A 72,089-nucleotide genomic window follows, 5' to 3' on the forward strand; every position below is an offset into this window, starting at 1 on the left:
AGATAGAAAAGTGTGTGTTCTACACTATTCAAGTCAACTTCTTAGGATACATCATTTCAAATGATGGACTTGTGATGGATCCTAATAAAGTTCAAATTATTATGGATTGGAAGATTTCAAAAATGATAAGAGATGTCCAATGCTTTTTGGACTTTGCAAACTATTATCGGATCTTCATCAAAGAGTTTTCTCGAGTTGTAACTCCACTTACATGTTTGACTTGCAAAGACAAACTTAAATGGAGCAAAGAAGCTAAAGCATCTTTTAAAGCTTTGAAGTCAGCTTTTATTTCTATACCAATCGTGTATCACATTGACTTTTCTAAAGTATTTTCTATAGGAATAGAGGCATCAAACTTTGCTTTGGGTGTCATAATATCACAAATAAAAACAAATGATAAACTTCACCTAGTAGTTTTTCATTCCAAAAACTTTTAAGCAACTGAGATTAACTATGAAATCCATGACAAAGAACTTTTTGCAATCATGGATTCATTTGAAGAATGGTGTCATCATCTAATACGTGCTTTTAATCTAGTCATTATATATACGGACCACATGAATCTCGAGTACTTTATGTCAACATGTGTTTTGAATCATCGCTAAGCCTGTTGAAGCATGTTTTTATCAAGATTTGATTTTAAAATCACATATCGACTTGAAAAACAACAATGTTTGTTAGACGCCTTTTCTAGACATTCTTATCTTGTACTAAAAGAAAGAAATACATCTTTTGATTAACAAACAATTATTATCTTGAAACTAGAGCATTTTCATCTTTGAGTAATGAAATCAACATTGACTGTCAATTCCACCCTTGTAAAACAAATCCAATCAAGTATGTCTTCTGATCCTCTTGTTCACAATATCAAGAATTCTTCTTCTAAGTTCCAAGATACTTCTAAGTTTGAGTTTAAAAATAATTTATGCTATTCCGAAGGTCGATTATATGTTCCAAAAGGAGAAGTACGATTATGTGTTCTTCAAGCACATCACAACTTTCTAGCAACATGACATTTTGGATACAACAAGACTTTAGAGCTTATATCTAAAGATTTTTGGTGGCCACAAATGTAGAAGGGTGTAAAAGACTTTGTTCAGTCATGCAACATTTTTTTAAGATCAAAAACTCTTTATCATCAACTTTATAGACTTCTTCAACCATTACCCATTCTAGAACAACCATGGTCTTCTATTTCTATGGATTTCATCATAGATCTTCCAATCTCAGGTTCTTATGACTCTATATTCATGATAATAGATCATTTTACCAAGATGGCACATTTTGTACCATGTACAAAATCTATTACAAGTGAAGAAACATCTAAACTCTTTCTTGACAATATCTATCGCTATCATGGATTATCCAAGGATATTATATCAGATAGGGGAACTCAGTTTCTATCAAGATTTTGGCAGACTCTTTTGAAGATTCTAAAAGTGGATATAAAATTATTTTTGGCATTCTATCTTGAAATTGATCAACAAACGGAGCGTATTAATCAAGTTTTGAAGTAATATTTAAGATGTACTATCAACTAACAAGAAGATGATTGGACAACTCTTTTGCCATTGGCAAAGTTTGCTTATAATAACATAATACATTCTTCTATAAAATAAACATCTTTCTTTGCCAATTATGATTATCATCCATTACTTGATACTTTTGACTTTTTAGATGTTGATAATCCTAACGCAAAAGATTTTACAAATTGTTTGTTAAAGCTACATGTAATAATGAAGGTGTTGTTAAAAGAAGCTCAAGATCAACATAAGATTATTGCAGATGTCTATCAAAAAGAACAACCACCATTCCACATGGGTGATAAGATATGATTACTTTATCGTAATATCAAGACTACTCGTCCTTGTTATAAGTTGGACTATTATAAGCTTGGACCATTTTTTATTTCTATACATATCAATCTAATTGCATATTGTTGATACCTACTGGAATCAATAAAAATCCACAATTACAAATCCACAACTACAAATCCAACTCTTTCTTGTATATAGCAATCATAAGTTACCACAACATGCTAATTGAATCTAATACAATAAGAGTCAAAGTTTAATTTAATTTTCTAATAATATTGCCAATACTTATTAAATTTAATTTGAGATCTTAATAACAACATAATATTAATTGAATAACCACTTATCTCTAACTTGGCAATCTAATTTACTCCAATTGTTGTTCTTCTTAATCTCCTTAGAAATATCCACTTCCATTCTAATACAATCTTAATGACTCACTCAAAATACTAAAAAGCTTTTAATTTAGAAGCACATGTTTTATTCTTTAAAAATCCAATTCTTCCTAGTTGGTGATATCTTCCCAATTGGAGTGGATTTTTCTATTGGAATTTCTTCTCATCTTACAGGATGTTTGGTTATAAGCATAACAATTTCGTATTGCTAACTAACAACTATTGTCTAACAACCTGCTAGTAAACTATTTGATATCTTCCCAATTTGTCGGTGTTAATTTTAATCTTCATTTTTGCCATCTTGGGATTTTAAACAAATAGTATTTTTTTCTCCAAGTCGATTCCAAGAGCCTCTGCCTCCAGATTTCAAAAACCCCATAATATCATATTCAGAGATATGAGTCAGTTCTGTGAACATCATAACATAAATCTCAATGAGATTCCCACCTTAATAATTACAGCATGTCGAATATTTAAATATCAGGAACTCTTGATACTGATTGGCTGCCAATCAGTCCACACTCTTCAGACCACCTTGCACCTCTCATGTCGCTAATACTTCTGATGTTCGGGGAATCGCCACTAAGAACACTTTATTGTTAATACTATTCCTAGAGTTTTTGACACTAGAGACACCGGATTTCTCCAATAGTATCAAGAATTTCATCCTTGCAGATTCACCCGCCACTTCACAGTCATAAAGTACCGTTAAAATATCTGAAAAACTTAATTACAGTGTATTTTCTTTGTCTTAAGAATGCGTGAAATATCCTCTCCTCTTTCGGCAGCTTTCAAAAAATAATCATCAACCTCAATCAGAACGTCGAGCAGGTCCCGATCACTACTCTTCATCTTGTCAACAGCCAAATCCATTTCGGTTTTCAAAACCGTATTCTCCCGTTGTTCGAGCTTCAAAGGTTTCCTCGATACAGGCGCCTTCACTGTCTTCACTGATTTTGGATTTGTCGATATTTGGTCCTGAACCTTCGACAAGGATTTTGGAAGCTTCTCAGGTTCAAGTTTGGAGTTCCTGATGTCCAAACATCCTTCACTCCGTTCGAGTCCAGTGAGCCATTATACGTAGAACGCAAACTCGAACAGAAGGAGAATACGGTTTTGAGAATCGAAACAAAAGAATGTCAACCCTGGTAAAAAAAAACTCCCAGTTCAAGTCAGATTGTACTGATCAACCTGTCCCATAACTATATCAAAAGGTATAGTTCTGAGAAGCCAATAGACGCAAAAGCATCATGCAGGGATAGATCATCTGAGCGTTCCAAGTGTGGCGAACTTACTCCTGTGTGAAGTCTTGATCCCGCCATAGTCCACTTTCAGGATCTGTCTCCGCTGAAATTCTGTCTACTTTGTTCCCCTATCTCAAGACATTCCCTTGCTTCCGTTTCATGATTCTTTTTGAGTTCTGTGTAACTGAATGTTGAGGATAAAAATCGAAATGAATCTACAAACAAATCCTGCCAACTAACCGAGCGGCGACGGGTGGAGGAGAGTTAATCTCTCTGGCAGCATGTGATAGAGTCAGACAGGAGTATTTACAATCATCATCGAGTTGAATGGGTTGAATCAAAGGTAGAGGGAGAATGTCCTCCAATTTGTAAGATCCTCGTACGCAAGAACTTGGATTGCCTTCAAACTTGTATGTGTTTTGGTTGATACGGACAGGGGAATATTTTCCATTCGGTTCTCATTCGCAATAAGTGGAGGTGGAGGCGGCAAGAAATCCATGCTGTAACTCTCTGGAGAACTAGCAGCTGTTGAATTAAGTGATCGTGTCGCTGATGGATTTCTTTGAAGCGATGAGTGAGGAGGAAAAGCTGTTGTAAAATCACGAGAAAAACCATATGTAAGGGACAAGGCTGGTAACAAGGGAGGAGGGCCTGGTGACAAGACAACTGTCCTCGAAGTCATTGGTGCTTCCGGAGGACACATCATGTCAGCCCCTGCATCCTTCATCTCCTCTCCCTCTGCAAATTGTCGGAAAGCTAAGCCAACTCCTTTAAGAGAAGAAATTAATTTAGCGTGTGAAGCTGCGAAGTTACGCCGATACGCTACAGTTTGCTTCACCAATCGCTTCCTCTTCTTGCATCTTGGTTGTCGACTCTCGAGGTAGAGCATCCCATTCTGAAAATTATCCTGCAATATTTGACTTCCACAGCACAGGAGAATTCAAATAGTAAGACAGAAAGCTCTGCTGACACGTAAAGGAACTTTCGCGTGCTGAAGCTACACTGTAACACTACTGAGCACATCTCTTCTGCTAATCGGTCAATACTTGAGTAAATTTATGAAATGAGTAACAGCGGAGTACAGGGACTCACAGTCTGAACTTGCACACAGAAGGGAGGTTCGCCAACAAACGCAAAGAGACAGCACTTAATAGAAAGAGCTGTAAACTGAACAAGCTCATCGTCACACATAACTGCACAATGAATACGAAAGCTTAATATTGTCTCAGTTTCCACTCCTTACAACTTGCTAAAGCAGGCTATTAAAAACAAATCTATTACTGAGCAAGGTTCATTGATCGCCATTTTTGGGATGGACTTAAGACGTTTGGATCTGAACACATTGACGTGGTTGAAACTCTAAGGATGTCGGCTCTACATCACTTCGCGTCAATGGACAGGAACTAAATCGGCAGTCACATTCAAGGAAACCTCTGTCGCTTTCACCGACTTGAACTTTCTTAAGTAAGAACCACTACGAAAACGTTAGCACTACTGAGAGCTTAAATCAGAGAATACTTTAGATAATAATTCTCAATTCCAATTTGCCATTGAAAGCTTGGGATTTCGTCTGGCTCACCGTCATCGACAGAAACTAAGGACGATATTGCGTTCAAAGTCATAAACATTGCAACGTACACCAAGACCTGCACCGATATTAAAAGCAGCGGCATTAAAGAGTTGTACCAAATCAGCAAATGGATTTGATAAGAAACTCTCACTCCTATTGATAGATGCCCTCAAAAATAAAAAAACGCACTTATGCCACTGCTTCGGGCATCAAAGATATTACCGAGGCAACTCTGCGTCGTGAATTACTTGAAACTACGTCAAATCAAGGAATCGATTTCACTAGTATTTTCATAACCTATGTTTTTTTTTTAAAATAATAATAATAAGAATAATAATATTGTAATTGGTTTTAAAATTTTATCAAAATTAAATTGATCAATAAATCCATTGAGTATTTTAGATGAGACTCGCAACAACAGTTGATATAAGATTTGATGCATGTGTAAAATATTTTTTTAGAAAAAAAAAATAAGATAACTGATAAGTACATGAGAAACTTAAAAAAAAAAAAAAAAAAAAAAAAAATCTTCAGGAACTAGACTAATTGAACATATTTTAGAAGAATATTTATGTATTCATATATTTATATATGTGTATATATATGTTCAATTACATTTTATTTTTGTGTAGCTGTTATTTTACGTTTAACGCACGTCTAAGTGAAAGAAAAGAAAAATATAATGATATACTACAATTATTAGGAAAAAAAAATCAATTTGTTGACATTTAAGTATTCTTTAGCAAATTAATTACCTAACTTTTAATTAAACTTGCATTGAAACCTGCAAGGGATTTTTTAAAGTCTAAATATAAAATAAGTCACCATTTGGATAAACTGGATTTTGCATTTGGCCAAAAAAGAAGAGAGAAAGAAGCGAGAGAAGACAATGAAGTATGGATGAGTATGAGGCAATTATAGTATTATACAAATAAAAATTAAAAAGCATAAAAATTACTAAAAATATATAAATACCTTTAAAAAAATAAATTATTTAAAAATTTAAAAAATATTTTGAAAGATAATATTACAAACTTAAATTTTAAATATATATATATATATATATATATATATAATTAAAAAAATTACAAAGTTATTAATAATAAATAATTATTATCAATATGCATTTATTTAACATGAAAAACTAATAAGTAACTTTTGAATAAGTTTCTATTCATTCTTTAATACTTGCAATATAAGTAATTATATTATCAAAATCTATTATATATATATATATATATATATATATAATCTATGATATATTTGATTATTTTTAGAAAAACGACATAATTTTGGATTAGTAATTTTAGAGTTTTAAAAAAAATCTACTTGAAGACTCTTCGAGTTTTTGAGAGCATGGCTATAGAAGGCAAGAACTGCTTTAGTGATCTTTTTACTTATCTTCCAATTTGTCTATTACTCTCTTATCTTGGTCTCTTCTTGAATTGATCAATACATGCATCTAAATGCATACTCTTAATTTCCTCTTTTCCAATCTCTCATCTAATTTCTAAATCATCTACTTCAATTTCTTCTCTCTTGTTTTAATTTTTAATTTTTTTTTCTTCTTCTAACCAAGTTACTTCTAATATCCTAATTACTAGATCATAGCTTGCACTCTAAATGTTAAAGTTTTTCTCTTTGATTGTTCTTGAGTTCCCTCTTTCTTGACCAAAATCTTATGCTTTCTTATAATTCCTTCTCTTAAGATTCTTGGCTCTTTCTCCATCTTGGTTTCTATGTCTTCTCTTCTATTCTTCTCCCTAATACCTGATTTTTTTTCTTGACTCCCTCCAAAATCTCTAATTTTAAAATATCTATCAATTATTTTTCAAATAATTCTAAATTTCTTATCTCTTCTCAATTCTTTTGATCTAGCCAATTGTCTCTTCTTCCCACTACAACTTTGAATTCTCTTTTTTATCTCAATACAACTTTGATTCTACTTAGGGCCACTTTACTCTTTTATCAAAATCTTGCCATTGTGGTCGAGTGCTCTCTGCTATCCCTCTAATTGGACCTAAAATGCTTTGTCTCAATTTCCATTGTATCTCCACACCTCATGTTGGTTATTTGTCCTATTTTTATTTTATATTATTTTTTTATCATTTTTTTTGCCTTTTCCTTTGCCTTTGCCTTTCTTTCTACTCACTATTTTTATTTATTTTCTTTTCCTTCATACACCTCTCTTTCTTTTATAATTTGATCTTTCTTTTCTTTTTCTCTTTTTAATTTTTTCATCTTTTTTTATCTCTGGTCTACACTTATTGGTTGTTATTCTCTTAGTTCAATTGTTTATTTTTTAAAATTTAATTTTTTTTCTCCTCCATCTTTGGTCCACTTTGGTTGTTCTTTCTTCTCTTGGTGTCTTGAATTGATATTTAACTAGTTTTTTAAATTAGAATTCTCCTATTTTTCTTGACAAATTATATCATGGTTATGCAAATTAATGTTCTCCTAGTCATTTGGCTAGTTTTAGTTCTCACCCTCTTAGTCTCCAAGTTCTTCTTGGTCTTTTTGGCTAATATCTTCATTTTTCTTGTCAACCAATCTCTAAGTCAGTTGCTTAGATGTGACTGTCACAAGTTAGTTCTTGTCATAAAACCTATACATTTTTACCTTGTTAATATTAAGAATCACCAACTTAGGCTCAAAATGCTCTATTGTCACTAAGAGAGTAGTATTATTATGTAAGCAATACTATATCTAGTATGGTCCAAATCACTTGCTCTTAAACTTATCCCCATGCTACTTGTTACCCTTTAGATATTACAAAATGTAATTATTGTGGATGTAATGTAGAGACAACATACAACCAAAGTGGATTTATATTAAGTCCATTGATATAGCCCCATTGAAGAGTTGAAGACCAAAACAAAAGTGTAGTACTAAACAAAAACTCTTCTTACTAGCAACTAAAACCTCACCTCTATTATCCAAGAGACTAGAGAGGAGTTCTCCAATTCTATAACACAACTAAAACACAACTATTATTGAAGTTTTTCTAGAAAAGACTCTCATAAAAACTCAAATTTAGATGTAAATGCTCTTTGATAGATAGGCCAGTAGAAACCATCAGGCAAAATCTATCAAAACACACCACTACGTCTCAACCGAAGTACAATGAGGTGACCCAATATTCTGCTCAAGATGGCTATTTGCATCAAGAAAATCCTGTAAAATGCAACTAATTCATAGCTATGCAACTAGTCAGATCAGAATTTAGTCTTGCCACTCTCCAATCTTGAAACTTCAGGTTGTTACATCCTAAGAGTGCTTGCTCCTTACAGCAGGCTACTAGTCTAATAATGACACAACACAACTTCATTAAAACAACCCAAAGAAGCAACAAGCTGGAATCCAAGAATGCTGCCTCCCTAGAAAGCTTCTAACACAAAAGAAACTTCTCTATCAGAGCTTTTCCAATCCACATTCAATCTACTTGCCTAGACTGGGAGCATGCATGTACTGATTAGCTTCTCCTCCACATCGAGTGAGTAGAGTTCCCACTAGCAGCAACATACAAGTCCATCCACAAGAAAAACTCTCATACTTCAATAACTGAAATGCACTCTCTATCACCCAGGGTCGTTTTCCAAGCTGAATTACTACACTACAGCTCACTTATCCTATCAGAAATTCAAAACCCTAAACCTGGTCGCAGTCCATGATGCAATCTCCAACCATCTGATCAAAGTGTTTCAGCACCACTTGTTCCACATTCTCGAAAGCAACGTCGGATATGGACACCACGCCATCGTACGCGGCTATAGTGAACACCATGAACACGCTCCGCCACCCGGATTTGATGCTCCCAACCTTCGACTTGATCATTTGTACAATAAAGTCCACGATCAGAGCCCTGATGCTCGAATTCTTGCTGCTCCGTATTATCACCACGAGAGGATTCAGAATGTTGTTCTGGAATGTGAAGTTCGCCAATTCCGCCCTCTCCAAATACTTGATCGCTAGTTGTCTCAGAGAGTCAATCGCATACATCGCAATTTACTCCTCCGATAAATCTTCACAGCATCTCAATTGCTCTGAGTAGGCTCCCAAGTCCTGATAACAGCTCCAGTAAGTCTTTCTCGTATGTCTGTGGAAATGGACTTCGAGGGGATTCATTTCAGGACAAAACTCAAAGCTTTTTGGTGGTTTGCTCGCCTTGAACAATCGCACCGCTTCTTTGTATCGTTCTGTCACCCTGACAAAGCCTAGCCTTGCAATGCTTTTCTAAAACGGGCTTCCACCTTCCTCCCAAAATCAATCGGCCGCTCCTCTATTCCTACAAGACTTCTTTTTTTTGTTACCACAGACGCATTTGAGGTATTTGACCACGCACCGCAGTAGAACCTCCATGCCTCCTTACGTGAAGTACACGCATAAATGAACAGAAGACCACCCAAATCATATGCAGAAGTCAACAAATAGGGCGCCTATACAATAGCATCACGTCCATACCCTTGCTCCGTCTATGACCATTCGCCTCTCCATATGAGGCGTTGCTCTCATTGCCACCAGTCGTTCCATCGGTGCATAACACTTGTACGGTTCGTTCAACATTTGTGCGTTTTTTAATTTCGTCCAATACGTCTTTTGGTGGGGCTGAGTCGAACCCTTCTGCTTCCGCAAACTATAACCATGCGGCTTTAACCTCCCTTGCATTCGATCCATACCGCCTTTGAACAAGCACGTGGTCTAGGCTGGCCAGTTGTCTATCCCATTGTCCATCTCTTCGTTCAGATCCTGGCACTTCTCCTGGGGCTCCGCTTCGCATACCATAATTTCCTACTTCTGGATTTGATTCTTTTTGCCAAGACTTCGCAGCGCGTTTGTTTGCGGCTGCCCGGCCGTGTCATCGATTCTACCCTTCCGCCATTCCTCTCTCCACGCCGCATATGAAACAAATGTTCAATTTCAACAGCCGACTTCTTCAATGCTGACTCTGCCTCAACTTCTTCGGATTGTCCTCAAAAGTTTCCCAGTAGCCACGTCCGTTCGCTTACGAAAACGACTACACCAGCTTCCAGAATGAGTTGGGGTTCATCTCCAACAACCTCTTCTGCATCTCATAGTCATTGATGAAGGTGTTGAGGCTGCACCATGCCATTATGTTGAGGCTACACATCATTCGTCTTGAGTTTTGGGTTTCAATTAGGATTTGATCTCGGATTTGGTTAAGATTCAATTAGGGTATTTACTTCGGATTACATTCAAGTTTCTATTTTTAGTATTTCTTTAGGATTCTTTGTTGCTTCTTTAAAGTTTCTATTTTCAGTATTTCTTTAAGATTATTGTTATTTCTTTAAAGGTTAATTTTTATACTTCTATAAGATTATCATTATTTCTTTAAAGTTTTATTTTTATATTTCTTTAAGATTTCTTGTTATTCTTTTTTAAAAATTAAATCATGACTTTTTTGTGTTTCTTTTGTGACTTCTTTTAAATTTATATTGATAGGTTAAAATTTCATTGAGTTTATTAGAAATTACTTTATTTAAGGCTCTATTAGACTTGGTAGAATTGTTATTGCATTTTTAGTTACCTTCTATAGCTAAGTGCCTAGTGCATTTTTAAGGAAGAACATATGAAATATAACATTGCTCAACCTCCAACACCTAGTAGCTTTGCCAAATGCTCTAGAGTACTACAAAGCTTCTTCATCTGATAATCACTGATGCTTATAACTAGATGCTTGATCTCTCACTCCTCTTAATCAAATAACAACTTTGCATTTGCAACTGCTACAATAGCACTGGTATATTCATTCACATTTCAATTACGTAAGCATATGTAGAAAATACTAATCAATCATCCATACATATAGCTAGTTGCTCAACTTTGATACCAATTACTTTCAATCATGTCATTGAACAGATCTGTCTCTTATATTCACACTACATTGTCACAAAACTCTCTATAGTATTGCATTGATCAATCAATTACTTATTAATGTCATGATAGAAATTGATTAGATACTCTCTTTTCTTCATGTCATTTATTTTTGGCAGTAGTATCTACTACTATTGTTGTTGCTTCCAATCTCAAAATGCACCACTTGTGTCAGTTTCTTATTCTTGCTCTATGTTTGTCAAAAATGTGAAAAAAATTTAGTAGAGCAAACTTACAATGCTAGAGCTCAAGAGCACAGCACTCCACTAGTCTCAAAGTTGCCTCTTATAATGCCACTGAAGCGCTATCTGGTCTAAAGAAAGACTAATGTCTTGCTCCTTGAAATCATCCTCTAATTGTCGAAGGAGAGCATTGTCAAAGTCATCTCTATCCAATAAGGTGTCACGGAGATACTCATGTCAGCCAGTAATTACATATATAAATAGGTAAAAGTAAGTTAAAGTAGGTAAAAGTAAGTTAATTCTATAGTATTTGATATGGAAGCTTCTTAGAAGCTTAATAGACGCTGCTTTGACTTCATAGGTGTCTTTAATTGACTTTTTGGATTAGATACATGGTCAACAAGTTGGCCATGTGCCACACATGTTGTTAGTTTGAAGACCAAGCTAACTATGTGGCCGACCTATAGAAAAACTTGCCTTGTAAGTCAAGGCATATATCTTACAAAGTCAACACATATTAGAGGTCCTATAGAACGTTGCCACGTAGCCCCTAGTTAGATAGTATATATAGAGACAAGAGTGAAGCCTTCTTCACTCTTGTCAACTCCTTTCTTGCTTCAAGTCTAGTTTCAAGGGTCTCTAGTTTTCTTATCTTTTGGCAATAGCTATTCCAGTTTCTCTTTCAATATACATACTTGTTTATTTATATTTTGTTACCTTTCTTTGAGTGAAGGCTCACTTGTTTGAATTGCTTTTTCATTGAGTTCTTATCCTTGACAGATTGACAAGGATACACCTACAATATCAAAGCTTTATCTAATCTTGATTAAGAGTGGATTACGCTTTTTTTCTTGATAAGATATAAGCGTATTAGAAGTTGCGGATTACCCTCTTCTAAACTCATATTGTCCTTAGTATTTTCTTTGTTCTCAAGTCCTCTCATCTATTTGTCTTAAGCGATATTAGACATCTTCTCTTTTCTAAGTATTATCATGGTAGAACTTGTTGAAATGAAGAGTGCAATGGCACAAATATAAGAGCAATTGAGGGAGTTAATGCTTGCGATGCATCAATTCAATTCACCACCACAAGGAGCAACAAGATTGGTAGGAAGTGAAGGTATAGAAATAATTGGAGCTGCTTCAACATCTACACCAAACCATGTCCTTTCTCCTATGGAACGCCCTTCTAATGTTAGAGAACCAAGAATTGCCCTATCCGAGAAGTTTGATGGCACCAAATCCAAGTTTCGAGGATTTATCAATCAAGTGCAACTTGTGATTGAACTTCAACCTCAAAGCTATTCAACTCCAGAATCGCAAGTTGGATTCATTGGTATGCTTCTTTCAGGTTCAGTACTATCATAGTTTTCATCTTTTCTTGAACGATATAGTTAGATAGTATATATAGAGCCCCTAGTTAGATAGTATATATAGATCCAATATTGGATAATCTAGAGGCTTTTTTGGTGGAGTTTTGATCCATGTATGGAAAACATGATGCAATTCGTGTTGCAACCAATAAGATCCATATTTTACGACAAGGCAATCGATCAGTAACGTTATACACTTCATAATTTCGACAACTTGCAACTGATATCAAGTGGGATGATGCTGCACTTATTAGCTAATTTCTCTATGGATTACAATATGAGGTAAAAAAATTAATGCTCAACTTACCTGATCCTCAAACATTGAGTCAAGCAATTGACTTTGCTGTGAAGTGTGACAATCACCTTTTTGAATTTCAATCTAAGAACCGTAGAAGTGGACCTCAACGTTACTATAATTCAATGGCAACACCAACACCTCTTCAATACATACATTCAGAAGTAGAGGATATGAAAATTAATGCAGTACGTTTCAAATCTCTTACTGAGCAAGAAAAGAATCGTCGTCATCAAGAAGGATTATATTTATATTGTAGAGAACCAAAACACACTGCTCAATATTATCCAAAGAAACGACGCAACCATATAATGAAGAGTATGGTTGTGAAAGAAGATAATATGTCGGAAAACGAGTTTGTCCAACTACAATAGAGACCATGTGGCTGGAACCTTGCACAACATCTAGTAAAGGTCTTATTCTCTCCTCAGAGCCCTCTCCTTGTTTTAAATTAAATGATATTTTAGGACCTACACATTACAAAGCCTCTGCCTTGTTAGATTCAGGAGCCTCGGCATGTTTCTTAGATGAAGAATTTACTAAAAGACATAGCATATCTTTAGTAAAGAAAACTAAACCTGTTCATGTAGAAGTCCTAGATGGTCGTCCATTGTCTTCTGGAGATATTACTCATGAAACCCTTCTTATAGAAGTAATAATCAATGTTCATAATAGTTTTGTAGTATTTAATATCATTAAATCTCCCTTTAATCCAGTCATTTTAGGTTTATCGTGGTTAGAAAAATACAACCCTCAAATAGATTGGATTTCTCAAACTCTTACTTTTTCTAAAAGAATAACTAATAGTGTAATTAATCAAGTCATGTCATGTGTTGCAGAAAATCTAGCCAAGAATTTCATACGCCATTCTAAATTTCCAGCAGGACCTCCAATTCTATTTGTGAAGAAAAAAGATGGATTATTGTGGATGTAAGTTGATTATTGTGGACTCAACAAGATTACCATCAAGAACAAGTATCCACTACCTTTAATATCTGGACTTCTTGATCAGCTGAATCAAGCTAAGATCTATACAAAAATAGATCTCCGGGGAGCATACAATCTAGTACGTATCAAAAAAGGAGATGAATGGAAGATTGGCTTGAGACATGTATTACAAAAATTAAGAGATGCAGGACTCTATGCCAAGATAAAAAAAAAAGTGTGTATTCCATACTATTCAAGTTGATTTCTTAGGTTATATCATTTCAAATGATGGACTTATGATGGATCCTAAGAAAGTTCAAATTATTATAGATTGGAAGATCCCAAAAACAGTAAGAGATGTTCAATGCTTTTTGAGATATGTCAACTACTATCAGATCTTTATCAAAGACTTCTCTCGAGTTGCAGCTCTACTTACACATTTGACTTGTAAAGACAAACTCCAATGGAATCAAGAAGCCAAAGTTGCTTTTGAATCTTTGAAGATAGCGTTTGTTTCTGCACCAATCTTGTATCATGTTGATTTTTTCTAAGCGTTCTTTATGGAAATAGATGCATCAGACTTTGCTCTGGGTGCAATTTTGTCACAAATAGGAACAGATGACAAACTTCATCCAATAGCCTTTCATTCAAGAAAATTCTCAGTAGCAGAAATCAATTATGAGATCCATGACAAAGAACTTCTTGCAATTGTGGATTCTTTTCAAGAATGGTGTCATTATCTAGAAGGCTCTTTCAATCCAATCACCATGTATACGGATCACAAGAACCTCAAGTATTTCATGTCAACACGCATATTAAATCATCATCAAGCTCGTTAGAGCATGTCTTTATCAAGATTCGATTTCATCATCACTTATCGGCCAGAACAAAAAGAAGGTTTGTCCAATGCTTTGTCTAGACGTTCTTATCTTGTACCAAAAGAAAGAGATGCAGCTTTTGAGCAACAAAGAACGGTTCTCTTGAAGCCGGAGTAATTTCATCTTCGAGCAATAAAATCAACATTGATTGTTGATTTAACTTTTTTTAAGCAAGTCCAGTTAAGTATGTCTTGAGACCCTCTTATTCATGATATCAAAAATAATTCTTCTAAATCTCATAATTCCTCTAAATTCGAGTTCAAGAATAACCTACTCTATTTCGAAGGACGCCTATATATTCCACAAGGAGAAGCACGTTTACTTATTCTTCAAGCTCATCACGACTTTCTAGCAGCAGAATATTTTGGATACAATAAGACTTTGGAGCTGATATCTAGGGATTTTTGGTTGCCTCAAATGTAGAAGGCAGTCAAAGATTTTGTACAATCATGTGATGTTTGCTCAAGATCAAAAACTCCTCGTTATCGATCTTTTGGATTTCTTTAGCCATTATCCATTCCAAAACAACCATGGTCTTCTGTTTCTATGGACTTCATCATGGATCTTCCAATCTCAGGTTCTTATGACTTTATATTTGTGATAGTAGATCGTTTTACCAAGAAGGCACATTTTGTACCATGTACAAAATCTATCACAGGTGAAGAAATAGCTAAGTTCTTTCTTGACAATATCTATCACTATCATGGGTTACTAAAGGATATTATATCAGATAGGAGAACTCAATTTGTATCAAGATTTTGACGGATTCTTTTTAAGATTCTAAAAGTGGATATAAAACTATCTTTGGTATTCCATCCTCAAACTAATGGATAAACGGAGCGTGTTAATCAAGTTTTGGAGGAATATTTAAGATATACCATTAACTACCAACAAGATGATTGGACAACTCTTTTGCCATTGGCAGAGTTTGCTTACAATAACACGATACATTCTTCTACAAAACAAACACCTTTCTTTGCTAATTATGGTTATCATCCACAACTTGATACTTTTGACTTTTTAAAAGTTGATAATCCTGCTGCGAAATATTTGCCGAGTCATTTATCAGAGCTATATGCAACGATGAAGGCGTAGTTAAAAAAGGCTCAAGAATAACAAAACGTCAATGTGGATGTCTATTGAAAGGAACAACCACCATTCTACTTAGGTGATAAGGTATGGCTACTTCGTCGCAATATCAAGACCACTCATCCTTGAGACAAGTTGGACTATCGAAGGCTTGGACCATTTTCTATTTCTGCACAAATCAATCCAGCTGCATATCATTTACATCTATCGGAGTCAACAAAAATCCATCCAATATTCCACGTGTCTCTTCTTGAACCATACAAGACAGTGGACATACCAAAAAGTAGACAAACTCCACCTCGTTCTATAGAAGTAGACAATAATGAAGAGTTTGAAGTAGAAGAAGTCTTAGATTCAAGGCGGCGTCGAAATAAATTAGAATAACTTGTCCATTGGTATGGATATGATATTAGTGAATGCACATGGGAGCCAATAAAGAATCTTACAAATGCAGCAAAGGCGGTGGAGGCTTTTCATCGATGACATCCATCAAAATCAAGATGAAAACCTTCTTTATAAAAGAAACAACCTCTAGACAAGATAACATTCTACTTTCAATTTTTGTTTTTAGCTTCTATATAGTTGTGACGCTCAGGAGATAGAGAATTAACAATCAGCGGATTTGACTCAAGAACCTTCATTTGCTAACTTGCCAAACGAGACATTATGATTATCACAACCTTCAAGACGACGCAATCGAGATGAAGATCTTCAAGAACGACATGTTCTTCCTCAAATAGATGGCGAGATACAACGCGTTTGGTATCACGATTTGGGAAGGGACTCCTGATGTTTGGTGATTTTGCTAGAGGTAGGAACAACTGTTGATGATGTTTCAATTGTTCTATTCGAAAGAAGTTATGAAGGCCTCAACAATGATCAAATAACTGGATGGTCTTCCTGCCCTAGTATGGGACACTACCGATGGTTGAGAGGCCCTATCAATTATCTTCGAAGAGAACAAAGATCAGAGTATGTCATGAATACAATTCGACACAGCATAGATTTCTTCAACATATGATGATCGCTCCTTGTGGAACTCGTCCCTAGAAGAGGGGATAATGTCACAGACATACTCATATAAGCCAGTAATTACATATACAAATAGATAGAACTAAGTTAAAGTAGATAAAAGTAAATTAATTCTATAGTATTTGATATGGAAGCTTCTTAGAAGCTTCATAGATGCTACTTTGACTTTATAAGTGTCTTTAATTGATTTTTTGGATTAGAAACATAGTCAACAAGTTGGCCATGTGCCACACATGTTGTTAGCTTGAAGACCAAGCTAACTATGTGGCCGACATATAGAAAATCTTACCTTGTAAGTCAAGGCATGTGTCCTACAAAGTCAACACATATTGGAGGTCATATAGAACGTTGCCACGTAGCCCCTAGTTAGATAGTATATATAGAGACAAGAGTGAAGCCTTCTTCACTCTTGTCAACTCCTTTCTTACTTCCAATCTAATTTCAAGGGTCTCTAATTTTCTTGTCTTTTGGCAATAGCCATTCCAATTTCTCTTTCAATATACATGTTTGTTTATTTATATTTTGTTACCTTTCTTTGAATAAAGGCTCTCTTGTTTGAATTGCTTGTTCATCGAGTTCTTGTCCTTGACATAAGGAGTCTCTATTTGTAACCTTCACATCTTCTTTCCTCCATCCACAATGTATTGCTAGGTTTAAAAATCAGATCATACAATAATTTCATCATTTTTTTATGTACCTCCTCAATTTCAGAGTGCAATAAGGTGATCAATGGAATCATCCTATCCTCTCCCAATAGTTTGTTTGCCTCAGACATAGACAGACTCTACTATGTACTTGCAGCCAAAGCTACTAGCCTACGCTTTTTCTTAGAATTTTTGACACCTTCCAAAATTCTAAAAATTAGTTATTGAACTGAGAGGTACTCTAACTTAGAGGATTTATTTAGAGATACTCTAAGTAGCATCCAAGTTTGGCTAAACTATTACATTAATATAGCTTTTTGACATAGCCCTAAAATCTCTTCTAAAATGAATATTTAAACTATTAAAAAAATTCTTTTGTTTCAACTTAAGGATTTAGCATTTCACATTAATACTTCTCTCTCTATTTCAAGAATTTCTATCATAATTAACCATGTATTCAATAGCAAAAAATAGTAGCCTTAGTCTCTAATGAGTGTCAAAAGACATATGTATCTTTTTATATAGAAACTTAGCAATGTCAAGAAGTTTGTTATTAGTCTAAGAAAGTACAAAGCTTTTTGTTGTGGAGATCTTTATATCTTATGTTTATCTTAGTTGATTTCTATCATCTCTTTTGCATTTTTTTATACTAAAGTATCATCCAAATCCTTCACTTATATCTAATCTAACCTATCTTACTTTGAATTTATATAATTCAATATAAAATCATTAAAATAATTTAAAATATTTTTTGATAGATCACATAACTTATTTTATCTTTATATTCGAATTTTTAAATTTTTTGATAACTTTAATCATCTATAGCAAGTAAATTTCTTAAGTTAACTTTTTGGTTACTATTCTTTCTTCATAGTACTACAAATAGTTACAATTTTATATACATCCCCTAAACCAAATATCACAATATCTTAAAACTTTGTGATTGCATTTTTAATATTTTAATACAACTATACTTTAATTCTTATAACTATAACTCTCATAGAAATCAAGTTATGACCCTTCAAACTTATAGCCCTTGACTTATAAACTTCTTAGATCTGCTTTGCTTTAGCACGTCATTTCTCCTTGACGTGATTATTTTTTGTCCTACAAATTTGTAAAAAATAGATATAGTTCTTCTAAATAATTTTTTAAAAGCATATTCTAATTATATATTCTAATTAATTATAATAGATTCTAAACTAAGACTCCAAATCTATCTTCTTTATTTCTCAAAAAAAAAGTTACAATAATAATGCTTTGTGCTTCTCTTCACTTCCTTTAATCACATCAATACCTCAAAAAAATCATCAAGATATCTTTAAGGTTTTTCCTAGATTTCTTCCAAATGTCTCTTAGTTGTCTCCAAAATGACTTCTAGTTGTCTTCAAGATGAAGACCTACTACATGTGGTCTAACTTATCTTTATCCTAATTCTCACTACTAAAATTTTTTGGCTATCAATCTAATAGTTGGTCCTCTACAAATGCAAAAAAACATATGAATTATAATAATACCACATTAATATTAATTTAATTAAATATTTAAAATAAAACAATGCCACAATAATATCAATCTAATTTTATGCTTAAGATAGGCATAATATACATAAATTTCTACCATTTAACCATTAAATGGCCTACATCACAACTTCAGTTATTATAATTGAATTGATTTTAAGGCCCAAGTCTCCATCCACTTAGTTTTATAATTTGTTGCCATTAGTATGTAGTAATTATTGGTGCTTGAAGCCATTGGTTTAATCAAATTAATAAAATCTAAGTATCACTTTATAAATAGTTTTATTGGCATATTAATTATTAGTTTGACTAAGCTAATAATAGCCATGCTTTTAACTCTCTAGCATTGATTATAAGCCTAATAATACTTTGATACATCCTTGTGTAGTGCAAGCTACAAAAAATTTACGTCTAATATCTTTTTGGTGGTAATATCTTGTGAAAAATAACCACCAATCATATTGTCATGCATCTATTTTATCATTTTTTTTGCTTGAATTAAGTCTAGTCTATCCATTAGGACTAGATCTTCACCACTCTTTTCAAGCACTTCATTAATCAACATATACAACAACTTTTAAATCAGCTTATTTTACTTCTTTTTAGACAAATTGAGCAAAGCAATACATGTCTTGACGTAATCGATAACATTAGTTAGCTATTCTAGTTGCACGTAAAATAGACTAATATTCTTAGTCTAATCCTTAATATCAATTTTTGGCTTACCATTTGATAATTTGGACAATGCATCTTCTATCTCATGATTCTTCTTGGATTTCTAAACAACAATTATGAGTCATCAAAAAAACTCATGTGTTTGTATTAGAATAAAATAATATAATTAGAATATCAAGTACAAATATTTAGGTAAAGGATTAGATTAAAGAAGCTAAATATAAGTAAAATAATAATAATACAAAAAAAATGATGTTGAAGTAAAAAGAATTTGTACTAAGAAAGCATTGGACTTTTGACTGACACTAATTGCTCAACCAAGTCTCAAGATAAAAAAACACCAAGTTTATATATAGAATTATCCCTATAGGAGCAATTACATCAATACATAAGCCTTAAGTACCAAAGATCACCAAAAATGTGATAAAAATATTATAAAACCTTCTATATTCTTAAGTTTAATTTTTTTCAAACTTCAATAGCTCATATCTCATGATTGGACTATCCAAGAATCCAAGAATCCAAGAATTGATATATTTTTAATAACTACTGGAAAAAAATTAATTACAAATTTATTACAAATCTTGAAATATCACCAAAATCCTAACAGTAGCTTCAAATCCTTGCTTATATATACTTATGTGCAATTTTCTTCATATCTCAAAAACTAAGTATTAAAATATCATAATATTTTGATATATAGCTTTTTAACCTAATAATATATATGTATGAAAAGTTTTAGCCAAAAATTCATCCAAAAACTCAAGATATGGCTTCAACCATTACTATTAGTAAAACAACTAACTTACTGCCTTTGAATTACATGTGTTGTCTTAAACATTCTATAACTCCTTCATACAAAGTTTAAATGCAAAAATCATTTCACAAAAGATGTAGATCTTAAAATCATCCTTACAGTTGTACCTCTCGATTTCCAAAATCTATCATAAAACTCTTTGTATCTTCAAAAGAGCAATAATATGTCTTACAAAGATACCTTAATTTTAAATAGCTATAACTTCATCACCATAACTCCAAATCCTCTAAAATTTGTACAAAAATTGTAGTCCAAATCCTAAACCTTATAATACTTACTTTTAATTTACAAATGCTTCTTTTGAAGTCATTGAGATCCTTATTATAGTTGCAGACAACCTACTGAATACCTATTTGGCATGGCCTTTGACCAATAAGGATGAAGATTGTTACCTTTTGCCTTCATCCATCCATAACTTACTTTCATCATTCCAAATAAGTTTTTTAGAAGTTTGGATCTTCATCTTTGAGTCCCAATTTTTCCTTAAATTTTATACTAAATATCTAAATATTATGTAATTTAAATACTATAATCAACATAGATAAATCTCAAAATAAATTTTCTTACATCAATTTTCTTTAAATTAATCTACTAAATATTCTACTACATATCAATACTTATAAATATATTATATATTTTAATTAATTTTTATATATTATAAACAATCATAATATGACAACAAATTTTCCATACTTTAATACTATGGCACAATCTGGACTAGCTAAGGAGGTGTTGCAAAAGTGGAGGTTGTAGTTAGAGCTACATCAATGATGTGAATTCTATTTTTGTTCTTCCTCCATGCTTTAAATTTTATTTGTAGAAGTGTGGATCTGATAGTGGTGACATTGAAGCTATTGTAATTGTGTTTGGATATTACTTTATTATAGGACAAAGGTTAAAGAACTAAGATTGTAGGACTAGCCAAAGGCAATTAATTCTAAAAAGATTTTAGTAGAAGAAGCTCGTACAATGGTTGATGTCATCAAGAATAAAGACCATGCAAAAATAAAGTTCCAAAATTTGTAACTGAATGTAACAAAAAAATCTCAAAATCAAATAATATAGAAGAATATCAAGTCTAAGAAGGTGTTTGGATGCATAAGGCATAAATGAACTAAAATTAGCAAGAAAAAAGTAAATTAAGCTTGATTGAAAGTGAGCTTATAAGCCTTGAAAACTAAAGAAATTAAGTAGCAACATAAGAGCTCTTAGAGTTTTTTTTCCTAATATAGCAGAAATAGAAAAAAAAAAAAAATTCAAAAATTAGTGGATGGAAGGAGAAAGGGAGGAGGGATGAAGGAGGAAGGATAAGAAAGGAAGAGAGATAATATGATTCTGCTAAAAAATTGCTATGGTGTGGAGGTTGTAAAGATCAAAGAGAAATCTAGTCAAAAATTTTATAGCATTGTAGAGGAGAATTTGGCCGCAATTGAGGAACAAATTTCATATGAGCAAGAGGAGGAGTATTTGTGCTCAACTCCCATTCTACTTCCTTTGACCACTAGGACATCAAGAAGATTGGCTAGAAGGCTCTAATTGAGTGTAGCCATCAACATTTGGAATTGTGAGGAATTTCAAAATCATGTATTATAGAACTACTTATTTTTATAAATTGAAGCAATTCTAGATTGGATAAATAATTTTAAATTAAATGATTATAGAATTAGGTGAACAAATATTGATATGAAATTAGGTTAATATGGATGATGTTAGATCTTGAATAGATGATCTTTAATAAAATGGATGAATTCTTATTTTTAGATAAAAACTCTTTTATAGATGAGAATTTATTTTGGATGAAGTTTTAAATTTGGATGATAATTTATACCATACAACAATAAGAAAATAAAAAATTATTTAAAAAATTAGAATAAAAATCATATCTGAATGTTTCTTTCAAATGTATGAACTTTGAATTGTTTAAGTGGCTTATATTGTGGATTGAGGTTGTTTTTCTATAAATTTGATTAGTTAGAGAGGTTAATCTTTCTTAACAAAAATTAAGAAGAATCTTTTATTAATCATTTCATAAATTAAATAATAGTATAAATTAAATAAATCACTTATTAGAGTGATTTATTTTTAGTCACACTTAGAATGTTGAAGGACTTTGTAGACAATTAATCAAATCCTAATAAGAACTTATTATAATTTTTAGATATTCGAAATTGTTGTAAATAAAGATAGACTTTTAGTTTGTGGGGATTTATTTTAGTTCATAACAATATAGTCATACTCTTAAAACAAAAGTAACTATTTGGCAATCTGACCACATACATGGGATTTATTGACCAAATAGATCAATGCCATATGATCAACATAAAAAAACAAACTTATTACCAAGCAAATAATACCTATACTTGTTTAAAGCATTCACCATTGCAAGAGCCTCTTATTCAGTAGTAGTATAGTTTATCTTAGCAGAATTTAAAAGATGTGACATTCAGAACTCAGCCTGCATCTTTCCTCGCCATTTCCAAAGTGTATTCAAGAGCTGATATCTTGTCTCAGCGATCCTTGCGAGTCACATGAATACAAGCGTGACAATTTATCTGACACATTTAAGACAATATGCTTCTTGAAGCAATCCATTGATATATACTCCGACTTGCTTCATGACTGGACCCAGCTGAGTTCAAATGGCGAAATATTTTGGAGTCTCAGAAAATTGCTTATAAGATGATGCAAACGTTCCTTACATTCATTGGAGAATTATGTAGCACATGCAAGGAAACGGCTGGTTCATCAGTTGGAGTTGAAGATGAGCAGTTATCAACGGAAACTGCCGCACCCGGAAGCGACCACTCAAACCGTGTTTTCTATTATGCAACACTAGCCATCAAGAAAAGCCTATTTGTGGAGGTCGAGAGAAGCCGTGCACGATCACTTTTGAATCAGCTTGGACCTTGGTATAATGTGAAACATGGAATCAATGGACCAAATCAAAATCCCTTGAAAGAGGAGCTGCTCAAGTTTGACAAAAGTACTCCGGAGGTAGATCACTCTCGCTACACCTAGCCTTTAACCACAAGATTGACCCAAGGCATTAACCCTCAAGCATTGATGATCAGCTGGAACATCTGATGATATAATTTGTGTTCTGTATTCGTAGGTAGTAAATATTGCCTGCAGTACAGCGAAATTAAGTTTTGATTTTAATTACTAATCCAAGTTAGTGTCCAACGTAATTTTAAGCCTTGGAATTTGAGACAAATTGAAGTAGCACTTGCAATCGGATCATATACGACCTAATCTGACGAACTGTGTCTTCCATAATTGTCCTCACAGGAAGCTAAGTCCTATATACTATCGTGTCGATTTGCTTGCGAAGGGGAGCCTTTGTTTGTTGAGTACATGACCCAGGTCACTAAAGAGCGTAAATTTGGAGCATTTGCGTTTTTGATACACATAAGTTGATTTTCACCCCGTATAGGCACATTTTGACAGACATTTTGAATTGACTGATATATTGGACTGAGTGCATAAATTCCATTCTGTACTTTCCTGTATGTATGTATATATATATATATATATATATATATTGCCTGGGTGATGATGAACCTGATAGTTGCTTAAGAGGTCGGTTGGAACCTGGGTGGGTTGGACAGAAACTAAATGACATCCTCGCTTCGCGATTTCCTTGCAACGTTGATGAATTGGAGTTGATAAAAAGCTTCAACGAAACAATACCTAAGCCGCGTAGTGATGCACGCATTGTGTCGGAGCTAAACAGTATTCTTGAAAGATTGTATGATATACTCATTGAACCTTTCTCGGAATTTTTTTGGTTCAAGCATCTGGACCCAAAATCAGCGATAGTCTTTGTGCCTGACAAGGTATGCGACGTACTTTAAGCTCATCACAGGTGGCACCTCATGAGATCTGGATTAGTGCGTCAAGCGTGGGTCCCCCTTCATGAATAACTGTATCACTTTGATTTCATTGAATAGGGGCCTAACTAATTTTAACTTTTTTCTTTCGAACATCTTATTCTACACCCCCGACATGCGGTTCGAACTTGCAGATGTATTCCAAACTCAAATGTAGTTGCAGCTTCTTTGACACTCAATCTTAATCAGATGTGAATGTAGCCGAAAACATTCTCACTCATACGTGTCCAGAAACTGGCGTAGCTTTGGTTGAACATGAGTCCTGAGGAAATTCTTGTAATTTTTTATTTTTTCAGAATCGTGATCAAGTTGTGGAAGAGTATGGGCAAAGATATATAAAAAATTTGTCCTGTATATATGCCTTCAGATGCTCTACAGAGTGCTGTTTGCATTACTTCGAAATAAAAAGACCCAAAAGTATCTTTTTCAGCTACACCCAATAGCAGTTTCTCCCTCGTTGCGAGTACTGCAGCACTGCAAACAGCGCGTACGTGACCTTGATACATTTCCATTGAAACCAGATAGGTGTAGCTTGGCCGTGGGAAATGCTACGTACGATCCTGGAACAGGGCAAGGGCTGGAGCACCTTCGAATGTGTTTCCCCGGACGAGTGAAGGCACTCGAGAGAGAAGAGGCTACCCGTGCCAAGTTTCTGGAGCTGGTGAAGGAGGCCAATCACTCCAAAGAGCAGCATGTTTTTGCATGTATTCACCTGGGAGTCCATGGTCACTGGAGAGAAATCCCAAGTTCATGTCGATATGGATGAGAGAAAGGCCGAACAATACACTACGGGTTCTCTGGAGTTTTCCAGGTCCATCGTCCAACGAACTGGAGCGTCAATGGTGTCAAGCACAGGTGAGGTTTGGGTTTTGCATTAGCTGCCTCTGTACGTTTAATTCGCATTACTTGTTTTGGCTGTAATGCACCCCCTGGGTTGAATTCGTAATTGATCACCCTTTCATGGCTTCTTTCAGTATCAGCTACAAGCAGTGGCGAGTTAATTAAAAGAGGTCAATCTTGTGCGTTGTCGTTGGAGGAGTTCGAATCTGAAGTAGAACTATCGAGCCATGCTGAAAGGCATGGAGCTCATGCATGCGGGGAAGTAGGTGCCATTCCTAGGGGGGAAGTGCTACGGTTCCACAGCTGCCGAGAACATGCTTCCATCAGAGGATATCGTCAAGGGTGGCTTCCAGTGGCGGACGCGTCTAGTGGTTCTTAGTGCATACAATGCATCAAGAGGACGGGTGATCGTACTTTTCTCCATGAGTTTGTGTATTCTAACTCTGCCGGGTTTTCCGGAAGGATTTTCAATCTTGTTGCCATAGTCTTGGTGCCATAGTCAGGGTTTGCTAGAGCTTTCATGAATGTTGCATAAATAGTCGATCTACCTGCAAGACTATTAGTAATCTGCGTGAACTACCAAATTTGCAATCAAATTTGTTTAGACTCCAGCCCGTGGCCGTGCACGTGATGCATGTAAATATAATCTTTCTATCTAAAGAAATTAATATTGAGCTGCATCATGCAGGACTTCAGTGACGGTGAGGTGAACTTGCCACGTGCGTTGTTGATAGCAGGGGTTCCAGCCGCACTAGCGTCACAATGGAAGTTCTCTGATGGATCTCCGACGTTGATGAAATTATTTTATGCGAACTTACAACATGTGCAGGATGTTGCTGCAGCTCTCCAATCTGCTCTGATACAGCTCTCCAACAATCCCAACTCGGAGATTGCAAATAATATTTTCGAGTGGGGTCCGTCTCTGGTCTAGGATTTGCCCACAGTTGAGCTTCCCAAGGAGTAATGACAGAGAATGCCAGAAATGCTCTTCCCGCAAAACATCGAGCTGAGTTGCTAAGACTCAAGTTGGCTGATGTCGAAGACAATGACACGGCAAAGGTGTTCTCGAAAGAGCTGAAGGCCATGGACACTTTCTTGGAATATCGAGCTACAATCCACTTTTGCTTGAAGAGGAAGCTATCACTGCCACTGTCAGCGCTACATAGGCGTTATTGCTGGAACACTCACATGATCCTCACATCTTCAAGGAGGTCCACGCATTATTGGAAGAGCTCTTCACATTATTGACCTTCAAACAGTTTCACAGGGTTGAGGTCGAGTTCGAGAAGCGCTGCACTACTGATCTTATTTTCATGTTTAATTTCAGGTATGCAGCTTGTCACGTATGGCTGTTTCTCGTTCCTGATGTCTCACCTCACTGGTATCATTCTCATTTATAGCTGAAAGGAAGATAGACACATCAAAATCCGACACTTCAACTTGAGAAATGCTACCAATGGATTACTCAGGAACATATTAGTGTAAGTGCTGGTGTTGAATATGCAAGTTTTCTAGCTTAATGTAAAACCATTTAGAGCAATTTTTATAAATACAAAAACTTTCAAAGCAATTCATTGTTGAGGACACATTTCGCACGTGCAATTGGCTATTTGAACCAATTTAAACCAGTCCACTAATGGTTTTCTCTTTTTGATATTTCTTTGGTGGTTGTTTGATTAAGGAAACGTATGGTGTTCACGCAAGCCATGAATGGCAGTTATCAAACAGCTCTTGACCAGGCCAATGTGCTAATTGACGCTATTCAAAATGAATATGTATTGATATGTGACGACAAGTCAATGCAATCATTGCCAGCCTTTGAGCTTTTAGTTAAGCAAGAAAGGGCAGTAGTTGTGAGACTCATGGACAAGAAAGTAGAAGTGCTGAGAGAGTTCTTTTACATATTGGCTTATGCAGAGAGTTATCACTGCCTGATCCAGATCAGTTAATTCAAGACTCTGATGCAGAATGAAAGTGGAGCACTGGAATTTGCTAGACGAGCAAAACGTCTTGAGAGTCCCGACTCATCTGAGCCTGGTCATGTTGCTTTCAAATTGATTTTTAGAACACTCCCTGGTAAGTACCTCCAGTGGCTTTTGGGTGTGGATAAGAGCGCAGAGACGTTATTTTCTTCTGTTTGGATGTGGACGGAAAATGCAAGGAAGGCTCTGGCTGCGAGACAACGATGTGAATCGCTGACACGCAAGATTGCTTGTATTCAAAAGGATGGTATCAAGGTGAACTTGTTGAGGGAGTTGAATACGATTGACACTTTCTTGGCATCCGCATACATCGCATTTGTGCTTGTAGAAGGAGCTATCTTTAAGGCGATCTTCAGTGTACATATACTGTCATCATCCTTGCTTTATGATCCTTCTCCAAGGAGATCTATGCATTACCTAAAGATTTTTTCACAGTATTTCCCTTAGATCGATCTGAAAAAGCTGAACTTGAGTTGAAGAAGCGCGGTAATCAGCACGAGTTGTTTGAATTCAGGTAAGTGACCGCAAATTTTCGTCTCTTAATTCTCACCATTAACATTTGAGCTGCAAATAATGTAAGAGTCTTTGTGCACAGCTCATCCTAAACACTATCTTCCATGGTCATTTTTAGAAGACACATTTCAATCGGGTCCCCTCACATATCAACCGTTTGGTGGACATTGTTTGGATGAAGGATGCGCATGATGTACATGCAAGCTGTGAAGGGCAGTTGTGAAATGGCTTTGGACTATGCCAACAAGTTGATTGAAGATATACGCGGAAATTATCATGAAGCTTGCAAGGAATATGATGATCTATTCGTTAGGCAAGAAAGAGCGGTGATTTTGAGGCTCATGGGCAAGTATGAAGAAGCTCTGGCAGAGTTCGAAGATTTATAGGCAGTTGACTCGGAGGATTATTAATGCCTCATTCAGTGCAGTTATCTCAAGCATCTAGTGGGGGATGAAAGTGGAGCATTGAAATGTGCTGACCAGGCCAAAAAAACCCATGGTAATGCTGACTTGGATTCACCTGGCAAGGGTGCACTCTGTTTGTCCTTGACTATACTCCCTGATGATGAATACCTGTACCGGCTTTTGAAGGCCTCACGGGCATCATCGTCCTCTGTTAGCTAGGACATTTTATAACTAAACAACTTCATGCTTATGTGAGTTGAGTAAAAAGGGAATGATTTATGATTTTTCTATGTCTCATTTCATGTTGCATTAAGTCACCAAAAAAAATTCAACATTTTGGTTCAATAGTGACTGTGGAATAAAAAATCTAAGAAGGTATTATTCGGACTTGGTCCAAATACAACTCACCTGTTACACATACTTGGTCTTCCAAATTTCATGCACAGCATTGAATTTATTCTCAACTTATGTAGTTAATACATTCCATGGCTTCTCTTAATTATTTTTCTATTGATTCTTAAAACTTGTAATGTGAACTATAATGATGGAAAAAAAGGTGGTCTATAAACACATATTTCACTGGCTTTTTATTTCAATCTTGCACCTCAAATTCCCTTTAATATGGGTTTTGCTATTAAATAAGCACAATTATATATATTTATATTTATATTGCCTTGTTTAATTTTTCTAAATTAATATCTCCTACAATATTATTTTGGGTGTTGTATTAATTTTCGTATTGTACCATTAGACATTAGCCATTAAAACTTGTTATAGAAAGGATCTCCCTATAAAGTCATAGGAGGCCTCTCTATAATCTCCCTGCAATTGAGTCCTTATTTAAATGAAAAAATCTAGATTTATTACAAATGTTGTTTACTATGTAAATCAACATAATATTCTATATTCTATTATAAAAACTATATTATATTCAATCTTCTCAATCCTCACAATATTCTTAAACTAAAAATTATTATATATTTGTAGTTGCTATTGAAAATATTTAAAAAATTGAAAGCATTTCATTTCCTTCTTTTTTTTTTCATTCAAATAATTCAATGCCAACATGAGATTCATGTCTTCTTATTCTTAGGATATATAGTACATAAATTGCTTACTTGAGCTAGAGCCTAAGTTAAAAATAAAATTTGATGTTTTTATTCTTTTTTGTCTAAAGTTTTAAAATATAATTTATCTATAATTCGACTTCAACTACTCTAAAATGACTAACATTGATGAAGATATCATAAATATCATCATAAAATTGAAGTTTTAGGACTTAATAAAACCAACCATTTATAAAGGAAATTTTTAATTAGACACTGCCTTTTTATTACATGGATGCTCCCCAGGGCCACACACGTCCACATATACATAATAAAATTCTTATCTATGATAAAAAAAATATTCAATAAATTTACAATGAAGGATTTTCTAAATAAACTTAATAAGCTTTTTAAAGTGAATAAAAGAATTACATGAAATATAATATGAAATTTTTTAATTTTAATTTTATTTTTATTTTTTTTTAAATGCAATAAGCCATTACACACACAAATTTTATTTTAAATTCATCTTATAAATTTTTAGTGTAAATAAGAATTTTATTTTATGTATATTAGAATGTAATGTGCAAGAAGATGTTCATATAGTAAAAGAAAGGTATCCACATAGTAAAAGAGAGGTGTTTAGCTAATAATTTCCTTTATAAACCATTGATAAGAAGAAAAAACTTGAAAGTCAAAAAATCCCTATGAAAGATAAGATAGCTAGCCTTGCAATTTAAGCTATGGCTAATGAACAAGATCTGTAAACTTTGACTATATTTTGTATTAAAATATGTTCTAATTGAAAAAAATTACATCCATAATGACCAATATAGTTTCCATCGAAGAACCTTTTGATAATTTATGATTTAAGCATCCTTTAAAATATCAATACAATCCATTGGAGGATCTTGTTGGAATTCAAAGAGATATGTTGAAAAGTGAGCTCCACTTTTGATGAGCTACAATAATGTATTATATGCATCATGGTTAAGAAGAAAAATCCTAAAAGTTTTAAAATTCCTAAGCAAGATAAAATAACTAGCTTTACAAATCCAATAATAGCTAATAAAGAAGATCCGTAAGCTTTAACTAATTAAGCAATTAAGTATTGGTAGATCCTGTAATATTAGAGGCACAAATATCAATTATTGTATAAGTGATTGTTCTTGTATTATATTGAAGGATTTGCTAAAGTAATTATTATGTTATAAAGTTTTTATGAAAAGATTCAACTTTGAGACAGTATTCTAAGATTATATGGGCTATATTTCCTAAGTGTAGTAAAGATATAACTTGTAATATTTAGAAAAAATATATGTAAAATCTGTTTATTTACATTTTTATTATTTTAAGTGTTTTATTACAAGATCAAATGTAGATATACACTTAGAAATCTATTAATGTGTCTCTTTATTTGCAATTAGTACATTAAAAGTTACAAGATTTTCAATTATAATATATCAATCTTTATACATTGTTAAGAACAAAAACTTGAAGAATGTAATTAAACAAGATATATCTTAAAGAAAGATGACATAAAGGGAATGAAAAAGTATGTATATTTAAGAAGAAATTGGAATGGCTATTGCTAAAGACAAAAAAATTATAGACTCTTGAAATTAGACTAGAAGCAAAAAAAAAATTGGCAAGAGTGAGGAAGGCCTCACTATTGCCAGTTTATATACTATTTAACTAAGAAACTATGTAGCAATGTTCTATAAGTTATCTAACATGTGTCTAACTTATTAGCCAAGTTTTTAACCTATCAATCACCTGTAAACACTTAAGTCAAATCTGCATTTATAAAGCTTCTAATGAGCTTCTCCATAAGATATTATTAAATTTACCTACTTCTACTTAACTCCTCTTATCTAAGTTAATACTAGTGTTAATATATATGTCTATGATGCACATATATTCTTAACAAGCATATTATAGACTATATTAATTTCATGTACATTAGAGGATATTCTATTTAAAAATACATTAAAGGCTTTCCACTATCCACCAAAAGAACAAAAACTCTATTTTAGCTAATTTTTGAAATTCATAATTTTTAGAATTGGTTCAATCCAAAAGTAATTAATGAAATTAGTTCTTCAATTAAAATTTTAATTAATATGTGTCAATTTAAATTGCATTACTTTTCTTCAAACTATTAGATTTTTAACTTGTAAAATAATTTTAAAAGAAAAATAATTCTATTTTTATTTTAAGTCTTGTAAGTATCTTATTATAATACTTTAAATTTGTATTACACAACTACTCTTCTATTACTCTTCATTAATGAATTGATATAAGTTGCTTCAAAAATTGAGGGTTACAAATATATAAATATATATATTCTCCACATTATCATTTTTATGTAAATTATAATACCAAACGTACTTTTTTTTAAATTAAATTTTCCTGATGATGAGCTAAGAATGATATATAAATTGTCTGTAAAAAAGCATTCGTAGATCACTTCAAATACTATTTTTACCACACATTTGAATATCAAAATTTTAAAATACTACATGTAGTAAAACGTATAAAAAGAATTTAAAAAAAAAATGGTAGATAAGGACTTTATTCATACCATAACATGACAAAATACAACATATATATCGATATCGAAACACAACAACTGGTAGAAAAAGATACATATAAATATATATATATATATTCAAGAACATCGATTCATTCTGAATAGGCTGAACTAGAGTAGAAGTCCAATTTGAGTAAAATGAATAAAAAAAAAACAAACATGTTCAAAAATCAAAACAACTTACTCAGTAATCAAATCTTCATGTATTGAATGTATGTGTTGTCACGTAAATTTTGATGCTCATCACATCTATCACAGCAAGTAACTCATCACCTGAACCCTAAACCATATTTCTTCTAATTACACAAGCAATCAATAGCATTATAGACGTCGCCACCACGTCTTGTAGCTTCTTTGAGTGTTCCTCTTTCAGATCGGAGGGTTTGATCGGTGAGAATTGCAATTTCATTGAGAAGGTGAATCTCAGTAACAGGCAAGCTTTAACCCTTCGCATGGATCTGGTGGTTGCTGGATTAGTTTACTGATTCTAGAAGTCAGTGTCTAGCATTCTAAACCGGATTCAGCGCAGGCATTTCGGCTCAGTCATGAAGGACGGCCGAAGTAGCAATGATATACATCGATCAACAGTAAATTCATGATACAATCGTGCGCATCAGAAAAATTCAGTGATTGCGAATAGTAATCTCATACTGGAAATCCCGCTCCAAGGTGATGAAATCTCTTTGAAGAGGTGGGGATTAAAAACTTTCTTGCGCAGTTGGGGTGACGGCATGAGTGGGTGAGCGAGGCGCCAGTGTGTTGCGAAGACCTTTGTGTGCCTCGCAACGCTTGCGCTCCGGTCGTGGCGGATCAGCGCACACAGTGCCGTCCGGAAGTCTCAATCCACAGATGTCGCGTCGTGAAGGTGAACGACTGACTGAAGACTCCAGCTGTGATTCCTCGCACGTCGGCAAGATGCCGCTGTATGTGGAACTTCGTTTGGGTCCATCAGGACGTGAGTTCCCCGCCCCTGCCTGGTTCATCTCAGCCCATTCTCGGCTCTTGGCCATGCGGAGCTCAGACGTGCGCAACCAGGAGTTGAACGACAAGCTGCCGCGCCTTTTTGGCTCGGGGGATGACCGTGATGGCACCGAAGCAGGCGCAATGGAGAACGGGAAGCAAGAGGATGACGTTGGCTCTGGACCTGGCAAGATAGGGGACTCGGGAGCGTGATGGATATGATGTTGCGTCTCCGGCGATGATGATCCGGCCCTGCTACTTGGTATGTGATGTGCGATGCTGGATTGGGGTGTAAGCACTACTTTAACCTGTTTTCCTTGATTTTGCTTTTTTGAATCCTTGTGCAGGAGACATCGTTTGCCACCTTTCACCGGGAGGGCGTTGCAGGGGTTTCCATTCTCTAATGGCGCCCCGCAACGGTCAAGCGGGATGTCGAATTTGGTGAATTCACTACTCTTGGAGATTTTCCCTCCCAACTGTGAGCTGCTCTTGAAGAGGGTGAAGAAATCTGCGACTCGGCTTCGATCTGCCCTGCTGCCAGCGCGTCCACAACCTTCCTGGATTCCAGGTTTTCGAGCGGCAATGACAACACCGACCTTGGACTTGGGAGAGAAGAACCACGTCCTGGATGATCTGACGCCGAAACAATCATAAGAGGGGTCGTTAGACCCGAGCGCACCGCCCATGACAATCTTCGAGACCACATCCGATGATCGTTGGCGGAAGTTCCCGCCTCGTTTCCATGCGTAGTCGAATACCTCAATGAGATCTGCCTCCGCCTTTTCCGCCATTATTTTGTTCTCAGTCTGCACTTGTGCATCAAAACACGAAGGCACGAAAATTGAGAGCTGTCATCTCGCAGCTCGCATATTCAAAAATTTACAGTGAAACAAAATTTAGGGAAGACTCACCACACTCCAACGGAAAGCTATGGAGCAACCCAAGGCGAAAACTTCGGAGAAAAGACGGGGACCTCGACGACTCGGTGATCGAATTCCGGCAGCTTGGTCGTAAGAACTCGTCCTCTTGTGATGCTCCGAAATTGAATGCGCATCCGAGTTAGTCCCATCCATACTCGCATTGCTCATCGGCCTGCTCCCGCCGCTCATGTACCCGCCATCGCCGCCCGGACCCCTGTCAAGACTCATGTTGAGGCTACCAAGTTCCAAGTTGAAACTCCTCGATTGGGATAAGCTTTGTACATCTGCAGCGCTTTTACTAGCTGTCTCGTTCCCAACAGCAAATAGTCTCGTCGATCTGCAAGCGACCATGCCTGGAATCAGTATTATGATGTGTAAAATGCGTAACATGGAGGAATAACCTGCAGAATTAGGAGAACGGACCTGGCACCTTCGAGGTGAGCCCCCGTCTGACCGATGCGAAATAAGTGCTGGTAGACGTTTTCAGCGCATCCTAGATACACCACCACCACGTCTTGAGGTTTCAGGAAGCCTGAGTAGTTGCTACGTTGGGGTGGCAGCCATGCGGGTGGCGTGACTCCCAGCTCAAATATGCCGGCGCCACTGTAGTTGCTGGATAGGTTGCTAGTCCGGAACCGACCAGGAATCTTTCCAGATGCGTGGTCCTTCCAATCTGTAGGACCGACGAGAACCTGAAGCGGACAATACACAATCCCACGACAATATTCTGATTGGGTGCTACTATAGAATCGAAGGCCCTCGGATGCACAATTCCAGATCCTTGATACTAACATTTAGAAACTAAAGTATATGGCCTGTGCTGATAGCGTAAAACCCACTCATCTCGCATTCGATGGTTACTACTGAGTTGGAAAAAGCTAAAAGCATTCGAGACTGCATTTCAGTGTACGAGACAGTACAGTTAAGATAATACTGCATCTAGTCTTTCACGAATTTGGAGAACGCCCTACATTTGAGCTAATGAGTATGGCTTCAAACGCACTTCCATTATCCTAAGGCATAGTTTTCTCGCTATTTTCTTTTCCTTTACGACTGATGAGAGAATTAAAGTATCAGGAAACGAATCCAGCAGCGGAAAATCTCAAAGAACCCATTATGAATTATCATGGCATTTGAATTTAATGCTTGTATGTGTCGCCGAGCAGTACCACTTAAGGAAGGAGAGTCCTTTGGGACACTGAACAGCTGGGAAGCCATAGTCGCAGAACGAGGGAGGAAGACAAGTACATGTGTCGAACTTCAATTAGTGGTCACTACAAAGAATGTGTACAAACACATACCTTCCAGTCGGAGAAACACTCGTCATGCTTCACATGCGTATGATTCTCTCGCTTCAACCGCGGCTTCTTCTTCGGGACATCTCCAGCACCTGCTTCTGGACGGGGCTGCGGCTGCGACTGGGGCTGGGGCTTATCAGATACCAAGCCCATACCGCTGCCAGCCCCTAAAAGAGGCATTCGTCGTCTATATACTCCTCTCCCCCCCTTAATTTATTCAGAAAAACCCTGTATGAGGACACCCTCTCACCTCCACTTCTGCGTGCGAAGCAAAGAAATTGAACACATTCTTTGAAAATCGAGCCGACATGCGATATCGCTGACGATAACATTAACTCGCATACTGATATCAAGACTTATCGTAAACTAATACCGTAAGTAGATTCTCTGAATTCACCCTTCGGAAAAGAGCCAGATGAATATCAAATTCTAACAATGTACATCCTATACTCATTCTGCTTTTCAATATGCTCTGAATGGAGGGCTGCCGTTATGAGAAGTGAGGAGGAAGCTTAAGATTGCTAATTACTGCTGTAATATCAGATGAAGCAATCTGCAAATTACGTCTACTAATGTGTCTACAGCACTAAAGGCTTAAGTTGTTCCTACAAAGAGGCCCTGAAATACCCCTGCAAGTCGCCTAATATCTCTAACCCCAAAAAAGTAGAAACTCGAAAAAATACATACCTACGTCCAGACCAGACGCACTCATAAACCCGAATCAAAAAGAAAAAAAGAAAAAAACCAATGGAACGAACTCTACAGTTTCACAAAACTCTCAGAGCTAGGTTTCTTGCAAGAGGCTCCAGCAGCTAGTTGCATCAGTAAGCGCCCCAGAAATCGCAGCCACTCAAGATACCTCAATCCACATCACCTTTCTGCAAATCTTCTTGTTTGAGTTTCCTGTCAACTTCCCGATCTTTATCAGGAGAAATCAATCCACCATTTGCAATGCAATCGACAGCAAGCACGTCATCACATACTCCTTGTTCCCGGCACACACAAACCCCCATTCTATCATCACTTAAATTCTTCGGCAAACCCTCGTGATGAACTCGACCCCAGTGAACAGAACCCCTCTCCCATGACACACGAGTCGCCACCCTCGCCTGCTTGCCACACTACAAACTCCTAATTGGGCACCCCAGCAAGTGAACATTCCCAGTGCGGCGACCGCGCATTCACCTCCACGCTGGTATCTGCATGAGACGCGGTGCTTGAGGAGTAAAGCGAATCCTGGTGACCACAATTTGGCGCGACTCTCCTGGCAGATCCTGTCCACAATCCTCTCATACCGAGACAGCCGCGAAACCTGCTGAATTTTCCCACCATCCCAAGCAAACGTACGCTCCTGTACCTGCCATTACTGAACAGCGCCCTCCCATCGGCGTCCCTCTTCACATCGCTCGCATTCCAGAGCCCCTCACTTTGTCACGGCTCCTCCTACTTCGCCTCCACGCCCCATGCTCCTTTATCCCAGTCATCCCTCGTCTCCTCCAACCAGCTGTGCCCTTACCCAAAAAAAGACTTTACGCCATGCCGACAAAACTTCGGGCCTGGAATTCTCTGCAACGAATTTCTGGATTCGCGATCTTATCCTCCGCGATCATTTCGACAACAACGCTGCAGATCCAACGAAAATACATTTCGGCATGCGACAACGCTGAATTACCTCATGCTTTCTCTTGACTTGTTGTCGAAGAGATTGGATCATTTGTCGCCTCGCGGACTACGTTGTGGATGGGGATTTGGAACGGGATGGAAATAAAACATAGAGGAACAATAAGATATCTTAACAGGACATGATAGATTTAATCTCAGCTGATAATAAAGTATTTGTGTACATACATTTCTGTGCATTTTGGTGTAGTGTGGTTTCATTTTTTCGCTTCTGTAGCGCTAAATTCTCTCCTGATGGAATATATATATATATATATATATATACATAACCTCAATAGGAAATAATTACAGAGCTCCCACATAGCTACAAATGGAACTAATTTTCAAATAGATTCATATGAAATGATTGCATATTAGCATGTTTGATATTTCAAACCTTTCCATCTACAAATGTGTATGTGTATATATATATATATATATATATACATGAACATATCTGTATGTTTTGAAACAAGCACATACGATGTAAATAAGATGAAACTGTGTAAAATAATCAAAACCAGAATCGAAATGATAATTCCAAACTATTAAGAATCTTTGAACCCATTGACAAAGAAGGCAAAGTAGGCAGAAACCCCCTACAGTGAACATCTAGGTGTGAAAAAAGGATTGTGTGTGTCATTCTTCCACTTGGTTTGGTTAACAGAAAGCTTAGAGCCCGCAAAGAGAAGACCAATGCGAGGTAATGGGTTTGTATATAGTAAAAGACAAAAAGCACAGCTTGAGGTTCTGTATCCTTTATCTTTCCCCTATAAACGGAATAAGTCCCCTGACTTCGAGGCAGGACAAAGGCTGCCCAATGCCAATGTAATGCGCGTTGTGCACACCCAACCAATGGAAGCTAACCACGGAATTAAATTATTCATGGATTTCAGGTTCTATGGTAATAGGGTGATTTTGTGCCTGACCCTTTTACGTGGTCGAAAAGCCCTCCAACACTCTCGTGAATGAGCTCCAACTCCTCAAGCTTTGTTTATTTTGGTTGTTTCCCCTCTCCCTTTGGTCATGGCAATGCAAAAAAATTAATGATACATGTATGTATGTTTAAGATTACGTAAGTATACGTTTTGCTAATTTGTGGGTATTTGGTTTGCTCTCATTTGTACGTTACAATCTAGATATCAATCCGTCTTCAACAAGTCATATCTAATTTGTAATTTATAATTTTAACTGCTCAGCAAAGCCGCACTATATATATATATATATATATATATACACATATTCCTAAATTAATACTATTAATAACTTAAATGTATAACTTAGATTATATTACCCATTTCTTTTTAGATCTAAAAAAATCAAAATGAAAGGTTGAATACTAATAAAGAATCGGATAATTTCTTAACAATGTATTTTTCATTGTGGCCAAACCATCCACCAGTGGTAATTTTATTTCATTTTAATTATTGTGTCACTTCTTTATATCAAACACTGTCCATGATCTTATGTTTTCATTCCAATAAAAAAATTATATATCTATTTTTATTTTTCATTTAAAAAATATATTTCTTAACTATATTATATAAGGTTAACAACAAAAATATTTTAAATCTCAGTTTTACTGATGTAATACTTTGGTTTTAATCAAAATAATTTTGGAATCAGCATGTACTTTAAAATTCTCTGTTGTGCAGAGACCTTGAAGTAAAGAATTTAGTGATTATTTTTCAAAATCCCAGCATATATATATATATATATATATACACACACCAAAACTTAATAGTGATTTTTAAATTATTAAAAATTATTTAATATAAGAAAGAAGTCACATAGATATTACAAAACATTTAATTATCCATAATAATAGTTAATAAACTTCAAACGATTATTTAAAACGAATGATTCAAATTGAATAAATAGTGACAGATATGATCTTAGCCTTAAACAAAATCAGAAGCACTTCTACTATATATTGCACAAGTCATTGTTGACTTCTATTCAAAAAATAGCATACTTATATATCATTTTGTGGTTTTACTACATTATGATGGTTTTCAACAATATTCTTCCAACACACTTAGAATTCTATGTCTTTCTTCAATCATCATTATGTGCAATGTTGCTTCTCCATGCTCCAGTGCTTCTTTTTTCCCAAAATAAATAAAAATTCAACAAAAAAGAATTCATAAGTTATAGCAGAAGTACATAATATCCCCAAAATATATTTGGCAAACCATGAATCATATCTAAGCTCAATATAGACTCTCCACGTTTCAAGCTTGAAGGCTTTCTGCATATGGAAAATTTTGACCCGTAAACTGGATGAGTTTGAAGCTGGCTTAGATCCATTTGTCACATTTTTCCTTTCCACGGAAAGAAACAAATGTGATAGAATGTGAGGAGCTTTACAAAATTACAACACATTGAAGGTTGTAGAAACCCAACAAGTGGGTCATTGATGGAAAGAGAGACACCCACATGAAGCTTCATCTGTACCATGAGAGCTTCAGCTTGCTGGTTGCAATACAATGAAACATGGTGAGCTACATCCTTGCGGATTGCCGTAGCCATAGCCATAGCCATAGCTTCTGTAACTCAGGCACTGGCTTTGGATGTAGTGATGGACAGGCAATAGGGGCTGCACTCCTGTGCTGATTTCAGTTCCTCCATGTGACAAGCAGGCTGTCAATGCCCAGGCTTCTACTTCTTCTTCTTTTTCTTCTTATTCTTCTTAGACTCCTTCTCAATTTCACCTTTCTCTGTACCAGATGACTTGCTTATCTTAGTTTCTCTCTTGAGTGTACCCATCTTGCGTCTGTACCTGACCTCTTTCTCCAGCATGCAGGTCTCGTATTCCAATGCCCAAGCGCTTTGCTGTGTCTTCCGTTTCCTTTCAAGTTCCTGTTTCAGCTTGCCTCTCATCTTCTTTTGCTCGTCCCGTAGTTCGGTAGCTCGCTTCTGGAACTTGTCTGCCGCTTTCTTCCAATTGTGTGACTCAGCTGTGAATCGTTTGCCTTGTTCTTCTGTTTCTTTGATTCGAAGTTTCCCTTCCTGCAGACGTCTCTTCGTAAGCTGACCAATGCAAGATCTTTAGCAATATTGGCTGTACACACGGCTGGGGATGCTAACAAGAGAAGGTGAAGCAAACCCTGATGCTATAAAGACTGGACGATAAATGTGTCAATGTCATCACGGGTTACGAGTTTTAGACTCTGCCTTCAACTTTTCCGTTTTGATTTTAAATGACTTCTCAAGCTCTGGCAAGACTAGGTCTCTGTAATATAAGAATTTCCTGTTGTGTGTTGTCAAACTGACGAGTCTCTCCTTGGCCTCTCTCTGCTCTTTTTGGAGCCTCCAAACATCTCCTGCAGCCATATCTCTTTGCATGACAGCCTCCTGCGAGCATGTGTTTGATGTGAGGAACAAGGAATTCTGTCGAGTCTAGATTGGAAATCCTTCCTCCATCACAGCTTTTGAATAAGTTAGGTCAATTACACTTGCTTAAAAATTCTCCTACTTTGATTGATAGATAGGCAATTGGAGTCGAATCAACTATCTTTTCTCAATAGACACTGACTGATTCACTCTCTGGATACTTACCAGTTTCAGTCCAAGATTTTGGCTGCTTTGGGATAAAATTACATAACATAAGAAATAAAGAGTACCCGTGTCAGACAGACTTGGTATCTGTACTTGAGGTTTTGGATTTTCTCCTGGTGATTCGTGATGTCATCTTCGAGACTCACAATTTTCATACGCAAACCTGTATAACAATTCTGCTGTGAACAAGCTATATTTTCTTAATCACTATTGTTAATGTCCCTTGCATCTAAAAGACCACACGATCTGGCTCGTTTGATAGTGATAAAATCGGGATGGAGGTAGGGTTCACAAACCTGCTATCTTTGAAAGCAAGCGGCTATGACCTCCTGTTCGTGGTGCATTGGATCCGGCTGTAATTTCCAGGTCTTCAATTTTTTTCTCTAGTTTTCTGCAACATTAATTACTACGATCTTTCACGTCTTGACTACTGCTAATTTACTCAGTTATCTATTTTTTGGTAATTGTTTTTCTTTTGCAACATGAGGTTAGAATTGAGATTCAATTTCAAAATGGTTTTAGATTTATGTAAAAGAGAGTAGATGTCGTAATTTTATTGGTAATGACACAGATCTACGCAAGTCAAGTCCCCATTATTGTACGTTCTCACAACCAGTGAGAATTCCACATACACCACAACTGACGAATGTTGCGAATTTTGAAGTTTAGAGAAGCGAATAAAACCGACCTCTGCTTTGCTCGGAGACCCTGAAGGTGAGCTTTGTGGAGCAGGAAGTGATAAGCCTGATAAGCCACCGCCTCCTTCAAACTTTGCAATTCATTTAAAAGACTTTCCTTGTCAGAGTACTTATTGAATTCCAGCTTCCGCACTTTAACCTCGGGCGTTGATTCTCTCGCATTCACAGAACATGTTTCTTCCATCAGACGCTTTACAGCCGAGTTGGAACCACCTGCAAAGTCTGAGTTAAGATCAAATGGACTAGGAGATTGCCATCTGTATCTGCACCCGCATCGGAGGACAAGGCATGAAATAAACTATTATCACAAATAAATTTGCAGGAAAATTTGAAACAAACATGTGAGAGGTATTCAGAATGCTGATGTATCGTATACAATTAACGTCGTTATACTTACGTCGAGGTCGTAGCATCAAGTAAAGGGCATAGCGTTTACTCGGCCGTAAGTCATGGAATTGCTGTATTAGAAGCAATGCAAATTAAAGGCGTTTAGTGAAGGGCACTTCCAAGCGGGGCTTATTTTTGGTACTTTTCTGAGGAAATACGCAAAATCATCACGTAAAAACACGACGATGTGATTTGAAGGGGATGGTATTATCGAGTTTTTGGAGAGTTGCAGAAATGGCCAACCCCATGGATCGGACGTCGTCAACTTCGATGTCGAGCTTGGAGACCTTGGGAATCCAGTAGGCGAGCCTTGTCTTGATCCTGCTTTTGGGAAGCCACCTCTGGATGAACGTGGGGAGCTATCTGCTGATCGAAAGGCCCTTGGCTTAGTCTTTAAGAGTATCTTCGTGGCCTCCGATGCACCTGTTCCCAGGAACGATGGCTTTGGATTACCCCCGTTACGTAGCCTATTAAGCTTACTCAGTGGATTCCTTTTGCCATTATCTGGTAACACTGGCCTTGGTGAATTTCGGGAGCTATCTGCTGAAGCTGATCGTGGCGACTTGGATTTCGAACCATCAGCTGACGATGACTTGCTCTGGTGATGTGGCTTCTTAGACTTGCCGCTTGAGCTCGGCCTTTCGCCATCTGCAGAACCTGGCCTTGATTTTCCCTTGGACATCTTTCCTGGTCACTATGACAATCGTGGGACAATTGTAAATTGTCTCAAGTTTCTTCTTCCTGCAGCAACGAATGATTTCCAGGATTACGCACCTAAGCAGCCGACTGGCGAGTTCATCTGAAGGAACTAGCTGTTGCAAACAAATCATCAAGGCAGAGCTGTAATCCGATAGTGGATTTGTACCAGAAGCTCACACCCAACTCTGCGCTACAGTAGAACAATCCTTCGCTGGCCCTATCCAGTGGCCGTTGGAGTACAAGATCCCAGCCACCACGGACTATGAGTTCAAGATCAACTTGTACGATGACTAATCACCACATCGTCTTCATGTCAGACGGAAAAAGTAAGCACAACACAACAATGAATTTTGATCACATTGCGACAAGAATCGCAGATACTGCAGTTACTCCACAACAATCCTCCAGCATCACGACAAATCTGCCTCATACTGGTCAGGTTAAACACGCCCACCCATCCATACGCCTGAACGTTCTGATATCAATTCCGTGGAGAGAGAAGGTGATGCTAAATTTGGAAGTTTAGGGTCATCTCCTGTGCTGAATCATTAACGTATCTTCGATGGAGTTCCTGCGCAGATTTAGTTTTACTACGTTGTTCTAGGCTACAGATATGAATGCCAGTCATACCCCACAGCCATAAGATTGCAGCCCAGCAATCAGTGGGAAAGGATCCCAAGCTCCTTCTTCGGAAGCTCCTTCTTCGGAAGCTCCTTCACAAACCTGCTCTCAACTCCCAGCGATTGCCACAGGAGACGAGAAGTTGCTTACCTTTAAACACGCACAAAAACCCTTGACGATTCAGACAGACATTGCAACGCCTCCACCCCGACCTGCACAGGAGTTTCTAAGGGTCACCAGTTGGGTGGCGTCTCTAGCTCATTAAACCTTGCATCATACCTTATTGTGTACCGTCGAACAACGACAGTTACTTGAATCATAGAAGGATTCATCACTTCGCATTCAACACAACTGCAAACATTTAAACCATTGAAGGACATGGATCGGTATCCTTGTGCAAACGATGAAAAACCTTGTGCTACTGCACCTAGTGTCAACACAATCAATAGTGAACAACACATGAAATGCTGAAGACGGTTCAAACCCATATTGCTCAGAGGAAATTTGTGAGTAATCATCAATGCTGCACGTAGTCCGCGAAGAACTCTGTAGCCATTCTTGACACCCCCTACATGTGATCTCGTCAGTGGCCGTTAATTTACTCGATATTGTTGTTAGAAAACTTTCATCTCTGCAAATTTGAAGAAATTAGGTTGAAATTGTACATAAAATGTTTCCAACAAAGGATTCCCGAAGAAAGTGTACGTTAAGTCAGTTAAGAAACAGATAATTATCTCTCAGTGTCGATATTTGCAAGTTAAATTCTTATTATTCTAAAAAACGAAATTGTTTTGGTCGCATATACTACGAAGCTTACGTTCAAAACATAAGAGTTGGATTAAAATGATAAAAACTAATAGTATTCAAAAGAAAAACACATGCACAAGAACATATACTGCATTAAAGGTCATTTCCACAATGTGCTTAATCTACAAAATCGTAGTTAGCTGCATACAAGTAAAACGTTCAAAGGATGTCAGCAAATCCTTTCATCGCTTCAACCACTGATTCCGTGAACGACACCTTTGAGACATTCTGGTAAAGGTTACAACCCAAAACCATAAATTCCCATATCGTGAATACATAAGGCACACATTGCAAGACTAGAGAGGTCTCCTCCTTGAATTGAATCATATTAACTTCTACATTCAAGTGCCGCTCGATTTCAATTCTTCCGCTCACACGTTTTCAAAAAGGATAGTAAACATAATGAGCGATAATTCATACAAGGATTGAACATGACAAATCGAGTAATTCTCAGAACCAGGTGCACAACCAGCACGAAAACTCCGACAACGGACACATTAATTTCTTTCCTCAAAACCGTGAATAGAGAAAATCTGTCTGCTCACAGTCCCTCTTCACATAAAAACTTGACACTCATTTTCACCTTCAACCAACACAATCCCTGCTCGTTCGCTAGGAACAGAAGTTGCTGCAAACCCGCTGTAAGTCGGATTGCATTCATGTATCCGACTGCAAGACAGACTCTTCCGCATTCTACCATCTGCTACTGGCCTTGACACTGTGTCGAAGCAAGGTGACGCACGGAGTAAACACAACCGTTCGTCATCACATGTTCCGAACACCAACGTTGCGACATTTCAGGGATCAGCGTCTCCCGTGGCACACCAAAACACGTTCATTCTTGTGTAATCATCCTTTACTGAACCAGCGTGGCTGGAAACACCCAACCGCCAATAATTTGCAACACTTACTCCTCTATGGTACAGAATGCAAGGCGATCTTGCGCCTCAGCCGTCATCTCTTCGACGGATCATACATCTAGTTGCCGGGAACGAAGTTGGTGGCGTATGCCCATGCGTTGTTCGCAACGGGGTCAGCCAGGTGGTCGTTCAGGTTCTCCAGGGGTCCCTTGCCGGTGACGATAGCCTGGACGAAGAACCCGAACATTGAGAACATTGCCAATCGCCCGTTCTTGATTTCCTTCACCTTCAACTCGGCGAAGGTGTCGGGGTCGTCGGCCAAGCCCAAGGGGTCGAATGAACCTCCTGGGTAGATGGGGTCCGTCACCTCACCCAAGGGACCACCGGCGACGCGGTAACCCTCCACGGCTCCCATCAGGATCACCTGGCATGCCCAGATGGCCAAAATGCTCTGTGCGTGCACAAGGCTGGGGTTGCCGAGGTAGTCCAAACCTCCCTCGCTGAAGATCTGGGCGCCAGCCTTGAACCACACGGCCTCTCCGAACTTCACACCGCTCTTGGCCAGGAGCTCAGGGGTCAAGCACCCCAAGGCTCCGAGCATGGCCCACCGGGCGTGGATGACCTCCAGCTCGCGGTTGCGGGCGAACGTCTCGGGGTCGGAGGACAATCCAGCGGTATCCCAGCCGTAGTCACCAGCGAACTCACCATTCAGGTACGAGGGGGTCTCGCCGGAGAATGGGCCCAGAAACTTGGGTCGGTCAGCGCCATACCTACACCAATCAGTCACATCGCCGACTGAGTAATCAAGCATCGCAACCTCTGTTTGCACAAACCACTCGCATGTCCCCGAACAAACATAACACCAACCAGCACCCTTGACACACTCTCCATAAACCCGGCATTGTGTCATCAGCACTCGCATAACACCCATCTACCAGACTCACAAAAACGCGAAGCTCACCAGATGCTGTCAGACCCAGCGGACTTGCGCATGGTGACGCGGGCCTCATTGGCACCCACCCTGCGGGACAGCTCGTTCACGGGCTTGAGCAAGCTCTGCCCAGCCAAGGCGGTAGAAGCGCAGGCGGTAGCGGCAGCCATGGCTGAAACACACAATGCACAGCGAAGCTATCACGAGATTGACACACCGGAAGTGCAAGCCGCTGCGAGTCAATAACTACAGTTGGAGGCGGGAGGGGCAATTATAGCACAGATGGAGGGGCAGGACACAGCAGGATAAAAGGGCAGCAGGAGCACTTATCGGATAAGACGATATCGGAACCCGGATGAGCGGAGGTTCATGTCGTCAACTTATTAGCTCGATGCGGTCCGGGCCATCTCCGACCAGGGAATTGGATTCCGCCCGAGGCACGCTCTTCCACGTGACGCTCGCCATCTAATTGCGTGGTGGGTTGCACCGCTCTTGCTTCGCCGCTAGACTCCGTTTACCGGCGGTCTTGAGTGCGCTACTCGTTTTCCGAGCCAATCTTTCATTTTATTTAAGTTATGTATGTTGTTCATTTGTATTCTTATACGCTAGCACCTCTTCTGTTTGCCAGTGTGTTCCACAGATTTAGATGATCATGTCGCTAGTGCATGGTCTGTATAAGCAATAGCATGTGGTTTTGATTCTTGCAATTTTCGCTTGTTTCTATAAGCGTGACGTGAACTTCAATGGGTAAAGGAATCATTAGGTGGACACCTCGTCTTACTGTATGGACATTCTTCTTTTGTTGTTTGGACACCTCTCATGCCACGCACTCCTTCATATTCACAACAGATCTCTTACTTGCACTAAAAAGTTTTAGGGTATGTGTATAGTAAAAGATTTTTTATGTAAATTTAATTAGCTTTTTAAATCAAATTAAAGAAGTGTATAAAATCTATTATGAAATTGATTAAAATTTGATCAACAAAATAAAATAAATAGACAAATAAGGAGAAGATGAAATGAATTGCAATGAGCCATTACACACAATTCTTTTACTGTGTACTTATCCTAAACACTTTCAATGTAAAGAAGAGCTTTATTGTTTATGTGGGGGAGATGTGTGACACAAAGAGGTGTCCATGCAATAGAATGGGGTGTACACCTAACAATTCCCTTGATTTATGTTGAAGATATTACATATCAATTATATATATAGTATTGTTGTTGGTAGAATATACAAGGAAATTGAAATCAAAATTAGTGCCCAAAATTCTCTATATGTTTTTGGAATGGACGTATGTACAAGCATATGTTAGTTCTTTTAAAGTTTTCATATCTATGGTGAGGATGAAATATGCCATTGTATATGTCAATGAGGTAGAAAAATGCATCTTATGGCAATATATTTACTAAGTGAGTTTTTTTTTTTTTATGAAAAAATAAGAAATAAGAAAAACACATATTGTGTTGGTATTTGTCTATATTTTGTTTGTTGAAATTTATTCATATAGTTTTGATTTTTTTACTATTATTATTTTTAAAATTTTGAAATATTATATATAAAAATAATAACTCTATCATTTATGAAAATAATAAGTCTATTATTTATGAAAATAATGAATCTATTATTTATGAAAATAATAAATCTATTATTTATGAAAATAATAAATCTATTATTTATGAAAATAATAAATCTATTATTTATGAAAATAATAAATCTATTATTTATGAAAATAATAAATCTATTATTTATGAGCATAATAAATCTATTATTTATGAAAATAATAAATCTATTATTTATGAAAATAATAAATCTATTATTTATGAAAATAATAAATCTATTACTTATGAAACTAATATCTACATTATTTATGAAAATAATATCTACATTATTTATGAAAATAATATCTACATTATTTATGAAAATAATATCTACATTATTTATGAAAATAATATCTACATTATTTATGAAAATAATATCTACATTATTTATGAAAATAATATCTAGATTATTTATGAAAATAATATCTACATTATTTATGAAAATAATATCTATATTATTTATGAAAATAATATCTACATTATTTATGAAAATAATATCTACATTATTTTTGAAAATAATCACTATATTATTTATGAAAATAATATCTATATTATTTTTGAAAATAATATCTATATTATTTTTGAAAATAATATCTATATTATTTTTGAAAATAATATCTATATTATTTTTGAAAATAATATCTATATTATTTTTGAAAATAATATCTATATTATTTTTGAAAATAATATCTATATTATTGATGAAAATAATCACTATATTATTTATGAAAATAATATCTATATTATTTTTGAGAATAATCACTATATTATTTATGAAAATAATATCTATATTATTGATGAAAATAGTAACTATATTATTTATGAAAATAATCACTATATAATTTATGAAAGTAATCACTATATTATTTATGAAAATAATCTTTATATTTTTTATGAAAATAATCTTTATGTTTTTTATGAAAATAATCACTATATTATTTATGAAAATAATCACTATATTATTTATGAAAATAATCTTTATATTATTTATGAAAATAATCACTATATTATTTATGAAAATAATCACTATATTATTTATGAAAATAATCACTATATTATTTATGAAAATAATCACTATATTATTTATGAAAATAATAACTATCTTATCTATGAAAGTAATAACTATATTATTTATGAAAATAAATACTATGTTATTTAGAAATTACTTCATAACTTAACCATATAGAAAATCCAAAATAACAGGTTTTTCTTTTCAAACTGAAATCTTCTAATGCAACCAAGTAGCAATGCATTTTTGCAATTTACCACTGCTAAGTGCAATAAAATTGACAATAATTGATTTTATAAAGACAATTAGAGTTGTTTGAATATGTTTACTAAATTAAATTAGTTCTCTTATGGTAGTAGATCCTTCAAGTATTAAAGAAATAATGATTTTCTTATTTGAGAAGTTTGATGGCAATAGATCAAAGTTTCAATGATTTGTCAATCATATAAAATTGGTGATTGAATCTCAATCTCAAAACTATCCAATTTTACAATCACAAGTTATATTTATAGAAAGACTATTTTTTTGTTCTACTTTATTATAATTTTTTCTTATCTTAAACAACATGATTCAATATTGGATAATTTAAAAGTTTTTCTAAACAAGGTTTTAATCCATATATGAAAAACATAATGTAATATGTATTATAATCAATAAGATTTATATTTTGTATTAAAAAAATCAATTATTAATATTATATGCTTCACAATTTTAATAATTTATGACTGATATTAGTTGAGATGATACTTTATTTATTAATAATTATTTTATGGATTAAAATATGAGGTAAAAAAATTGATGTTGAATTTATATAATCCTTAGACATTAAGTTATGCATTTGAATTTGCTGTGAAGTATAACAATTGGATTTTTTAAACTTTGACCTAAAAATTGCAAAAACAGGCATCAACCTTTTTAGAATTTAATAGCAATATCAATGTCTTTAGAATAGATATTTTTTTAGAATCTATTAATCACAAGGTATTTGCTTTTTTAGATTTAGAAGCTTTAACTTGTTTTATTAGATGGAAAGTTTTTTAAAAGATACAAAATATGCTTAATAAAGAAAACTAAACTTATGCATGTAGAAATCATAGATGGTTGTCCGTTGTCTTCTAGAGATGCTATTCATAAAATACTTTGTAAGGAAGTAGCAATAAATGGTTACAATAGTGTTATTTATACCAAATCTATTTTTAATAGTAGAAAGACTTCAAATGGTATTCCAAGTCAATATAAAGATTAACAAGATGTTATTAAAAAGAATAATGCAAATATGTTTTCAAAGAATTGTTCTTATGACTACTCTATTGACCTTTAAGAGAAAGTTGAATCAACATTTAGACCAATCTATAGCTTATCACAAAATGAGTTGACTAAATTTAAGGTATATATTGATGAGAACTTAGCCAAGAACTTTATATGCTATTCAAAATCTTTATCATGAACTTCTATCTTATTTGTAAACAAATAGATAGATCATTACATATGTATGTAGATTATTGATAACTTAATAAAATTACTATTAAAAATAAGCATTCTTTATCTTTGATACTAAGATTTTTTATTAGATCTATACAAAAATAGATCTATAAAGAGCATATAATTAAGTACATATTAAAATAAATAAATAAATAAATTGAAGACTATGATTTGAATCAAGTATGGACATTTTAAATACCATATCATGTCTTTTGGTCTCAAAAATATATTGATTCTTTTTAATATCTTAAAAATGATGTTTTCTGAAAGTTTTAAGATATTTTTTATTTTTTATATATACAAATTTGAATATATTCTAAAAATAGAAAAATTATAAATTTTATATATATCATATATTAAAAAAACTTAAAAATATTGGACTATATGCCAAGATGGAAAAGTAGGTATTTTATACAACTCAAGTTGATTTTTTTGGATATACCATTTCAAAAGAAGGTATTATAATAAATTCTAAATAAAATCAAACTATTATAGATTAGAAGGTTCCTAGAAAAATAAAAGATGTTAAATATCTTTTATAATTTACAAAATATTACTAAATCTTTATCAAAAAGTTTTCTCAAGTTGTAGCTCTACTTATGAATTTGACTTGTAGTAGAATAAAGAAATTAAAGTAGTATTTAAAGCTCTAAAGACAGTTTTTACTTTGACATCAATCTTACATCATGTGGATTTTTTTAAAGTATTTTTTTTTAATAAAAATAGGTATATCAAAATTTACCTTTGGTATAATATTATTATGTATGGGAGCAAGTAACAAACTTCATCATATATCTTTTCATTCAAAAAAGGTTTTAGCAATGAAGATTAATTATGAGATCCTTAACAAAGAACTTTTTGTAATTATAGATTCATTTCAAGAATTACATCAACATCTAAAAGACACTTTCAATCAAGTAGTTATTTATACAAATCACAAGAACTTCAAGTACTCATATAAGCATGGATTTTAAATGGTTGCCAAATATAAACTAAAATAAAATTCCATTAGCTCGTAGATTATCCTAGGTCATAATAATTTTAATTATCTTTTATATTTAATTATACATAATTATTACTTAAAATTCTTGTCAAAAATTTCTTTAATACTTCCAAAATAATTCATTTTTGTCAATGCCACCACAAGATGCTTCAAATTGGTTTTGTTCTCTACAATGCACTTAATATAATATTATTACTTTACCCCAAAACATAAAAATTAAATTTTTCTTATAGATATGTATTTAAGTACAAGTTTTTTTATTAGATATGTATTTATGTACAATTTTTTTAAATCTAATTATAAATAAATACAAAAATTTAATAAAAAAACAAACAAAGTACATACAAAAAAAATAAAAATACAAAAAATTAAAAAATCCTTTTAATAATATCCATATTTAGATATAACTTTATGACTATTACTGATACATAAATTAATATATAGTTTAATTATAATGTAATTTTAAAAAAATATTGTTATTATTTTTATATATAATATTTCAAAATTTTAAAAATAATAATAGTAAAAAAATCAAAACTATATGAATAAATTTTCAACAAACAAAATATATACAAATACCAACACAATATGTGTTTTTCTTATTTCTTATTTTTTCATAAAAAAAAAAAACTCACTTAGTAAATATATTGCCATAAGATGCATTTTTCTACCTCATTGACATATACAATGGCATATTTCATCCTCACCATAGATATGAAAACTTTAAAAGAACTAACATATGCTTGTACATACGTCCATTCCAAAAACATATAGAGAATTTTGGGCACTAATTTTGATTTCAATTTCCTTGTATATTCTACCAACAACAATACTATATATATAATTGATATGTAATATCTTCAACATAAATCAAGGGAATTGTTAGGTGTACACCCCATTCTATTGCATGGACACCTCTTTGTGTCACACATCTCCCCCACATAAACAATAAAGCTCTTCTTTACATTGAAAGTGTTTAGGATAAGTACACAGTAAAAGAATTGTGTGTAATGGCTCATTGCAATTCATTTCATCTTCTCCTTATTTGTCTATTTATTTTATTTTGTTGATCAAATTTTAATCAATTTCATAATAGATTTTATACACTTCTTTAATTTGATTTAAAAAGCTAATTAAATTTACATAAAAAATCTTTTACTATACACATACCCTAAAACTTTTTAGTGCAAGTAAGAGATCTGTTGTGAATATGAAGGAGTGCGTGGCATGAGAGGTGTCCAAACAACAAAAGAAGAATGTCCATACAGTAAGACGAGGTGTCCACCTAATGATTCCTTTACCCATTGAAGTTCACGTCACGCTTATAGAAACAAGCGAAAATTGCAAGAATCAAAACCACATGCTATTGCTTATACAGACCATGCACTAGCGACATGATCATCTAAATCTGTGGAACACACTGGCAAACAGAAGAGGTGCTAGCGTATAAGAATACAAATGAACAACATACATAACTTAAATAAAATGAAAGATTGGCTCGGAAAACGAGTAGCGCACTCAAGACCGCCGGTAAACGGAGTCTAGCGGCGAAGCAAGAGCGGTGCAACCCACCACGCAATTAGATGGCGAGCGTCACGTGGAAGAGCGTGCCTCGGGCGGAATCCAATTCCCTGGTCGGAGATGGCCCGGACCGCATCGAGCTAATAAGTTGACGACATGAACCTCCGCTCATCCGGGTTCCGATATCGTCTTATCCGATAAGTGCTCCTGCTGCCCTTTTATCCTGCTGTGTCCTGCCCCTCCATCTGTGCTATAATTGCCCCTCCCGCCTCCAACTGTAGTTATTGACTCGCAGCGGCTTGCACTTCCGGTGTGTCAATCTCGTGATAGCTTCGCTGTGCATTGTGTGTTTCAGCCATGGCTGCCGCTACCGCCTGCGCTTCTACCGCCTTGGCTGGGCAGAGCTTGCTCAAGCCCGTGAACGAGCTGTCCCGCAGGGTGGGTGCCAATGAGGCCCGCGTCACCATGCGCAAGTCCGCTGGGTCTGACAGCATCTGGTGAGCTTCGCGTTTTTGTGAGTCTGGTAGATGGGTGTTATGCGAGTGCTGATGACACAATGCCGGGTTTATGGAGAGTGTGTCAAGGGTGCTGGTTGGTGTTATGTTTGTTCGGGGACATGCGAGTGGTTTGTGCAAACAGAGGTTGCGATGCTTGATTACTCAGTCGGCGATGTGACTGATTGGTGTAGGTATGGCGCTGACCGACCCAAGTTTCTGGGCCCATTCTCCGGCGAGACCCCCTCGTACCTGAATGGTGAGTTCGCTGGTGACTACGGCTGGGATACCGCTGGATTGTCCTCCGACCCCGAGACGTTCGCCCGCAACCGCGAGCTGGAGGTCATCCACGCCCGGTGGGCCATGCTCGGAGCCTTGGGGTGCTTGACCCCTGAGCTCCTGGCCAAGAGCGGTGTGAAGTTCGGAGAGGCCGTGTGGTTCAAGGCTGGCGCCCAGATCTTCAGCGAGGGAGGTTTGGACTACCTCGGCAACCCCAGCCTTGTGCACGCACAGAGCATTTTGGCCATCTGGGCATGCCAGGTGATCCTGATGGGAGCCGTGGAGGGTTACCGCGTCGCCGGTGGTCCCTTGGGTGAGGTGACGGACCCCATCTACCCAGGAGGTTCATTCGACCCCTTGGGCTTGGCCGACGACCCCGACACCTTCGCCGAGTTGAAGGTGAAGGAAATCAAGAACGGGCGATTGGCAATGTTCTCAATGTTCGGGTTCTTCGTCCAGGCTATCGTCACCGGCAAGGGACCCCTGGAGAACCTGAACGACCACCTGGCTGACCCCGTTGCGAACAACGCATGGGCATACGCCACCAACTTCGTTCCCGGCAACTAGATGTATGATCCGTCGAAGAGATGACGGCTGAGGCGCAAGATCGCCTTGCATTCTGTACCATAGAGGAGTAAGTGTTGCAAATTATTGGCGGTTGGGTGTTTCCAGCCACGCTGGTTCAGTAAAGGATGATTACACAAGAATGAACGTGTTTTGGTGTGCCACGGGAGACGCTGATCCCTGAAATGTCGCAACGTTGGTGTTCGGAACATGTGATGACGAACGGTTGTGTTTACTCCGTGCGTCACCTTGCTTCGACACAGTGTCAAGGCCAGTAGCAGATGGTAGAATGCGGAAGAGTCTGTCTTGCAGTCGGATACATGAATGCAATCCGACTTACAGCGGGTTTGCAGCAACTTCTGTTCCTAGCGAACGAGCAGGGATTGTGTTGGTTGAAGGTGAAAATGAGTGTCAAGTTTTTATGTGAAGAGGGACTGTGAGCAGACAGATTTTCTCTATTCACGGTTTTGAGGAAAGAAATTAATGTGTCCGTTGTCGGAGTTTTCGTGCTGGTTGTGCACCTGGTTCTGAGAATTACTCGATTTGTCATGTTCAATCCTTGTATGAATTATCGCTCATTATGTTTACTATCCTTTTTGAAAACGTGTGAGCGGAAGAATTGAAATCGAGCGGCACTTGAATGTAGAAGTTAATATGATTCAATTCAAGGAGGAGAATCTCTGTAGTCTTGCAATATTCACGGTTTTGAGTAAGGGAAGAGTATTCTTCGTCATGAACACTGATGTGGCAGTTCACCGGTGTGCCGTTGAAAGGGTGTTGCTGAAATGAACTAACGGCCAACTGTTCAGTTACTCTATACAATTTTTGAAAAAATCTTTTTGTTTATGGTTATATGTTATGAATATACCCGAAATAGGAAAAGCACGTAGAGGTGATTATGTGTAAAGCGGAAGTGTAAGAAGTATGCCAAATATGACACATTGTTCTTAAATGACAATTGAACGACCTACTTTAGAAGCTTGTTTACTACATTGTAGCGGGCATTCTCCGTTGATACTCTTCAAACTGACGATCGTACATCAACAGGCAGTAACACCGTTTATGCTTTTAATTCGATCTGCTGTTGTACAAAACATATTGTCTAACCAAATTAAAAGTAATGTCTAATGTAAATGTTCGAAAATTCTAAGCAAATTATATTAAATGTCTACACATTATTGAGTTGTAACAGACCACAAATCTTATAATTAAAAAATAACAATCTTGCTATGTTCTAAAAAGAATCATATTTTATTTTTTTTCAAATTAGATTTTATGTATATGTATATATATATATATATATATATATATAAATTTCAAAATTTAGTATTTTTAATGCATGAAATGTTAAATTGCAGTAAGATTTCTTCTTACAAAGGTGAACTGAAAATAAAAATTTCAATCATTGCAACTATAAAGAAAGATAACAAGAAATGTTTAAGCACACTACTAAAAAACAATCTAAATTTGTTTTGCAATTTTATAGCTAACTTTTAGTACAACCTCAAAACCTAAAAACCAGTTGCCTCACATGTTATAATTTGTAGACTACACTTACAAGTTATAAGATTTGCAAGTATAATGTAGAAAGGAATAAGATTAGTTTTGAATCATCCAATTAGACATTAACAAAAGATCTTAAGATTTAAATTTGGCATACACTTACAAACTAGAAAAAACGTATAGTTTAAAATGTTTCATAGTTTTTATTTAGCTTTCTTAGTTGATGTGTCACTCTTCTTATGTGATATACATTATAGTTCTTTTTTGTGTATCACTACATTTTCCTTACATTGTTACTTCTAGGTTGATCCTACAATAATTTTTAATTGATTGCATTACTAATCTTTGTATTTCTTTGTTCTATTGATAATTGCAACAAAGATTATTTGATGTTTTTTTAACCTCTTTTGTTCAATGCTACATTTTCTTGTCTCTATTTAGAAGGAAAAAGATAAAAATAAAAATAAAAATATTATATTTTACTAATAAGATTCAAATATTATTTTTCTAAAGCAATAACACATCTCAAATAAATAATACCCAATTATTATATTTAAAGATAATGATTCTTCTATTTGACAAAACAAACCTTTCAAATCACTTTCAAAATTGGCTTTTGAGGCTATCTTTCTAACTTACTACTACTTATTAGTTAGATTGATTAGCTACCTATTAGTGATCTCAAGAAGTCATATAACTAAATCTAATGTTTTTAGCACCATTTCCATGTCAATTAGATGAGATTAATATTAAAATTAGCTAAAAGTGGTAAAAACAACTAGAATTTGAATTAACTAAGCCAACGGACTATTGATTGTGCTTTTGCATGGCAATCATTTGAAATTTTTTATTTTAAAAAAGAGAATCCAAACGACCATAGCTAAATAACATTGATCTCAATTAATGCATTTGGTAGAATCTTATGAACTATACAGACATCAATCTCAATTGCCTTGCCATCACTTAGTCTTTGGATAGTTTTTGCACGAGTTGCTATTCTAACCTTACACCTTTAGCACTTTATAATATCAATTCATATCTTAAGGTTTTTTTTTTTTTTTATTGATAATGAAACTTCTAGCTATTAAGCAATCATCATGCATACATTAAGCCTAATTTAATGAACATAAAAATTATAGGATTTTATTGTATTTCAATATTGGTTTTACATGATGGTCTTAGTATTGACTCTAAAACCTTATATTACTTCAACTAATCTTTATATGTATCTTTTAATGGTATATTATTACTTGTATGAAATCTTCAATCTTGTGCCATAGACTCTAGCTCTTGAGGTAAGACATTAGTGGTCTATGTATTGTTAGAAACATACATATTTACCTAAATTTAAATGAATTATGTAAAATTAAGTAGAAGTAAGTAAATTTGATAATATCTTGTGAATAAGCTTTTTAGAAGTTATATAGATGCACATTTGACTTTATACATGTCTATAGGTGATTAATAGGTTAAAAACATAGCAAACAAGTTGGCCATGTATTAATCATGTTGGCTATTAGTAGAGGTTTTTCATGTGGCGCATATGTAAAACTTGTCTTACAACTTAGACATGTGTCTTTCAAATTAGACAAGTGTTGGAAGTCTTATAGAATATTACCACAAAGCTTTCAATTAGATATTATATATAGTAGTAAAAATAAAGCCTTTTTCATTCTTATCAATACCTTTCTTGTTTTTAGTCTTATTTCAAGAGTCTTTAGTCTTCTTGTCTTTGATAATAGCCATTATAGTTTTAGTATTATAGTTTGAGTGAATATCTACTCTTTTCTAGTGATACAAGAGTGTATTGATTCTTTGGTTGATTATAATTCATATCCTTGATAATTTGACAAGAGTATTTATTTATTATTCATGTTTTGTTTTTGAAGTGAGTGAATTATTCTATTTTTTTTTGTTGTGTTTTAAAGGTTGTAGATTATCTATCTTTAAACCAATATTTGTATTTGATACCAAAGGTTGTGGATTAACCTTTTCTAACTTGACTTATGGATTTGTTAAAATTGTTTGTTATAAAGATGGAAGATAAATTTATGGATGCTACACTTGACAAAAGTGAGAATAGATTTGCAACTACTGCAAATCTTCACAAGCTTGTCAATACTCTTAGAATAATATTTTTTTGTATTATAGTCGACAATCATGGAGGTATTATTTCTAAGTTTGGAGAAGAAATTAATAATAAAATCTAATATCTATATCATGAAGTTGTGTAGTTAAGAGATATAAGTAGATCAACCTCACAATTAAATCCAAGAAGTCTTGCTACTACAAGTTTTAGGAAGATAAATATTAGTATCTCAAAAAAGTTTGATGGAATAAGCTCAAATTTTTGAGGATTCCTATAATAAGTCTAGTTCTATTTAAGATTATATTCTTCTCAATGTCTTGATGGATTTATTCAAGTTGGATTCATAGGTACATTCATATCTAAAAGTGTTATTTTTTTAATTTTTATCCTTAATGGAAAAAGATTTAAAACTCATATATGATCTAAATTTATTCTTGGAATTGTTTACAATTATATTTTGAGAAAGAAATCGAAAAAATATAGCAAAAATAAAACTCTTATCTTTACAAAAAGGATTAAAATCAACTACTATATGTATTGCTAAAATTCAAAACCTTACTTGAAACGTGGATTAGAATATTAAAGCTTTTATCAATCAATTTCAATATGGATTAAAAGATAATTTCATAGATTTATTATTAATAATATTACAAGTAGAATTATCAATATAAATTATTGGTTAAGCCATTGTATGAAAAAATCAACTTTTTGAAAGACTCTAAGAACAAAGATTTTAATGGAAAAGAACAAATTAAGTTATGAGAATAATTTCTAAATTTTCAGAAGCTTATTTGTTGAAGGCATAACCTATGAAAATTGATACAATATATTTTAAACCTCTTATTGAGCAAAAAAAGTCTTGATGTTATTAAAAATGATTGTGCTTATATTGTGGAGAATCTAAGTACATTACTCAAAATCGTCCAACAAAGTAACACAATCACAAAATGAGGAGTATGATTGCTAAAGATGACAATGTCTTAGAAAATAAGTTTATTAAGTTATAATATGGACATGAAATTAGAATCTTATGTAATACATTATAAAGTTTTTTTTTTTTTTAGATTTCTTAGCTTATTATAAAATAGATTAATATTTAATACCAAATAATTATAAAGCCTTTGACATATTAGATTTAGAAGCCTCAACTTATTTTATATTGAAAGACTTTATTAAAAAATATGAAATACCTATAGTAAAGAAAATTAAACATGTTGTAATATAATAACATGATTATAAGGTAAAAGAGAATAATATAGGTTTATATTATAGAAGAGATAAATTAAAAAAATATAATAAAAATATAATAGAAAAGATATGGAGGTAGTAAAAATATTTAGTGTTAATATTATGTTTTATTATTAAGACTTCTTTCTAGTTTTTTGGCCATCAATAAGGTAAAATAAAATAGATTAAAAAAAAATTATTACAAGAAGTTTTTAGAAGGGAATTAAGAATAATTTTTAATTAAAATCACTCTCAAAAACCTTGAACTTATTTTGAGAGAAGATCAATTGTGAATAAGAGTCAAAATCAAACCATGAGGCACAAAATTGTGCACCTATAGTAATTTTGGAATTCTTTTGCTTATCAAAGAATGAAATTAGAGAATATACATTAAGAAGGTAGATGAAGTATTGATATTAAGTAATTTTAATGGATATTAAGTTGCAAAAAGCTTTTAAAAAAAGAAGATGTTTTCAGTGATTTTGGATTTTGTGAAATAATAAGAACTTACATATTTGCAAATATTTTAACTATTGTGAAAAATTTATAAGTGAATTATTTTAGATTTTAAAATATATATTTTTTAATATTTTTAAAATATTAGAAATAAATAAAACGATTATATCAATGAATTTAGAAATTTGATTGGATTTGGATCTCAAATATTTAAATTTTAGGATTAATAAGATTTTTTGTTATCTTAAAAAATACATTGATTCAATTGAAGAAAAATTTTGTGAAAGCATAATGATCTTAGATATCTATATTTTTGTTAGTTTAGAGATTAATCAATTAGTTCACAAAATAATAATCAATGTTAAAAAATTAACAATTAGGTTGGAAAAAAAACAATTATTGACATCCAAAATTATTAGGAGTTTTTTTTTTTATTTATTTTATTTTATTATAGGTATGTTTGATTTTTTTTTATGCTTTATATGCTTAATTATTGATATGTGAGATTTTTTGTAGTCAAAGTCAATAATTCAATTTTTAGTTATAAGAGATATAAAATAACTATTGAAATTTGACTAAGATTAAATTAGAACTTATTTAGAATTTATTTGTGGTTTTATTAGGATTTCATTGGGATTTTTTGGAAGCTATATAAGATTTTGGTTAAAATTTACTAAAACTTTTTTTAGGATTTTTAAAAGTATTTATTAGGATTTTATTAGGATTTTTTCAAGACTAAATTAGGATTTGGTTAGGATTACTAGGATCTAGTAAAGTTTTTTTTTTAGTTTTAGTATTTATTTAGAATTTTAAAAATATTTCTTTAAGATTTTTTTTATAATTTTTCAAAGTTTTTTTTTTAAAAACATTTAAATTTTCTTAAGATTTTATTACGATTTTATTAGAATTGCTAAAGTTTAATTAGGATTTATTTAGGATTCTATCAAATTTTTTTAGGACCTTTGTTGTTGGAATTTCCAATTTATCTTCCTTAGCCAAGTGCTTGGTGCATTTTCATGCTAGAAAGCATATTATACTTCATGTATGTTGAAGTCTTAGAAGGTCATTTATTGTCTTTCAAAATTATTATCCATGAAACCATTTCTATAGATGTAGCAATAAATAGTCATAATAGCTTAGTCATATTTAATGTCATTAGATCTTCTTTGAATCTAATTATTTTAGGTTTATCATAGCTAATGAAGTAATATCTTTAAATAGATTGAATTTTTTATAACCTTGATTTATTCTTAGTATAATCTAGACTTTTTTTTTTTTTTTTTTTTTTATCTAAGTAAAAAGTCATAAGTCTAAAACAACCAAACTCTTATTGGCAAGTGTAAGAGCTTTCATGTATTTTGCAAAGAAAGAGTCATGTTTTTTTATTTATGCCACATTAATGTTGATGGTAGAAAGACTTCAAGTTTCATTCTAAGCTAATATAAAGTTTATCAAAATATTTTTGAAAAAAAAATGTAGGAATTCATCTACAACATTGTAATATGATTGCTTAATTGATCTTTAAGAATGAGCTTAATTATTGTTGTGTTGTAGCATAGCTAATAGATAAAAGAAAAAAAAATAATATATTATAATATATATCTAATTTTAAAATATAATAGAAAATTACCTTAATAATATAAATAATATTCAAGAAATTAATAAATACTGATATCGCCTAATTATAAAATAGACTTCTATTTACTTTGTAGGACCATAAACAATACAGAAAAAGATATATTGGGAAAAGTAGTATCATAGGTATTTTAAGGTAGAAGTAAATAATAGATTCTAATAAAATTTATCTAAAAAACAAAAGGATTTTTATATTTAATGCGGATTTATTATGAACTTGAATTAAAATCAAACCAAGGAGCACATAAATATGTATCAATGGCAATTTCAGTGTTCTTTTGTTGATAAAAGAGTGTGGTTTGAAAAAAATTGAGAATGGCTTCTTTAAGCATTAACTTTAGATAATTTGAATTTTGTAATGACTTAGTAAAAATTTAACAAAATTAGGGCTATTTTTGAAGTGATTCTAATCTTTGTGAAATAAAAAAGATTGATATTTTGGAGCATTTTGTGAGTTTTTTAGCAGATCTATAAATGATAATTTTTAGTTTTGTGATTATAGTTGTATTAAATGTGTGTTGTAAATTTAAAATTTATTTAATTATTTAATTAAATTTTATTAAAATAAAAGTAAGTTGAGATCTTGGAAATTAGATTTTGGAGGGCTGATGAGGTTTTTTAGGATTTTTAATAATCCATTAATTGGATTAAAATCAAATTTATGGTAAAATTGATTTTCTAATAATTTTACAAAATTTGAAAGCAATTGAACAATAAAGATAAGAGATATTGGCATAAAGAGATTGGCATTAAAGTTGAAAAAAGAAGCCAATCAACAATCTAATAAATTATAATATTTTTCTCCCATTTAATAAGTTTGATCTTTTTAAAAAAATTTGTGCTTGTTTTTAAATAAGACATTGAAAGGCATGTAAAATTTGAATCAGGATGAATATCTAAAAAATTAATTTTTAATATTTAAAATTTATTATAGAATTTGATTTGGATTTGATTAGAATTTGATTAGAATTTATTTTTGCTTTTATTAAGATTTGCTTAGAATTGATTAGGATTTTATTAAGATTTTATTAGAATTTTTGGATAATATTTTATTAAGATTTTATTAGGATTTGACTAGTATTTTATTAAGAATTGATAAGTTTTTATTAATATATACTAAATATTATTTAAAGCTTATTTTAATTTGATTAAAATATAATAAAATATATCTAGGATTTTTTTTAAGATTGAAAGGATGTATTAAGGATAATTAGAGGCTTATTTAGGTTATTCAAGATTTTAAATAATTATATATAAACATCTTAAAGATTTTTTTGGATTATAAATCCAACTTTAAGATAGAATCAAATCTTTTTATAATCTAATTTCCAAACCATTTCGAAGTTAATTTTCACATAATACAACACTATTATTTGGACCAATCTATAGCTTATCATAGAACAAGTTGGTTGCACTCAAGGAATATATTGATGAAAAGTTGGCCAAACACTTCATATGTAATTTGAAATCTGTAGTAAAAACTCTTCTCTTGTTTGTAAAGAAAAAATAAAATAATAAAGATGTATGTAGATTATTGAAGATTCAACAAGATCATTGTAAAGAATAGGTATCTTTTATCTTTGATATTAAGATTTTTTGATTAATTTAATCAATTAAAGATCCATATAAAAATATATCTACAAAAGACATACAACTTGGCATACATTAAAAAAGAGATGAATGAAAGACTATATTTCAAATTAGGTATAGACATCTTGAATATTATGTCTTACCTTTTAGATTCATAAATATACCAATTACTTTTCAACATCTAATAATAATATTTTTGAAGAGATTTTAGATAATTTTATTATTTATTATTTTAAAAATATTTTAATTTATCTTAAAATATTAAAGAATATTAGTTATATTTATTTTTTATATATTTTAAATATTTAAAGATGTAGAATTATATCCCACAATGGAAATATATATTTTATACAACTTAAGTTGATTTTTTTTAAATACATCATTTAAAATGATGGCCTATGATGGATTTTATACAATTCTAAACTATTATAGATTATGTTTGGTTTGTAAAGACAAGTTATAGTTGAATCAAAAAGTTGAAGCAAAAATTAAAGTTATAAAAAAAAACTTTTATTACAACCTTAATCTTATATTGTATTGATTTGTTTTGAAGATATTTAGAAAAATAGACATATCAGATTTTGCCTTAAGTACCATATTATCACAAATGAGAGAAGATGAAAAACCTCCTTTAATGGTTTTTTATTCAAGAATATTTTACTGGTGTTAAGGATAAGAACTTGATGAAAGTAAATAAACAAGTATAACAAAATGGAAATAAGTATGTATATTAAAAAGAAACTGGAATGGCTATTATCAAAAGTCAAAAAAACTAGAGATTCTTGAATCTAAACTAGAAGCAAGAAAGGAGTTGACAAGAGTGAAGTAGGCTTTGTTCTTGCCTCTATATATACTATCTACCTAGGATCTATATGTCGACGTTCTATAGGACCTCCAAAAACATGTTGACTTTGTATGACATGTATTTTGACTTGCAAGGCAGGTTTTTTATATGGTAGCCACATGGTTATCTTGTTTCACAAGTAGCTAATATATTTGGTACATAAGTAGCATGTTGACAAAGTTTCTAACCTATCAATCAATTACAAATATAGGTAAAATCAAAAGAATATCTAGGAAGCTTCTTAGAAGCTAGTTTAGATATTATGAAATTAATTTATTTTTACCTAATTCTACCTATCTAGGTAATAATTACAATAGGTATATATCCGTGACATTATCCACTCTTTTAGGGACGAGTTCTATGAGGAATGATGATCATATATTGAGAAAGTCTAAGATGTAGCGAATTATATATGTCACTTACTTTGATCTTTATTCTCTTCAAAGGTAGTTGATAGGTCCTTTCAACCATTTGTAATATCCCATTTTAGGATGGAAAGACCACCTTATGATTTGATTATTATTGAAATCTTTGTAATTTCTTTCAAACAAATATTTGTAACATCATTAGGAGACGTGCCTACCTCGAATAAAATCACCAAACATTGAGAGTCTTTTCTTAAATCATGATATGAAATGTATTGTATCTCGCCATCTATTTGAAGAACATGTCGTTCTTGAAGGTCTTCATTTATATTACATTGTCTTAAAGGCTGTGATAATCACAATATCTCATCCAATAAGTTAGCAAATGATGGCTCTTGAGTTGAGTCCATCGATTGTTGATTCTCCATCTCTTTATTGCCTCAATTATATAAAAACTATAAACAAATATAGAAGATAGAATCCAATCTTTCATAAATTTTATTTCATTTATAGCAAAGATTTACTATCCTTCATCTTGATTTTGATAGATGTCATTGATGAAAAGCTTCCATTGTCTTTGTTATATTTGCATAATTCTTTGTTGGCTTCCATGTTCATTTGCTAATATCATATCCATACTAATAGATAAGATATTCTAATTTATTTTAGTATCACCTTGAATCTAGAATTTCTTCTACTTCAAATTCTTCATTATTATTTACTTCTATGAGAAGAGGTGGAGCTTGTCTTCTTCTTGGTATGTTCATAATCTTATATGATTTAAGAATAGACATGTCGAAGACATGATAGATCTTCATTGACTTTGGTAGATGTAATTGATAAGAAACTAGATTGATTTGTATACAAATAGGAAAAGGTCTAAACTTGTGGTAGTCCAACTTATCACAAGGATGAGTAGTCTTGATATTACAACAAAGTAATTATACCTTTTCACCTACATTAAATTGTAGTTGTTTCTTTTGATTGGCATCCATGTTGATCTTTTGTCATTCTTGAGGTTCTTTTAATTGTACCTTCATTTTTGCATATAACTCAAACAAAAAATTTGTCAAATCTTTTGCTACAAGATTATCAACTTTTGAAAAATCAAAAGTATCAACTCATAGATGATAACTATAATTGACAAAAAAAGATGTTTATTGCATAGAAGAATATATTGTATTATTAGAAACAAACTTTGCTAATGAAAAAAGAATTTTTCAATCATTTTATTGGTAATTAATTGTATATTTAAAATACTACTCTAAAACTTACTTTACATGCTCCGTCTATCTATCAGTTTGAGGATGAAAGGTTGAAGATAGTTTTATATCTACCTTTAGAATCTTAAAAAATATTCTCTAAAATCTTGATACAAATTGAGTTCCCCTATTTGATATAATATACTTAGGCAATCCATGATATTGATAGATATTGTCAAGAAAAAGCTTGGCTGTTTCTTCACCTGTGATAGATTTTGTACATGGTATAAAATGTACCATCTTTATAAAATAATCTACTATCACAAATATAGAATTATACAAACTTGAGACTAGAAGATTCATGATAAAATCTATAGAAACAAAAAATCATGATTGTTCTAAAAATATGTAATGACTAAAGAAGTTTGTAAGATCAATGATGGAGAGTTTTTGATCTTAAGCAAATATCACATGATTGAACAAAATCTTTGATTGCCTTCCACATTTGTAGCCACTAAAAATCTCTAGATATCAGCTTTAAAATCTTATTGTATCCAAAATATTTAGCTGTTGGAAAATTGTGGCATGCTTGAAGAACATGTAAACGTGCTTTTTCTTTTAGAACATATATATGTCCTTCAAAATAGAATAAGTTATTTTTAAATTCAAATTTAGAAGCATCATGAGACTTAGAAGAAAGATTCTTGATATCATGTCAAGAACAAGAACATGATAAAGACAAATAAAAAATTGAAACCTCTCTCAAAAAAAGATGATAAAATAAAAATAACTTGATATATATATATATATATATATATATATATATATATAAAAAGAAATTGGAATGGCTATTGTCAAAAGCTAAGAAAACTAGAGACCCTTAAAACTAGACTAGAAGCAAGAAAGGATTTGACAAGAGTGAAGAAGGCTTCACTCTTATCTCTATATATACTATCTAACTAGGAACTACGTGGCGACGTTCTATAGGACCTCTAATACGTATTGACTTTGTAGGATACATGCCTTGACTTACAAGGCAAGTTTTTCTATGCGTGGGCTATATAGTTAGCTTGGTCTTCAAGCTAACAACATGTGTGGCACATGGCCAACTTTTTGACCATGTTTCTAATCCCAAAATGTCAATTAAAGATACCTATAAAGTCAAAGCAGCGTCTATGAAGCTTCTAAGAAGCTTTCATATCAAATACTATAGAATTAACTTATTTTTATCTACTTTTACTTACTTCTATTTATTTATATATGTAATTACTGGCTTACATGAGTATGTTCATGACATATCATCAACAAGAGGATGAGAAGACATACTTGATTGAATTTGTCTAACAAGAGTTGAATCAACAGTCAATATTGATTTCATTATTTAAAGATAAAAATGCTCGAGCTTCAAGAGAACTATTCTTTGTTGATCAAAAGATACATCTCTTTCTTTTGGTACAAGATAAAAATATTTAGAAAGGATGTTTGACAAATCTTATTATTATCTAAGTCAATATGTGATCTTGAAATCAAATCTTGATAAAGACATGCTCCAATGGACTTAGCAATGATTCAAAATACATGTTGACATAAATTATTTGAGATTCTTGAGATTTTTATATACGATGACTAGATTAGAAGTGCCTTTTAAATAATGATGTTATTCTTCAAAAGAATCTACAATTATAAAAAGCTCTTTGTTGTGGATCTTATAGTTAATCTTGATTGCTAAAAATTTCCTAGAATAAAAAGCTATTAGGTGAAGTTTATTATCTGTTCCTATTTGTGATAATATGGCACTCAAAGCAAAGTCCAATGTATTTGTTTCCATAAAGAATGCTTTAAAAAAATCAATACAATACAAGATTGATGCAAAAACAAAGGTTGTCTTTAAAGCTTCAAATATTGTTTCTACTTCTTGATTCCATTAAAGTTTGTCTTTACAAGTCAAATGTATAAGTGAAGCTGCAACTCAATAAAAGTCCTTGATAAAGATCTGATAGTAGTTGGCAAATTCCAAAAATCATTCAACATCTTATATCATTTTTAGAATCTTTTAATCTATAATAATTTGAACTTTTTTAGGATCCATCATAAATCCATCATTTGAAATACTGTAACCTAAGAAGTCAACTTGAGTAGTATAGAATATATACTTTTCTATCTTTACATAGAATTCTAAATCTCTTAATTTTTGTAACACATGACAAACATGAAGTTCATGTTCTTCTGTGGTTTTAGAATAAATTAAGATATTATCTACATAATAGACAAAAGTTTGTCCAAAATTTCTCAAAATATATCATTTATAAGATGTCAAAAAGCTGCTAGTATATTTGTAAGTCCAAAAGATATGACATTATATTCAAAATACCCGTACCTGGTTTAAAATGTAATCTTCCATTCATCTCTTTCTTTGATGTATATTAGATTGTATATTCTTTGTAGATTTATTTTCTTCACAAATAGAATTGAGGCTGTTGTTGGAGATTTAAAATACCATATGAAGTTTTTGGCTAGGTTTTCTTCAATATACTCCTTGAATTCAGTCAACTCAATTTATGATTATTAATTATTAAATCCACAACAAAGAGATTTTTATAATTATAGATTCATTTCAAAAAGAGTACTATTCTCTAAAAAGTACTTTTAATCTACTAATTATTTAAACAAATCACAAAAATATCAAGTATTTGATATAAGAACATATTTAGAATTATTACAAGGCTGATTAGAGCATGTCTTTGTCAAGATTTGAATTCAAGATTATTAATTGATTATGAAAATAATAAGATTTATTGGACACCTTTTTAAGTTGTTTTTATCTTGTACCAAAAAAAATAAATGCACCTCTTGATTAAGAATAAATAATTCTTTTGAAGCAAGAGTAGTTTCATCTTCAAGCTATAAAATCAATATTGATTATTGATTCAATCTTTTTAAAGCAAGTCTAACTAAGTATATCTTTAAATTTTTTTTATTTATAATAATACAAATAATTCTTTTAAATCTCATGATATTTATAAATTTGAATTTAAGAACTATTTTTTTAATTTTAAGAGGTTCTTATATACTCTAAAAGGTAAAGCTCAATTACATGCTCTTCAAGCTTGTCACAATTTTCTACTTGTTAGACATTTTGTATACAACAAGACCTTGGAGCTATTACCAAGAGATTTTTGGTGGCTTCAAATATAGAAGGAAATTAAAGATTTTGTAAAATCATGTGATATTTGTTTCAAATTAAAAAATCTTCATTATTGGCCTTATAGATATCTTTAACCATTACATATACTAAAAAAACTATGATTATTTATCTCTATAGATTTTTTTATTTCAAGTTTACATGACTTTATATTTGTAATAGTAGATTTTTTTTATTAAAATAGTATTTTTAGATATATATATTTATTTAAATAAGAAGTATTAAATAGAGAATAAATGTAAGTAGGTTTGATAATATCTTATGGCAAAGCTTTTTATAAGCTTTATAGACATGGCTTTGATTTTATATGTATTTATACTTGATTAGCAAATTAGAAACTTGACAAACAAGTTAGCCACATGTTGCATGTATAAGCAACTTGTGTTACAAGCTAACTATGTGGCATATATATATATAAAAAACTTGTTTTATAAGTTAAATATGTGTCTCTCAAATTAGACATGTATTGGAGATTCTATAGAATGTTGCGACATAGTTCTTAATTAAATAGTAAATATGGAGGCAAGAGTGAAGCTTTCTTCACTCTTATCAATGCCTTTCTTATATTTAGCCTTTTTTTAAGAGACTCTAATTTTTTGTCTTTGATAATAGCTATTCTAATTTAATATTATACCATCTTTGAGTGATTATCTAATCTTTTTGAGAAATACAAGATTGCATTGATTTTTTGGTTCTTTGAAATTCATGTCCTTGATAGTTTGATAAGAATGCTAATTTATTATTCTTATTTTGTTTTAGAAGTGAGTAAATTTTTGTACTTTTATTAATATATTTTTAAGGTTACGGACTATCTATATTAAATCTAATATTTAATTTTCTAATACAAATTTTTTTCTTAAAGAGAATAGACTATTCTTCTTTGTAAATTTTTTTATTTGATATTAGAAGTTATCAATTGCCTTCTTTTAATTTGATTTGTAGATTTGTTTGAATTCTTTATAGAAGAAAAAAATATGGATATTACTTTTGATATAAGTGAAAATAAATTTTTAACTAATATATATCTCCTTGAGCTTATTAATACTTTTAAGATAGAAATTGCATGCATTTCTAATATCAACTATGAAAGTATTATTCCTACGCATATAAAAGAAGTCAATAATGAAATTCAAAATCTATCCAAAGAAATTGTGCAATTAAGAGAAGTAAGTAAATTAAGTTCACAAATAAATCTAAGAAGTCTTGCTACTATAAGTATGAGAGAGATAAGGCTCAATATGCTAGAAAAGTTTAATAGAACAAAATCAAAGTTTTGATGATTTCTACAATAAGTGAAGCTCTATCTAAGATTGTATCCTTTCTAATATCTTAATAGATTTATTCAAGTTGGATTTATAAGTGTACTTTTATTTGAAAGTGGTATCTTTTGATATATATTTTTGATAAAAAAAATATTTTTATCTCTTTTATAATCTAAATTAATTTTTATAAGTCTTTATAGCTACACTTAAAAAAAAGATTAAAATAAGACAACAAAGATCAAATTTATATTTCTATGACAAGGCTCATATTTTGCCACCATATATATTATTGAATTCCAAAACCTTATTTGCAACATGTATTAAAATGACAAAGCCCTTATCAATCAATTTTGAAATGGATTGAAAGATAATGTCAAAGAATTATTATTGATAATGCAAAGAATAGATTTATTGAAGCAAATTATTACTCAAGCTATTACATGCAATAATCGACTCTTTGAAAGGCACTAAGAATAAAGATTTGATTAGAAAGGTATAAGTGAAGTCATGGCAATAAATTTTTAGTTTTCAAAAGCTTATTCATTAAGACTAAAATCTATGCAAATTAATATAATACATTTCAAATTTTTTATTGAGCAAAAAAAGACTCAACATTGTCAAGAAGGAATATACTTATATTATAGAAAATCTAAGCACACTACTCAATATTATCCAAAGAAGCAACATAATCACAAAATGAAGAGCATGATTGCCAAAGAAGATGATGTATGAAAAAAAAAGATTTTTCAATTATACTAGAGTCCATGTAATTGAAATCTTGTGCAACATTTCATAAAGATCATATTCTCTTTTTAAATCCTCCACATTAATTTATAATAAAAGTTTAGTTAAGATCCAAAAAATAACAAAATCTTTGGCTTGTTAGATTTGAAAGCCTTAGCTTTATTTATAAATAAATATTGTCAAATGAACATAGAATTAAATAAAACATAAGATTTTTATATATAATTTTTTAAAACCTTGAATAACCTAAATAAGCCTCTAATTATCCTTAATACATCCTTTCAATCTTAAAAAAAATCCTAGATATATTTTATTATATTCTAACCAAATTAAAATAAGCTTTAAATAATATTTAATATATATTAATAAAAACTTATCAATTCTTAATAAAATACTAATCAAATCCTAATCAAATCTTAATAAAATATTATCCAAAAATTCTAATAAAATCTTAATAAAATCCTAATCAATTCTAAGAAAATCTTATTAAAAGCAAAAATAAATTCTAATCAAATTCTAATCAAATCCAAATCAAATTCTATAATAAATTTTAAATATTAAAAATTAATTTTTTAGATATTCATCCTGATTCAAATTTTACATGCCTTTCAATGTCTTATTTAAAAACAAGCACAAATTTTTTTAAAAAGATCAAACTTATTAAATGGGAGAAAAATATTATAATTTATTAGATTGTTGATTGGCTTCTTTTTTCAACTTTAATGCCAATCTCTTTATGCCAATATCTCTTATCTTTATTGTTCAATTGCTTTCAAATTTTGTAAAATTATTAGAAAATCAATTTTACCATAAATTTGATTTTAATCCAATTAATGGATTATTAAAAATCCTAAAAAACCTCATCAGCCCTCCAAAATCTAATTTCCAAGATCTCAACTTACTTTTATTTTAATAAAATTTAATTAAATAATTAAATAAATTTTAAATTTACAACACACATTTAATAAAACTATAATCACAAAACTAAAAATTATCATTTATAGATCTGCTAAAAAACTCACAAAATGCTCCAAAATATCAATCTTTTTTATTTCACAAAGATTAGAATCACTTCAAAAATAGCCCTAATTTTGTTAAATTTTTACTAAGTCATTACAAAATTCAAATTATCTAAAGTTAATGCTTAAAGAAGCCATTCTCAATTTTTTTCAAACCACACTCTTTTATCAACAAAAGAACACTGAAATTGCCATTGATACATATTTTTGTGCTCCTTGGTTTGATTTTAATTCAAGTTCATAATAAATCCTCTTTAAATATTGTAGAATAAGTAGTTATTTTCAGAATGTAGATACCTAGTGTATAGTATAAACATGGATAGATAACTGCTGAAAAGGTGGTTCAGTAGGTAGAATGGATGAATAGTCAGAAAAAGTAGTTATCATCCATAGTATAGGAGTTGGTATCTCTGGGTAGTATAAAGAGGATGGGAGAGAGGAAGAAAATGCCATATTGGGATAGTACTGAGCCGGGGATAAGCTTGGTGCTATCTCTTCTTCTTAGTTTTCTTATTTCTTTTGTGTTAGTGTTGATTCTAGTAAAGAGAATCAATTTAATGAATCAATGTTTGATTTACAAAGTTGTTTATGGATCACTATTTATCAATTGTTGTGAAAGATTGATGATGTATGGAAGTTTCCAGTCACTGTTTATCACAAGGTTGTAAGTTCAATGGAGAGGAGTTATAATCGAAGGAATTGTCTCGATCAGATTTTGTGGATTGAAAGTTGTTCGTTCCAAGGTTTGGATTATGCTTGTGTGTTTGCGAATTACACAGGGTACTGAAATTGATGTTGTGGTTGTTATCATATTGATATGAGAGAGTAGACAGTAAGAAGAAAAGTTAAGTTTTCTTCGATATGGTAAGCATTCAACAGTAGCGGTTAATTGTGTGACCCTAACAATTGGAGCTCATATACATGGTCTTTCCTTGTGTTCGAATTCCTCTATACAGATTTATTCTGGGAGGTTTCTTCTGGAATAAATAAAATGATAATCACATTTTGGTGCCGCTGCAGAGGATTGACAACATTATTGAATGTTAGGAATTAACTGCCAAAGCAGTATAGGAGATTATGAAGCAAACTCAGTTGAAATAAGAAAAGAGTATGGTTATTAAGAATGAGAATTTAACAGCAAAGAGATTAAAGCAATCAAAGGAAAGAACAGAGAGTTTGCAAGCAAGAAATTTATTGCGTAATAAGCGAGATCACAAATTAAAAAAGAAGCATTGACAAAGTTGGATTAAGCCGTGGTTACATGCCTGTCGACATATTTGATTGTACCCAGAAGACGATCGACCTCTAATATTTTAGAAGTACATACCATTAAAGAAATTGCCAAGAGCACTTGTAGGGAGCGCTGCTAATAGTCCAGCATACCTCTCGAAGCCATTAATGAAAAGCAAGGAAGGCACAGAGGAATTAGATATCCCATTGGGTATTTTTCCAATTGGAGATACGTCCGATTCTAACAAGATTGGTTCTAAAGATCGGCATAAATTACTTGTCAATAAAGACCAATTCAGAGTATATCAAAATCCATCGTTTTCACCTCATATTCAACCAGTAAAATTATTTGGAGATAATAATAATCAATCGGGAAGGCTTCAAAGTCCAAAAAAGACTTTTGCAGGAGACAGTATTAATTTTAATAAGGAATTGAGCGAAACACCGGCATCTTGAATGGCATCCGGAGGACCAACAATTTCGATTGTAGTTCAAATAGGTGCAGTGGGCGATCGAACAACTAGTGTCGTGCCATTACCTACTTTTTGGAGTTTGTCAGGTGCAGATCTAGATCAACATTTGTTTCAATTCTTATCTGCGTGTATAGCCAATAATGGAAGAACATAAGACATTTGGCTGAGATGGCTACCAGCGACATTGAAGACACAACATTTGAGTGGTATAACTACCAACCTGTGGGATAATTTATCAATTGGGAGGCATTGAAAAATACATTTTTGGCCCATTTTCGA

At 33.2% G+C, this 72,089-nt stretch overlaps 5 protein-coding genes, 1 long non-coding RNA gene and 1 pseudogene across 9 annotated transcripts; 3 read left to right on the plus strand and 4 right to left on the minus strand.

The window, feature by feature from the left end:
- Positions 1-7,658: 7,658 nt before the first annotated feature.
- LOC141045392 (brefeldin A-inhibited guanine nucleotide-exchange protein 5 pseudogene) lies at positions 7,659-9,947 on the minus strand (annotated as a pseudogene). Its single transcript, XR_016502885.1, has 2 exons — positions 9,485-9,947; positions 7,659-9,308 (listed from the first exon to the last, which is right to left on the minus strand). The product of XR_016502885.1 is annotated as a brefeldin A-inhibited guanine nucleotide-exchange protein 5 pseudogene (transcript).
- Positions 9,948-23,813: 13,866 nt separating this feature from the next.
- LOC141045438 (uncharacterized) lies at positions 23,814-28,225 on the plus strand. 2 transcript variants are annotated; one of them, XM_073534362.2, is made up of 3 exons: positions 23,814-25,091; positions 25,211-27,572; positions 27,753-28,225. In XM_073534362.2, exons 1-2 carry the CDS (start codon positions 24,929-24,931, stop codon positions 25,453-25,455), a joined length of 408 nt encoding a protein of 135 aa, XP_073390463.1. In that variant the 5' UTR covers positions 23,814-24,928; the 3' UTR covers positions 25,456-27,572; positions 27,753-28,225. The 2 variants fall into 2 exon arrangements, with proteins under 2 accessions (XP_073390463.1, XP_090106448.1); XM_090250322.1 differs by lacking the exon at positions 23,814-25,091 and having other exon boundaries at positions 25,459-26,403; positions 26,758-27,572.
- Positions 28,226-31,794: 3,569 nt separating this feature from the next.
- LOC112282750 (uncharacterized) lies at positions 31,795-36,220 on the minus strand. Its single transcript, XM_024520805.3, has 4 exons — positions 34,796-36,220; positions 33,918-34,186; positions 33,486-33,831; positions 31,795-33,380 (listed from the first exon to the last, which is right to left on the minus strand). Exons 1-4 carry the CDS (start codon positions 34,970-34,972, stop codon positions 32,313-32,315), a joined length of 1,860 nt encoding a protein of 619 aa, XP_024376573.1. The 5' UTR covers positions 34,973-36,220; the 3' UTR covers positions 31,795-32,312.
- Positions 36,221-38,396: 2,176 nt separating this feature from the next.
- Positions 38,397-41,779, minus strand: LOC112282678 (uncharacterized). The gene is made up of 6 exons (XM_024520631.3): positions 41,341-41,779; positions 40,701-40,923; positions 40,309-40,403; positions 40,078-40,175; positions 39,629-39,808; positions 38,397-39,463 (listed from the first exon to the last, which is right to left on the minus strand). The coding sequence occupies exons 1-6, from the start codon at positions 41,777-41,779 to the stop codon at positions 39,113-39,115; spliced, it is 1,386 nt and encodes a 461-aa protein (XP_024376399.1). The 3' UTR covers positions 38,397-39,112.
- Positions 39,421-43,334, plus strand: LOC141045393 (uncharacterized). Of its 2 annotated transcripts, XR_012217505.2 has the most exons (4): positions 39,421-39,549; positions 40,275-40,378; positions 40,584-40,726; positions 40,879-43,334. It is a non-coding gene; the product is annotated as an uncharacterized LOC141045393 (long non-coding RNA). The 2 variants fall into 2 exon arrangements; XR_016502886.1 differs by having other exon boundaries at positions 40,584-43,088.
- Positions 43,335-43,671: 337 nt separating this feature from the next.
- Positions 43,672-45,246, minus strand: LOC112282680 (chlorophyll a-b binding protein, chloroplastic). The gene is made up of 2 exons (XM_024520633.3): positions 45,046-45,246; positions 43,672-44,854 (listed from the first exon to the last, which is right to left on the minus strand). The coding sequence occupies exons 1-2, from the start codon at positions 45,183-45,185 to the stop codon at positions 44,203-44,205; spliced, it is 792 nt and encodes a 263-aa protein (XP_024376401.1). The 5' UTR covers positions 45,186-45,246; the 3' UTR covers positions 43,672-44,202.
- Positions 45,247-51,928: 6,682 nt separating this feature from the next.
- On the plus strand, positions 51,929-53,469 carry LOC112282679 (chlorophyll a-b binding protein, chloroplastic). The gene is made up of 2 exons (XM_024520632.3): positions 51,929-52,129; positions 52,321-53,469. Exons 1-2 carry the CDS (start codon positions 51,990-51,992, stop codon positions 52,970-52,972), a joined length of 792 nt encoding a protein of 263 aa, XP_024376400.1. The 5' UTR covers positions 51,929-51,989; the 3' UTR covers positions 52,973-53,469.
- The last annotated feature ends 18,620 nt before the right edge of the window (positions 53,470-72,089 follow it).

The sequence above is a fragment of the Physcomitrium patens genome, chromosome 5 (genome assembly GCF_059467195.1).
Source record: "Physcomitrium patens ecotype Gransden chromosome 5, ASM5946719v1, whole genome shotgun sequence".
NCBI lineage: Eukaryota > Viridiplantae > Streptophyta > Bryopsida > Funariales > Funariaceae > Physcomitrium > Physcomitrium patens.

Bases quoted from the DNA above. Each gene is read 5' to 3' on its own strand.
- LOC112282679 (XM_024520632.3), top strand. From the start codon at position 51,990: ATGGCTGCCGCTACCGCCTGCGCTTCTACCGCCTTGGCTGGGCAGAGC. The intron at 52,130-52,320 runs GTGAGCTTCGCG...TGATTGGTGTAG, and splicing joins GCTGGGTCTGACAGCATCTG to GTATGGCGCTGACCGACCCA.
- LOC112282678 (XM_024520631.3), bottom strand. From the start codon at position 41,779: ATGTCCAAGGGAAAATCAAGGCCAGGTTCTGCAGATGGCGAAAGGCCG. The intron at 40,176-40,308 runs GTTTGTGAACCC...ATTGTTATACAG, and splicing joins CTTGCTTTCAAAGATAGCAG to GTTTGCGTATGAAAATTGTG. The intron at 39,464-39,628 runs GCAGAGTCTAAA...AGACGTCTGCAG, and splicing joins TCAAAACGGAAAAGTTGAAG to GAAGGGAAACTTCGAATCAA.
- LOC141045438 (XM_090250322.1), top strand. From the start codon at position 27,038: ATGCAGAATGAAAGTGGAGCACTGGAATTTGCTAGACGAGCAAAACGT.
- LOC112282750 (XM_024520805.3), bottom strand. From the start codon at position 34,972: ATGCCTCTTTTAGGGGCTGGCAGCGGTATGGGCTTGGTATCTGATAAG. The intron at 33,832-33,917 runs GTCCGTTCTCCT...GGTCGCTTGCAG, and splicing joins GCTCACCTCGAAGGTGCCAG to ATCGACGAGACTATTTGCTG. The intron at 33,381-33,485 runs GTGAGTCTTCCC...GCACAAGTGCAG, and splicing joins TAGCTTTCCGTTGGAGTGTG to ACTGAGAACAAAATAATGGC.
- LOC112282680 (XM_024520633.3), bottom strand. From the start codon at position 45,185: ATGGCTGCCGCTACCGCCTGCGCTTCTACCGCCTTGGCTGGGCAGAGC. The intron at 44,855-45,045 runs GTGAGCTTCGCG...TGATTGGTGTAG, and splicing joins GCTGGGTCTGACAGCATCTG to GTATGGCGCTGACCGACCCA.